Source organism: Carettochelys insculpta, chromosome 1, assembly GCF_033958435.1.
Source record: "Carettochelys insculpta isolate YL-2023 chromosome 1, ASM3395843v1, whole genome shotgun sequence".
Lineage (NCBI taxonomy): Eukaryota > Metazoa > Chordata > Testudines > Carettochelyidae > Carettochelys > Carettochelys insculpta.
The window spans coordinates 190,437,561-190,509,649 of NC_134137.1; the positions used below are offsets into that span (position 1 = coordinate 190,437,561).

Genomic DNA, 72,089 nt, shown 5'->3' on the forward strand with positions numbered 1-72,089 from the left:
CTTAATCTGTCAATTTTATTGACAAACACTGATAAAAAGAGCTTTGTTTGGGACTGATTTTCTGAGGAGATATGGAATTAATATTGGGGACAAAATGCAACCTATAACTGGAAAACACATTCCTATAATTTAGCAGAACTACACGACTATTTTATGTGTGGCAATTGCCGTAGACAATGCAATACTCTCCCTAATGGTGGAAGAGTAATTTCAGCCCAGGTAACAGGCATAAAAATTATAAGACCAAAGAAAATTATTCAGCCACCTGGTAAGACATTGGGAAGCTCACTGATGGTGCACTCTACTGGAATTACAAAAAAAGGAGTGGGTAGCTAATTTATCAAGAACACTTCCAAATCTGAGCCATGACATTAAATTAGGGGACATTTCTGCTTGCACTGGTGAGGAAGGAACAGTAAATAAGATGTGAGACTCCAAGTAATGGCCAATCTATCAAAATGAGCCCATGCATTTCCAATCTTCTTTTTTTCTAAAAAATTTTGTTAAATGCAGAAGCTACTCCTGATTTGGATAAAATCAAGATGCATAGAATACTAGAGACCAGCACATGCTGCAACTCACTACTACTTTACCAATGTGCTTTCTAAGAGGTAGGGTGGCAAGTCAGGAGGTGGTGATGAAGTCTGAGCAAGACAGAAATGCTGTCTGACACTATATCAAAGAGGACCTATTAGACATCTGGTTACATTGGCAACATTCTAAAGTAAACCTGCAAGACACATTGTTTTCTTGCATCAGTGTTTGAGAGGTTGCCAATGATATATATGATAAGGTGGGAGACATTTTAAGATAGAAACTCTTTGAGATATATATTCACCAGGTTCTTACGGACAAGATAGACAGCAAATATAGACCAAGGGGGGCCCAATCTGCACCACCTGTGCTGCTGGAAAGTTAATGAGTCCCTCTGACAGCATGAGCAATGAGGGGTCCTGTGGCACCTCATAGACTAACATAAATGTATGAGCATGAGCTTTCATGGGCGAAGACCGACTTCGTCAGATTCAGGTGACCTGCATCTGGTGAAGTGGGTCTTTGCCCATTAAAGCTTATGCTCATACATTTATGTTAGTCTATAAGGTGCCACAGGACCCCTCGTTGCTTTTGCAGATCCAGACTAACACAGCTACCCCTCTGATATCTGATAGCACGGACTTCATTTTGTCAGATATGACATTTCCTTTTGAAGGGTAGCAGTCCATGTACTGGGATTCCAGTTCATGCAATGACTGTATTCATGAGGATCATGGTGTTTATTTTGTTTAGGTAGATGAAAAGGTGCATCCATCTTTTGTAAAAATGGGGACTAGTCTAACAGTTACTGTACTGGCTGGATTTTGGTGTGGCACATCCACATACAGCCTCTAGATAGTATGGCTCCTTACAGATGGGATGGACCAGTATTTTAAGATGTTGTGTTGAGAAGCAGTTCAGGGTGAAGTGTGTATGTTCCGTGGAAAAGGGAAGTCTATTGAAGTGCAGTGGGGAGAAGAGGGCTATTTCTGTCCCCCTCTTCCAGCACCAAGTACATTATGCATAAAATGGCCAGTTGAGGGCATGGGTGTGGTGGTGGAGGGGGGCTGAAGTTCCAGTCCATCCATCCTGTTCTTTGTAAAAGTCATCCAGGATGTTGAAAGAAGTCATACGGGAAAACTCTGGAGAGCGGGAAGATCCTTGCAGGCCTTCTCTTGGAAAAGGGAGGAAATGGCTGTATGGTCAGACCCTGGGAAATGGCTGAAGGCAGGAGACCAGCAGAAGGTGTTTGTGGGTTGGCATTCCAAAACGGCAGAGCCAGGACTGCAGAGTGCTTAAGGGAGGAAACAAAATGGAGAAACTTAGCTGCTGCTATCTCCAGGCTTGGACAGAAGGACTCAGAGGAATCATGAGAGGGCCAAGGTGAGTGAAGGATAGTCCTGTGGCAAGCATGTGTCTATGGATTCCCTTACACAAAAGAACAAGTGTGCATTCCAATTCGTAGCACTGTGGTCATTATGGTACAATGACTGGAGAAAGTTACAGTTGAGATCTGGCTTTTGGAGAGAAATACCTAGGGTTTATATTTATTATACATATTGTTTTGACTGCACTGGTAGTAAGCTAGACTTTTTGGGGGGATGTTTCTTGTGATTTACATGCATGGGATTCTTGTAATAAATGAACTTACCAAGAGCTAAATGTAGACTTGGGGGCTGGGTCTACACGAGCCCATTCCTTTCGAAAGGGGGATGTTAATGAGTGCGTTCGAAAGATATTAATGAGACACTGCAAAGAATATGCAGCGCCTCATTAGCATAATGGCAGCTGCGGTGACTTGAAAGTGTGGCTTTTCAAATCACACGCTGCCCGTGGAGACAGGACCTTCCGAAAGGACCTCCCTGTTTTTGAAAGCCTTTCTTCCCATCTGCTGTTAGGAAGAAGGGCTTTCAAAAACTGGGGGGGTCCTTTCTGAAGGTTCTGTCTCCACGGGCGGTGAGCAATTCGAAAAGCCGCATTTGCGAATCACCACGGCCACTATTATGCTAATGAGATGCTGCAATGAATATGAATATTCATTGCAGAACCTCATTAGCATCTTTTGAACCCACTCATTAGCATGTCCTTTTCGAAAGGAAGGGGCTCATGTAGACACAGGAGGGATGTGTGTGTGGATCATTGCTGAAGACTCTGGAGGAGGAAAATGGTGATAGATGTACTTATTACATCACACCTACCTAACACCTGGAAAATGTATAGCATATTGCAAATTCTAAAGGAAAAAAATGCATTTTGTATATAGATAAGCAAAGTGTGACAAATGTTTAGGGCTGCTCTGATTTAATAATATTATATGCCACCTCTTTATTGGAAGATTTACTCTGCGGATGTGTTGATTTGGTTTAATAGGGAGATTCTTAAGGGGCAAATCAATTACTTGAGAGCCATAATAGATAAACACTTCATAGCTGTGTCTACACGTGCACGCTACTTTGAAGTAGCGGCACGAACTTCAAAATAGCGCCCGTCGCGGCTACACGCGTCGGGCGCTATTTCAAAGTTAACTTCGACGTTAGGCGGCGAGATGTCAAAGTCGCTAACCTCATGAGGGGATCGGAATAGCGCCCTACTTCGACGTTCAACGTCGAAGTAGGGACCGTGTAGACGATCCGCGTCCCGCAACGTCGAAATTGCCGGGTCTTCCATGGTGGCCATCAGCTGGGGGGTTGAGAGATGCTCTCTCTCCAGCCCCTGCGGGGCTCTATGGTAACCGTGGGCAGCAGCCCTTAGCCCAGGGCTTCTGGCTGCTGCTGCGGCAGCTGGGGATCCATGCTGCAGGCACAGGGTCTGCAACCAGTTGTCAGCTCTGTGTATCTTGTGTTGTTTAGTGCAACTGTGTCTGGGAGGGGCCCTTTAAGGGAGTGGTTTGCTGTTGAGTCCGCCCTGTGACCCTGTCTGCAGCTGTGCTTGGCACCCTTATTTCGATGTGTGCTACTTTGGCGTGTAGACGTTCCCTCGCAGCGCCTATTTCGATGTGGTGCCACGCAACGTCGAAGTTGAACATCGACGTTGCCAGCCCTGGAGGACGTGTAGACGTTATTCATCGAAATAGCCTATTTCGATGTTGTCTTCACGTGTAGACGTAGCCCATGACTGTTAAGAAACAATGACCAACATACTTATTGTGAAGTTTCTGCCTCTGGGTTCCAGCTGAGCTATAAAATTCCTTATTTCTTTCAGGGCCAAGACTGGGAAGCTGAAGATCCAAAGAACCATGGCTGGATAAAAAGTCTGTTCTGGGAGAATTTTTTCAAATTGACAAGAGCACCTGTTGTCTCATGAAGTTAGACCAGCCCAAGCTGTCATCAGTTGATGGCAATCCTAGAGGTAAGAAAGTCATGCACATGAATATTTTAAAAACATTTTCCCTAAATTAGTTGGTCTTACTTTAAGCCTAAACAATATTTTGATTTAATCTAGTTGTCCAGTTATTATATTCACTAATGGTTACAGACTCCCAAAAGGAAGAATTGCAGACACTAAACCCAATCATACCTACTAAGTAAGCACAGTTGACCTACAGGATGGCATCATCTAGTGGTTGAATCACGAGATTCTACCCCAGGAGATGTAAAAGTGCAAGGTTCAACATTTGAGAGGATGTACTTGAGGACAGAGGTGCAGCTCACCTCATTACCGTGACAAAAGTCCACTTTGTCTCTCCAACATCCAAGAAAATAGGATAAGGTATATAGTTGCAGAGAACTCAGGCATACACATAATATGTTCATATCAAACAAGGGAAGAGCTATGTTAAGTCAGCTCTCAGTAGAAAATATACAGCAGGAAACAATGTTGTAATATTTAATCCCATCTGCTTGAAAAAAATGTTCCAAGCAATAAAGCTTTCTTGTCTTCCAAGGGAAGAGCTTTTTCATATTCTAATCTAGTTCACCCAACTTTACCAAGACAGAGACTCTGTTTCTGCATTGACATCTTGAAAGTTAAAATAATAGCATCAGTGAAATACCCTCAACGGAAGCGAGTGGATGTAATAAAATACACTTTTTGAGCCTTCATTTCTGTTTTTGAACAAATTGTCTGTCTCAAACTGTCCTGTTTTCTTTCTATCTGTGTTTTAATATTCTGTTTACTTCTCTGCCACTAAATTCAGTTGCTACATGATTATTAAAATTTTAAGCAAATATTCCTGGAAAACAAGCCTTGACATTTAAAGTAACTAAAATTTATACCAGAATCTTCAGTTTAAGAGATATACTCATCATACACTTTTGGAAGAGAAACATAATGCTTGTCTTCCTGACCAATCAAAACTGCAGGAAATTTGAGTATCAAATACACTAAATGGTCTGTTTATGAACAATCTGCAAGGCAAGAATTATTGTCAGAAATTATTTGGTGAATAAATTTAAATTGCAATCTCTTTGAAGAAAATTGAAACTAAAAAATAAGAAAAAGATTGTCAGAATTACTTGTTATGAGTTATTCACTCTACTGAGTCCTAATGTTGTTTTATGTCTCCATCATGTTGCTTTATGATGCGTCAATGTTTCCTTGATGTTTCCTTCTATTCACTCAAACTCATAAAATAAATACAAATAATAGCACAGTGCTCTGGGTATTTTATAGCACAGATAAGCTATGGCCCATGTCCCCTGTAGCTCGAAATTTAAGGTTCTACTAGTGCAACTCATCACATGCAGTGATGGGGGAAGGAGAATAGGTTTATAATAAGATCAGATGACTCCTTAACAAGGACGTGTGCTTGGTATGGTGAGTCCTTTAGGAATAACAGGCTACGGATTTTAATCATATGTTTTAAAAGTGTGAAAAATGTGCGTACTTCTTTCTTAAGAGCATCATAGTAGAAGTGGACCTACAAGAAGAATTTGGATGAGTTGGGTGGTGGGGAAAAGATAGATTTTTGGATAGGACCTCGAAGAACCATCCACAGGGAACAATGTGATCAAAATTATGGGGACTTTACAGGAAGAATCAGATGTCAAGAATGACAGCCTCCAGGGGAAGTGGAGGGTAAATCTTCACAATTAGAAACACATTTAGCAATACAACTCTCCTGTTTTTGACTCATGGAATATAAAATTCTTTTTTTCCGTACCAAGATGCCTTACGGTTATTAAATATCATAACACCTCTGTGACTACATTGCTCTATCGCTTGGCCTTCCAGTGGGATCACTGAGAGACTGACCAAGAATCACGTGCAGTCTGGCTGTAAGGACACATATTGTCACAAACAATGCCTTTCCTTGACAATTTTTTCACTTCTTAATAATATATCCATACACTACATTCATGAACCAAAATTCCACTATATCCATAGCATTTATGATGATTCTAAAATATTTGTACATATTTCACTGTCGGGTAATACTGCCTACAAGCACATCATCCTTCTGTGTTGCTTGGTCAAGCTGTGAAGAACTTGTTTGATCATTCTTCATAAATAAGTTTTTCCTAAGGACTGCTCTTGCTGAATTTGGAACATCATGTATTTCTGCCACATCCTGGAAGTGATCATACACTACTGTGTGTGTCAACAGGTTCACTTAAGGAAGGACAATCTCCTTTAAGCTTCAAGACACACTGTATCTACAAATACAGACCAAATTCAGATTTTTGCAGCAATATCCTAGGGCTTGTCTATACCAAGCAGAAGATCAACCCCATTAGGGTTGATCTTCCCAAGTTTGATTTTGCGCATCTCGTGAAGATGTGAAAAAATCAATCTCTCTGGGGTCAGCACTTGACCCCTTACACCACACTATCGGGTGGAGAAAGGGAGTTGGAAGCAAGAGTACAGGGGTTAGGTCTTCACTAAAGAAATAAGTAGATTCTGATACATTGACTCAAGCTGTACATATGCCATAGCTAGAACTGCATATCTGAAACTGACTTATTTCCCTATAATAGAATCAGCCCTGTAGTAAATGTCTATCTATATTGATGCCTACTGTCACTCACAGGTCACTTGAGGTATTAATTTTATGCTTTCACTAAAAAAGAAAAAATCTCTGCCACTTCATAAACTAGACAAATCAAACCAAAGAATATCATGGGCTATTTAAATATCTAATTTAGAAACCAGTTTGCTGTTTTGTGAGTGCATTTACAAGTTTAACAAAAAATTAAAACACAAAGCACTCAAAGCCTCATCAGTTCTCTGCAAAATTATCTGTTCACTTGGGCATGCAAATGATCATTCAGTAAGACTCAAATCTTGTTGGCATTTGTAATAAATCCTTCCTTTCTCTTCCTTTGGTGAAAATGTAAGAGGACAAACACATTCATCTTGCACACAAAAATAACATTGTTATTCACTTAGTTTGAGTGACAGTGATTTCTCTTTGAATGTGTCTCTCTCTTTTTTATTTCAGTTGCATTTCAGTAATTTCAATTAGACATTACCTAGGTAGCAATTCTGAGCATTTCTTGGGAGGTGTGGGGAAAGTCTCACACAAGTCTCCAAACCTAATGGGAGCATTTAGGTGATGCCATGAATGGTACCATCCTGCCATTCATTGTTTCCTCAGGTCCCACTGAAGTCAATAAATGTTAAGAGAGCTCACCCTAGCACCCTGCAGAGGAATCTCAGTACTGGTTGGACCCTAAGTGAACCCTGGTGATGGCTTTAAAGAGGGAGGTATAAGAAGTTTTGCCATTTAAATCGAAGGGAGGCGGCTGACAAATTAAAATCTCTCTAATCAGGCCCTTGTTTTTGTAATTTGCTGCCACATGCAGCAGCAGCAGAAAGCAGTTTATGATGACTTGTGATGTGGCAGGAGACCAATGGACCAAAGGATTTCAGTTTTTGGTGATCCAAGACAAGACTTCTATCGTCAGGCACAGCAACCCACTGGTAATTTCAAGCCAGGATGTGGTTGCACAAAAATTCCCAGCTATGCCTCCTTTGAAAGTGTTTAGAGAATTTCTTTAGCCTCTGTCTTGCAAATATACATCAAGGTGATACACAGAGGAGGCAGACTATGCAAACTGATTCTACAATTACCTTCATTACTGCAAAGGGCAGTCACACCTAGTGCAAACCAATAAAGATCCCCTGAAACCAGTCAAATAGTTCCATTGCTATAGCTTACTGGCCTATCTTAGAACACTTTTGATCTTAGAAGACAGAAGGTTTTAGTTACTTTTCTGCAGGGTCTGAGTGTAAGGTCTTGTGGGTGCTTCCTGGTTCTTTGTAGATCTCTAAAAAGGCCAAATTCCAAAGCAAGCATATGCCAAATGAAAGTATCAATTGAAACAGGAAAGGGTAGTGAAAACAATCCTGAAATTCTACTAAGCCTGATGAATAGTGTACTGTGGGTGTTTCTCAAATTTACTAAAACATCTAACACAGAAAAACACTATTTTATTGATCTTCTAAGCAAAAAATGTTATTAAACATGCATTTTTTCTTTAGAAATCCCTTTATAATGAAAGTATTGTGTCCATGACAATTAATTGCACATGACTACATTGTGGGTTTACAGTGCTCTGGAACACATTTATTTTAATATTTATTGTCTTGCAAACTGAATGTATGTTTCTGGGGTAACCTTCAACATCTTCCTTTTCACAAACGTCCCACCCACCCCCTCTCCATTATCCCCAAACATAGTGCGGCAATAAGATTCATTCGCACACATTGAGCTAATTTAATACAGATGAACTCTATATATATATAACTCTGTCAGCATTCAGTCTTTCCCAAATTTAAACAACAGTGCCACCAGGTGGTTCTACCAAAGCAAAAATATTTTTTTTTGCCATAAAAACAATTGAATGGTTAAAAAGCAGTTTGTATTTTGAAGCTGATGTAACAAATCAGTTTGAACTTACTGTATGTGAATAGTTAATTTTAATAGAAATTAATGCAAACCTTTCCATAACAGTATGTTGCCTATCATACAGCTTCATTAATTACTTATTTATGTTGGAGTACAGGTGATCTTGGATTTACAATATATAGCCTCTTCAAAGCTGTAATGCTGTTCAAGGAGAACATCATAAATAATGTTGTATTGTACGATTAATTTTTCTGAAACCTATCATGGAAAATCAGATCTCAGAGCTCATAGAAATTCAGTGAAAGCAATGTTATTCTCATACCTAAAGCTCCAACAATAGTGATTAGTCCAAAAAGAATATTGTTTTAAGTTGCAGAACATGCATTACACTACAGTTACTATGATTTAGGGGTTTTCATAGTGCCCCTTCAAAAATGACTGCAAATACACCTCAATATAATCAAGTGCCCTTAACAACTGAAAATTATTTAAATAGCTGTGAAATAAACGAGAGATGGAACATTCTATTCCTCATGGACAAGATTCCCACGCAGAAGGAATAGAAACGCTGAAGGTACACCCTGCCAAGTGTTTATATCTGACATGCAAGATGATAACCAGAAAATCTGAAAAGACAAATCAGGGGAAGGAAGCAGTGGATTTCCAGGGACTCAACACTTCAAGGTAGCTGGAACAAAGGCCTTTCAATCCTTTAAAGAAAGGAGGAATCTTTACAGCCAACATAAAGCCAGACACAGAAACAAGTCACAGTAGATAATTATATCTCTGTGAGAGCCATTGAGTTTTAGTAAACAAAGCGACTATCTTCCAGATATATAGCACAGTAATTTCTTATAACAGACAGAATCTGTGCAGCTCAGCAATGAATATGTAAGACTTACTGCAGCACAGTAGACCTATTTAAGCAGAAATGGCTTAAAATTTCTAAGTGATCCAGTAATAGCTATCTGCTTCCCCATATGCGTGAGTTGAAATGCTGGTAGTAACAGCATGCCAATTAAAAAGCCATGTGGCATATCAGCATGTGACTAACATAAGTGACTGTGTCACTTTTCAGTGAAAAATGTGATCCAAATGTCCAATCTGGTGTAATTGTTGGAAAAGTTCTGGACCACATGAGGCACACTCTGCTGAAAAAATAGGATATTTACGAAACAAAATTAAAAAAAAATCAGTATTACATGCCTAGATAAAAACAATATTTTTTTTTTGCTGTGAACATCACTGACTTCTCTAAACAGTGGATGTTAATTTTCAGTGATATTATATAAATGAAGTGAATATAGCTTAAGGTGGAAAGGTGGACAGGATTTTTTTTTTTCCCATCCTGTGAAAAATATTGCCATTCCTCCCTGGGACAAACTGAGATTGTGATGGGATGCAGGCACAGAAGAACCCTTGGGATGTTCTCTAGTGTGCTGACCAGGCCACTGCCATCTGTCTTCTTGTTCTCTGGGGAGCCTCAGCACCCTGTACTCTGACCCAGATACCCTGGTCTCCCCCAGCCGAGGCAAAGACTTGGAGTTGCTTCCCTTCTTGCAGAGCAAAGCTGGCACTGAATAACCACAGCTCTTGGATGGTGCAGTTATAGAATCATAGAATCATAGGATGCTAGGACTGGACGGGACCTTGAGGGGTCATTGAGTCCAGCCTCCTGCTCTCATGGCAGGACCAAGTACTGTCTAGACCATCCCTGATAGACATTTATCTAACCTGTTCTTAAATATCTCCAGAGATGGAGATTCCACAATCTCCCTAGGCAATTTATTCCAGTGTTTGACCTCCCTGACAGTTAGGAACTTTTCCCTAGTGTCCAGCCTAAACCTACCTTGCTGCAGTTTAAGCCCATTGCTTCTTGTTCTATCCTCAGAGGCCAAGAAGAACAAGTTTTCTCCCTCCTCCTTATGACACCTTTTTAGATAACTGAAAACTGCTATCATGTCCCCCCTTAACCTTCTTTTTTCCAAACTAAACAAGCCCAGTTATTTCAGCCTTTCTTCACAGATCATGTTCTCTAGACCTTTGATCATCCTTGTTGCTCTTTTCTGGATCTTTTCCAATTTCTCCACACCTTTCTTGAAATACGGCATGCAGAACTGGATACAATACTCCAACTGAGGACTAACCAGTGCAGAGTAGAGCAGAAGAATAGCTTGTCATGTCTTATTCACAACACACTTATTAATACATCCCATTATCATGTTTGCTTTTTTTGCAACAGCATCACACTGTTGAGTCATATTTAACTTGTGGTCCACTATAACCCCTGGATTCCTTTCTGTCATACTCCTTCCTAGACAGTCGCTTCCCATTCTCTATGTGTGAAACTGATTGCTCCTTCCTAAGTTGAGCACTTTGCATTGGTCTTTGTTAAACTTCATCCTGTTTATTTCAGACCATTTTTTCAATTTGTCCAGATCATTTTGAATTTTGACCCCATCCTCCAAAGCAGTTGCAACCCCTCCTAGCTTGGTATCATCTGCAAACTTAATAAGCATACTTTCTATGCCAATATATAAATCATTGATGAAGATATTGAACAGAACCAGTCCCAGTGCAGACCCCTGTGGAACACCACTTGTTATACTTTTCCAGCAGGACTGAGAACCATTAATAACTACTCTCTGAGTATGGTTATCCAGCCAGTTTTGCACCCACCTTATAGTAACCCCATCTAAGTTGTATTTGCCTAGTTTATTGATAAGAATATCATGTGAGACTGTATCAAATGCCTTACTAAAATCTAGATATGCCACATCCACCATTTCTCCCTTATCCACAAGGCTTGCTATCCTATCAAAGAAAGCTTTCAGATTGGTTTGCCATGATTTGTTCTCTGAAAATCCATGCTGGCTCTTCTCTATCAGCTTACCACCTTCCACATGTTTGCAGATGGTTTTCTTAATTACTTGTTCCATATCTTTCCTGGCACAGAAGTTAAACTTACTGGTCTGTAGTTTCCTGCATTGTTCTTATTCACCTTTCTATAGATGGGCACTATATTTGCCTTTTTCCAGTCTTCTGGAATCTCTCCTGTCTCCCATGATTTTCCAAAGATGATAGCTAAAGGCTCAGATACCTCCTCTATCAGCTCCTTGAATATTCTAGGATGCATTTCATCAGGCCCTGGTGACGTGCAGACATTTAACTTTTCCAAGTGATTTTAACTTGTTCTTTTTTTTTTTTATTTTATCTTCTAAACCTACCCCTTTACCACTAGCATTCATTATGTTAGGAATTCCTTCTTCACACTTCTTGGTGAAGACCGAAACAAAGAAGTCTTTAAGCATCTCTGCCATTTTGAAGTTTCCCGTTACTCTTTCTCCCTCCTCACTGAGCAATGGGCCTACCCTATCCTTGAACTTCCTCTTGCTTTTAATGTATTTATAAAAAGTCTTCTTGTTTCCCTTTATGCCCATAGCTAATTTGAGCTTATTTTGTGCCTTTGCCTTTCTAATTTTGCTCCTGCATTCCTGTGTTGTTTGTCTATATTCATCCTTTGTAATTTTTCCTTGTTTCCATTTTTTATACAATTCCTTTTTTATTTTGAGATCATGCAAGATATCCTGGTTAAGCCAAGGCAGTCTTTTTCCGTATTTTCGATCTTTCCTACACAGTGGGATAGCTTGCTTTTGGGCCCTTAATAATGTCCCTTTGAAAAACTGCCAACTCTCCTCAGTTGTTTTTCCCTGCAGTCTTGCTTCCCATGGGACCCTGCCTACTAGCTCTCTGAGTTTACCAAAATTTGCTTTTCTGAAATCCACTGTCTCTATTTTGCTGTTCTCCCTTTCGCTATTGCTTGGAATCATGAGTTTTATGATGCCATGGTCAGTTTCTTCCAAGCTACCTTCTACTTTCAGATTCTCAATCAGTTCCTCCCTATTTGTTAAAATCAAATCTAGGACAGCTTCCCCCTTGGTAGCTTTTTCAACCTTCTGAAATAAAAAGTTGTCTCCAATGCAGTCCAAGAATTTATTGGATAGTCTTTGTGTCACTGTGTTAATTTTGCAACATATATCTGGATAGTTGAAGTCCCCCATCACCACCAAATCCTGGTCCCTGGATGATTTTGTTAGTTCTTTAGAAAAAGCCTCATGCACCTCTTCCATCTGGGTAGGTGGCCTGTAGTAGACTCTTAGCAGGACATCCCCCTTGTTTTTTACCCCTTTTAGCTTAATCCAGAGGCTCTCAACACATCCGTTTTCTATGTCCATCTCCACCTCAGTCCAAGTGTGTACATTTTTAACACAAAAGGCAACACCTCCTACCTTTTTCCCCTGTTTATCCTTCCTGAGCAAGCTGTACCCTTCCATACCAACATTCCAATCATGGTGTCAAGTATCAGAGGGGTAGCCATGTTAGTCTGGATCTGTAACAGCAACGGAGAGTCCTGTGGCACCTGAAAGACTAACAGAAAAGTTTAGAGCATGAGCTTTCATGAGCACAGACTCACTTCTTCAGATGCTGGTCTTGGAAATCTGCAGGGCCAGGAATAAATAAGCCAGAGCATGGGTGGGGATAACAAGGTTTCTGTTAAGGTTTCAAGGGTAGCACTGCTACCTGTATATCAACCACCAAAAGGGATCAAAACCCCAAATAAATCTGCCTCTCTAAGTGCAAAAGGTTTGCACAGGGAGGACTCATTAGGTAAGCCCCCTTCACCAATACAATGGAGATATGCATAGTGGTAACCTTCCCCAGATAAGGCTGCTTACACTAGGCTTGATTATAAACAAAGGAGTTTTCATTACGCAAACAGTACTTTTTAAGTGGTTATAAGAAAGAAGAGGCAGATCAAATTGAGTTAGCAAATTAAAATAAAAGAATATACATAACTAGTTCTTTTCAACTAAGAATCTAGTTACTTGTGAGTTGTTACTCTAAACAGCCATCCTTATATGAAGTGAAAGCTTTAGGTTAGTAATGATCTTCTCCTGACCTGGGTTTCTAGTTTATAGCAAAGATTTTTGTTTTCCCCTCGTAAGGTGTGTTAGGCAATTTCTAAGGCAGACTGAAGACAAAGGAGCTGAAAGATTCCAATTGCTTCAATAGACTTCCCCCTGGTTGGGAACCCTTTGTTTTACCATCCCCCCAACTCCTTCCTCCCCCAGGGAGAAAAAAAAACCTTAATTGCAACATGGAAGCCTGTACCAGGTGGCATGGTCACATGGCATTCTAGAGCCAACACCATCTCTTTGTCTTACACAACTTTTTAAGTACTGGTGGTGTTTCTAAGCTATAGCCCTTTTTAGAATGGTAGGATGATATATTTCCATTTTCGTTCTGTAACATATAGAGAAAGAACACAAATATCTTAACACAGTTAATACTAACATCAAGAAGGGTAAGAAACACAAGCCAGAACAGGGAAAGAAAAAGTTAAAGAGCATTTATATAAGTCAGATGCATTCAAATTGGAATGTCCTGAGAAATTCATCCTATGCTACTTAGGGAAATAGCTGAAGTAGACTTGGAACTGTTAGTAATTAGCTTTGAGAAATCATGGAGGACAAGTGAGGTCCCAGAGGAATGGGAAAGGAAAAACACAGTACATATTACAGAAATGTAAATGAAGAAAATGTGGAGAATTATAGATCAGTAGGCCTAACTTTGACACCTAAGAATACAGTGGAACAAATCAAGCAATCTGTGTGACAGCATAGAGGATAATAGGGAGATAAGTAGTCATTACCATGGATGTATCAAGAACAAGGCATGCCAAGGAAACCTGATTTCTTTCTTTGACAGGGTTACTGGCTTACTAAATGAAGGGGCAGGGGGAGCAGTATACATGCTATCTTGGTTTTATTAAGGGTTTTGACAAAATCCTTTCATGTGGATCACATTTCCATGGTTCACTTTTTCGAAGTTACCTTAAATAGGCAAACAACTTGCTGAAAATCATGGTCAAATAGTATTTATTACTGATTTACTGTTAACTTAGGAGGGCACAGCAGCAATCTGTTCTAAATGCAATACTATCCAATATTTTCAACAACAACTTAGATAGATGGGTGGGGTTGAAAGCACTTTGGAGGGCAGGATAGAACTCAAAATTACATTCATGAAATTGGAGAATTTGTCTGAAATGAACAAGAAAATAAATTAAGAGAAATACAAAGTACTTCACTCAGGAAGCACAAAACAAATTCACCAACAAAGAAATAACTATGAAACTGAAAAACTGAGTAATATATTTCTGGGATATAATAACAGGAGTGTCATTTACTCTCATTTTGTTATTCATGTGGTAAGAGCTTCAAATATTTACCTGACTGACCATAGCCCGTCCTGAGTTCCTGGCCCAAAAGAACCTGCCTAATTTAAATTGCCCATAGCAGGCCGGGAACAAATATTTGTGTGTATTTGAATTCTAGCCAACAGGGTATGCCTTGCAAAACATTAACTTATTGATTTATGATGAAGGTTGATCCACCTGCCAATTATATTATGTTCACATTTGTCCTCTCATAGATTTGAATGCATGAACCAGAAACTAGCTCTAATAATCAGGCCTAGTAGTGGGACTGTAGGCCACAGCTAGGTGTAGGCCTGAGCAAAGGGATGTCCTTCAACTGAGATTGAGGAACTGATCTTGGTGATGACACTCCAGCAGAGTCCAAAATCAAAGCAAGATCAGAACCATAGCCAGAGTCCAGGTAGAAGCCTAAGGACAGAACCAGGTGCCCAGAGTCCAATGACAAGCCAAGTCAGTACCAAAGCCACAGTCCAGATACATATCAGAGATTTAAAAACTGAATAATGAGTCTGAAGGGGTTTTTATTTGTTTGTTTGTTTGTTTATTTGGACTGGGGGTTGGGGTTGGCTGGGAAGGAGGTAGGTAAAGAATCATGAAGCAAGGCAGAAACATTGTTGGCAAGGCAAGAATGAGGGAAGGGTCAGAAGTTGCTGTAGCCTGTCACGTTTGAAGGTAGCAGTAGGGTACCCAGTCAGGTAGCATTATCTGCAATTCTGTCTAAAGTGTGGAAATACGGGAGCCTGGCATCACCTGACCCAGACTCCACTCAGTGATGGTGCCTTAGTGCTACCGCACCACAGGTTCATTTGAATGCTGTCTTACCATACCAAGTGAGTAAAGCAGCCCTGGGTTGGATGTGTATTCACCTCATATTGTAAGCCTTGCCAAACAGACTGCTCCTGGATCCATGTGTCTCCTGAAATCATGGCAGCTCATGTGTTTTGTGACTGTCCCAGAGTACAACCCTTTTGGTTGAGAGTAGGCAGAAAGATAAATACGATATTGGATAGCTCCTTCAAAGTTAGTTCCCGTAGGTATATATTGGGTTATAATCTATTATTCTGGAAATGCCCCAGTTCACAGAGAGCTTGATTCTCTAGCGCAATGCTGGTGTATCCAAATTACTGATGTTACTGGGATGGAGCAGCAGAATTCCTCTATAAAAGCTTGACTCAGCAGTTTTGCTGACCTGGCACCTGAAGATTTGATCTAACTTTTCAGATATCTTTGATTAATTTCTAAGCAATAAAAATGGAGATGTTGCTCTCCTTTCCTGCATCCCCATCCCATTTCTTCTTTTAATTCCCTTCTCTTGTTATTCCCTCTTCTCCATTTGTTCTTTTTTTGTTGTTATTTTTGTTTGTTTGTTTTGTTTTTCCCTAGTCCTCCCCTCGTGTTCAGGGGCTGGTTGATAAAATTAGGAAAAAAAGGTGAACAATGTTGGTCAGAGACCAGACCAAACTCAACAAAATGATAAAAGGTTTAGAAAACATGGCCTGTGAGGAAAGATTAAAAGGAAAAGCACACAAACAAATAAAGAGTGGGGTAGATTTTGTCTTGAGAAAAAAAAACAGATTAAGGGAGACATAAGTATTTCAATATGTTAGAGATCATTAAAAAAGCATGATGATCTCCATCTCCATTCACATGGACAAGTAGGGCAGGTAACAATTGGTGTAAACCTGGTTAAAATAGGTTAAATATTAGGAAAGCTTCTTAACTGTAAGGATAGCTAGGCACTGACCTAGTTTACTGAGGTAGCCTAAATAATCCTTCTCATTGGAGGTTTTTTTAAAAAAAATAATTTAAAGAAACCCAGGCTGCATTAGTTTAGTGTGTTTTTGGTCCTGCTTCAGTGCTGGGGGATGGAGTAAATGACCTCCCAGAGTCCTGCCAGAACCCTGTTTTAATGTTGTATCCATGCAGAGCAATATGGAATCTAGTAGAAGATTTTTATTTTACTGATTAAATATATAAAAATGTGTAACAATCATGGGATGCAAACAATAAAACATCCAGAGTGTTTGTTAATTTTTAAAACCCAAAAGAATATTTTTAAAAAGCAGGATATGATAAAGTACGGTCCTATAAGAAGGAATTTTAAAATAATATTCATGAACCACAAAACATTATTAAGTAATATGCACATACAGTCACATAAATCAAGGTAGGCCTCTCAAGCTGTATGAAGACTGTGTGAAGACCAACATTGCTCATGCTGGATTAAAGCCAAAGCAGCTAAAGCATCATGCAGAAGACCGAACAGGCTGATATGGTCTCATATGACACACATATGACAATTTCAAAGAATAGTGACATATATGCCTGATTGATGCTCGTGAGAGGAGAAAAACAACAGCAAGCAGCCACACCGACAGAACCGGGACAATTCCCTTGCCCCGACCGTGAAAGCACATGACGTTCAAGGCTTGGACTCTTCAGCCACATTCAAGTCCATAACCCATGAACCTGCGCAAGCTGAAGATGTCATCGTCAGACACAACAAACCTCCAAGATATAGTCACGTTACAGAATTGAGCCTTAGCAATGACTCTGTGTTGCAAACACAAATCTATGCCAAATGCAGATGGAGATAAGGAATGGATTTGCCTGCAGATTGTGGGTAAAACCAAACAAAAACAGAAAGCTGAATGTATTTGATTTTAATTTATTTCCATGTTTTAATCTTCAAATAGTGCGATGGCAGAAATTATTACACTGTGCTGTACACAGAGGCAGGGGTAAATCAATTCTCTCGGTGGCATTCAAGTGTCTTTATCATAAAATCATCCCTTCACAACACCCTTTCCAAATCCTGAAACAAATTGGGTCCTATAGTCAACATTTTTTCACTTCCCCATTCGCCATTAATCATAGGCAATCTTCCTCTATTTATACTACATTTCTTAATCTGTTCAATGATTTCCAACCAAAATATCATCCCCGTAAACAAAACAAATATGTTTGAGCTTTCTAGCTCATGAGACCTCATCATCACAAAAGTCAGCTATGGAATAATCAATTGCTTATATGCTAGTTGGTAACTTGGCAGGATACCAATCATCCAGTTTACAAAGCCAGATGGGACAATTATGCAAAAGTACTGGGGAAATGGTGTGATTAAGGGTCAATCTAAGGATAATTAATCAGATGAACCTATGAGGGCTTCTGCTGAAGTTGGCAATAAGAAATCATCATTATAGGAATACACTTAATCAATAAAGGTGACCCAATGTATTAAATAGAGTGAGTTCACTACATAGCTGTGATATGAACCTTAGTTTTTGAAGTTGTTAACCAAGATCAACAGCATTAGAAGACTCATCCAACAGATCAGCTTAACACTCACTAGTGATACATAGCCAGTTTCAGCTACATAAACTAACAAAATGTTCTACTTTAATGAATTTGTAACTTAATCAGTGAAGTCATTCTGCAGTGTATACTGAGAATAATGTACCTGTACAATTGCTGTTCACATTTAATATTGGCAATATGTCATTTAATTAGTCCTATGTGAATAATGATTTTTTTTTAAATTTTATTTTAGTGGCAATTTAAAAATTCAGGACAACTGTTTTGGGTCCAATTGAAACATTTAAATAAATAACTAGGTAAAATAAAAATGAAAAATTCCAGATGAAATGAAACAGATTCTTCCACCCATAAAGAAATATTTCATTTTGATTGTTAATACTCTTTTTAATTTTTCACCAGGAAGTTCAAAACAAAAATAAATGGAAAAGAAATTGAAATGTTTCATTTAAAGAAAATCAAAATGAAATCTTTTTTTAAAACCAAAACAATTTGACTGACACAAATTTCCAAAAGCTTACATTGTTACCAGATCTGTGTTCTGGGGGCTAGGAGGAATGATAAAATAGCCCTGGGAATCAGTGGAAAAATGTAATGTTTTCTGTAACAAAAGTTGATACCATAGCAAAAAAAAGTGATTTCAAACACTGAATACCAAATTTGGCAATATTCAACCTGTTTTCTAAAGTTATTGTTATTTAACAGTATTAGTAATAGTATTTGTATTCATTACCTTTATTTTATTATGCGAATGCAAACAGAGTCCCATTGTACATGGGACCATCCATATTTTTCTGAAAAAGAGAGCCTCTAACTCAGAATCTTAAAGAAATCTGAATTGGTTCTGGAGTCATCTAGAAAGTAAATATACTAGTATTTTCCCTTGAAAAGATTAAAAGCTTGCCATTTTCAAAGGGGCCCAATTCAGTTCAGATGCCGAAATCCTTTTTAAATCAGTTGGCGTTGGGGACCTGAATTCTTCTGGGTCCCCTTAAAATTCCAGGTTTTTGTCTCACTTCACGGAGGCATCCTCATCCATGAAAACATTTAATCATCCATATAACTTTCTCCTCACACTGTTGTTAAAGGTAGACTATACAGATGTCTATTCTGCACGCCTCTGATGTCAGAATGCAGAGTATTTGTAACTACACAAAACAGAGAAGGCGAGTCTGTGACATGCAACAGCCTTACCCTGCTCCTGGAGCCTCTCTCTGTGTCAGGAGAAGGCTTTTGCAGTGGGACCCTACACTGCTAAATAGAACACTGTAGACATGACAGGTGCTGGTTGAGGTACAGAGAGCCTAAGGGTTCAGGACAAGGGCAGGTGGCCTTCCATTTGGGCTATGGCTCAGGCCTTGGAGAGAAGGGGTGGGATGTGGCTTCAGGCAGTGGTGATGGGGGATAGAAAATAGATGGGACAGGAGACCTAGCCTCTGACTTACAGGAAGGCTCCACCACCATTGGTTCATGCACGTATTTACTCACCTAAGCTGTGATTTGTTATCTACACTGCTATTTATATCCATGCTGGCGTGTGGGTGTAGTGTGTAGGGTGAAAATTCCTCAGACAGGACATGGTTTGTACTGAAGACCCCCTAATTGATTCTTAAAGTCTGCAGTAGGCCTATAAAATAGAAACTCAGCTAGCATGAGTGGAAAAATACCTCGCTGGGACCCCTTCTCCCTGATCTCCCTCACAAGACACAGAGAAAGGTGGGAAGGGCCTTGAAGTCTGAAGGGAGGAATAGCTGCCTCAGCAACTATGTTCCAAGGAGAGGCCCTGCATGTGGAAACCAATTGTTAGTGTTGTTAATGATTTGTGCTTTAAATCTTCTAGGTAAACCCCCGGGTGCACCAGCATGGAGGCATCACCACATCCTCTAACCTATCTTGACATGAATCGGTCATTGTGTATCTGCTTTGTTTAACATGTAGAGGAAACTACCTGTCCTATAGATAAGATTCTCTATAAGCTATGGGGGGAGATACTCTGTAACCTTTCTAACCTTTTTAGATTTTTGGTTTATTGTGCTCATTTCGTCTTGCTGCTAGAACCTATCCAGCTGTGGGGGACACCCATGTTGTAGCTTCCTGCCGCCCATCAATAATCTATATAATCAATTGTAATCTATTGTCTGGCAGTGCTTCACTGAGTCCTGATGGGCGAAGTGGCACTCCACCAGCGCTGTGTGTAATAAACCCTCCTGCTTGCTTCATACATGGTGTTTAGACTTTGTTCCAACAAGCGCATGTACTCTATATGCTGCCATAAAGCATCTGCAAAGTAGACGTGCCCTTAAAAGTGTGTGGACATCACAAATGTGTATTTCTGTACTTTTTCATGTTGTTATTATATTTGTATTGTATTATATTTAAGGTTAACCTTAACTCTAAATTTCCTGGCTGTATAATGCTAAGTGTGGGGGTATTAAAATATCTGTATCATGTATTGAATCACAAATTACTGGTATATATGCTCAACCTTAACTTCATCCAAACATAGTTTTTGTCTGGTCTCTAATAAGGATCCAATCTACTTCCCATTAAATTGAACAGAAAGACTTCCATGAGTTCAGTGGCAGCTGGATATGTCAGTAACCATATCAACTCTTGTGTTGTATTTTATCCCTCTGCTAATACAAACCCATGCTTTTGTTTTTCTTACAGCTGTTGTTCACTGAATTTAAAGTTTTAAATATTTTTCCAGCTATCACTACATCTTTTACCCATACAGTACACTGAACAATTTGATTCTTGGTTCTCACACAATTCCACTTGTAGATACTGAGAAGTACATTTGCCATCCTTTGAACCATCCACCAAGCAATCTGAATCCTTTCAGGTGCAGCAACATTGTTCCTCATGACTTGCTCTTCAGTAGAAATTCAGTCGATGACAGATTGTGGGAACACAATGAAGACACAAAAATCAAATAAAGATCAAATTACCAAACTGGGTCACCTGCTTCAGCTGTATAAAATCAGCAGCTAGAGTGAACAGAGTGAGCTGTGAACAGAGTTGCTAAAAGAGGGAATTAGTCTGGGAAGCATCTGAAAGGAATTAATGTGAGCTTGGCATTAAGGAGTCTTGGCTGTGAGCTGGTGGGCTGAGTATCCGTGTACCCATCAGCAACAATTTTGTTGAACTGGTGCTAGCTGTCTATTTGACCCTGTGTTGTCAGATTGAAGACTGTGACTGTTTGAAAAAAGGGTGGATTGGGAGTGCTTTGTTCTAGGTGGACATTGAGCCGTCAATTGGCTTGCAAGAAAGGCTGCAATTGATTGGCTTGCACATGAGGCTCTGAGCTGTGTCACCTGCTTCAGCCTTATAAAACCATCAGCAAGAGCAAACAGAGTGAGCCACAGACAGAGGAGTTAGCCTTGGGGACAGACAGGTTGTGACCCGCCCCCCGCCCCCCCCCACACACACACCATTGTCTGCTTCAGTGCAGAGTAAGTACAACTGAGGAGTCTCTCTGAAGACAGACAGTATGGACAGTATGGATAGTGAGAGAGCAGCTGCTGTGAACTGAACAAGATGTGCTGTGTTTGTTTTCCTCACCGGTGACAGAATCAACCTCATGCACAAAAATCAAAAGCTGGTCTGTATGTTGGAAGGGAAGGTTAGAGAACTAGAGGCCCAAGTATAAACTCTACGTCCCGTCATATAAGATGAACACTTTCTGAATAGAAATCAGGAGGTGATACCTCAGGTACAGCATGTGAAGAGCAAGAGAGGGCACTGTAGAACAAGCAAGAAACTGGAAGCATGTGACCTCCGGAAGAAGAAAGACAACTCAAGTATTGCCAAACCAGACAAATGTTAAGTAATCTTTTTTCAAGCTCTCTCCACACATCCTGTGGAAGAGACCTCTGAGTGAAGGAATCAGCTGGAGCCACCATTGAGCAGCAGGGAGCAGAAGCATTGTCCCAGGGATGGGGGTTCCACGACCACCACTCCCAAAAGGAAGAGACAGGTGGTGGTGGTCTGGAACTCCCTACTAAGAGGGACAGAATCATCCATCTGCTGTCCTGCCCCAGAGACTACAGAAGTATGCTCCTTGCCTGGAGCCAGAATTAATTTTCGGGGTGGTGGTGAGGGGGGAAAGAAGGGTTCTTCTGAAATCAGGGCACCCTTTTGAAGGAACCCTAGGTACATGGCTATTTTTTGTGAGAAATAAACATTTTCGACAGACTGGGAGGCTACCATTATGCAAATGAGGTGCTGAATATTCATATCAGTTCTCTATTTGCATTTTTGAACAGCCATAATCATATGCCCCTTCCAAAAAGGAGGACTAGTGTACCCACAGCCTAGTATGAGTATCGCTACCAGATCTAGAGAAGTGATTATTCCCCTTTATTCAACACTCGTGAAGCCACATCTGGAATATTGTGTCCAATTCTGAGCTCCCCCTTACAAAAAGATGGGTGGCTTGGAGAGGCTCCAGGGGAGAGCAATAAAAATTACTAGGGAGCTGGAGCACGTGACTGATGAGGAGAGAATGAGGGATTTGCACTGACCAAAGATAATGGTTTTTACACTGGCTGTAACAAACTAATTAAAGGGTTAATCACTTGGAAAAAAGAAATTAGGCATTTATATTTAAAGTCGGTAGAGACACACGAGTCACAATCTTAAGTTAAAGGTCATAGCAATGTTTACCTCTAATAAGAAATTTTTTATGTCCTTTAGGGCTAATCCAAGCCAAGTAGCTTGGGGATCTTTTACTTATGATAGGGTATCTTTGCCCCTCAGAGTCAAAAGAGCATGAAGATACCAATTTCTCTTAAACAGGTGTTTTTATTCTTTTCTTTCTAGAGTGCAAGCTGATGACACAAGACTTTCTACACATGCCCCTCTTCAAGAGTGTTCCAAGTGCAATCAACAAAGTCCTTGTTCTTTGGTGAATTATAATAGACTGTCTGCCTTTCCTGATTAGCTAGAGAACTTCTCTCCAGAGGTCAGAATGACTATTTCACGCTCGGTGGTGTATACTTTCTGATTGGCTTACAGTTTCATACAAAACATATTTACAGAACAAACACTTAAGATGGGGTGGGGAACCTCCTTTTTTGGGTCAGGGCCACCTACCCACAGAAAAATGAGATGGGGCCACTTAAAAGTGAGAAGCAGTAATAATGAAAATAACCCACAAAACCCTCCCTGATGTGGCCACTGACTGAGACACCTCATTCACCTCATGTTCCAGCACCAGAAGCAGGAAGATGGAGAGTTGGAGACTGAGATCCTGGCCTTTGCCCAAGCCAGATTAACTCTTCCAGCAATGCAGAGTGGGACCAAAAATTGGGGTTTCATAGTGCAAGAGGGGGCTACTGGGGGCACGTGTGTGGGGCTAGGTGGGAGGCAGGGTACAGGAGTGGGCTGGTAGTGAGGGGTCTGGGCAGGACAGAGGATGCAAGAACAGGCTGAGGCTGGAGGTCTAGGTGGGAGGTCATGCAGGAACAGGGTGTTGGGGGTCTGGGGAGATTAGGAGCAGTCTGCGGGTGTGTGGGGGGCTTATCTTCATGTCCCCATGGCAGCTGGGGAAGCAGCAGAAAAGCCTGTCTAGGGAGCTTTATCTCCCATTTCTGCCAAGCATCACCCCAGCTGCTCTGACTGGCTGAAATTCTAGCCAATCAGGGCAGATGGGAAGCCTCTCAGCAGGCAGTGCCTGTCATTCTCCCAGCTGTGGGGGGTGGGGCGGTGAGGAATGACAGTACATGGAGCCTGGAGCTGCTTCTTGCCTTTCTCCCCACCACACATCCCACCAGAGCCTGTGGGCCTGATCCAGACCTGGTTTGCCTGATCCAGTCTGTGGAGGGGTTACAGATATTATCATTGGGGTTAATGCTTGCAGCAATGTACAAGCATTTCATAAATGCTAAACACTAACCACATCAACTGATTTCCAGCTACGCATTTGATAGTTTTCACTAGGGACCATGACATGAAGCGGTGACTAATGTACCTGAAGTACAACTAGTGCAGAACCCTAAAGAATATTCTAATCAATATCTTTAAAAGTCATTCAATAACTTTAATATGTATCACACTGGGGAAAATAAATGTGATTTGATTCACTTTGCACTTTCTCTAGTGTAAGGCATTCCACTGAATTCAGTGTTTTTTACATTGGGGTAAGCACTGTATAGCCACGTCTACACGAGCCGGCTACTTCGAAGTAGCCGTGCCAACTTCAAAATAGCGCCCGCCACGTCTACACGTGGCGAGCGCTATTTTGAAGATGAAATCGACGTAAGGCGGCGAGATGTCGAAGTCACTATCCCCAACAGGAGATGGGAATAGCGCCCTACTTTGACATTGAATGTCGAAGTAGGGCACATGTAGACGATCTGCATCCCGCAACATCGAAATAGCGGGGTCCACCATGGAGGCCATCAGCTGAGGGGTTGAGAGATGCTCTCTCCAGCCCCTGAGCTCTATGGTGGCCACGTGCAGCAGCCCCTTAAAGCTCCCTGCCCCCTGCGTTCCTGTGCAGGAACCTGAGAGCACATGCAGGCAGCAGCACTGCCACGTGCTCAGCCTGCAGGCCTGCAGGAGCTGCAGCCCAACACCCCACAGCGATGGCAGCCAGCCAGCCCCCCAAGCACCCCCAGGGCACCCCCCAAGAGAAGCCAGGGCTCCCAGGCTGGCAACCAGCCGGGGAAGAGGCAGCTGGGCCCCTCCTGGATGGAGGCCGAGATCCGGGACCTGCTGGGGCTCTGGAGCGAGGAGGAGGTGCTCCAGGTAATGGGGAGCAAGAGGCAGAATGCGGATGCGTTCGCTCAGCTGGCCGAGGGCCTGGCTGCCTGGGGTCACCCTGCCCGCACTCCTGACCATGTCAGGAGTAAGGTTAAGGAGCTGCGGCAGGGTTACGCCCGGGCCCGGGATGCGGCCAGCCGATCTGGGGCCACCCCCGCCACTTGCCCCTTTTACAGGGAGCTCAGGTCTATCCTGGGCCCCCGGCACACCTCCTCCCCCCGGCCACTCTTGACACATCGGCCAATGAACCCTAGCAGGCCCCGGAGACGGAATCCACCCCGGAGGCAAGCCCTGCACCTCAGGGGCCCCCCAGGAGCCCACCCCTGGGATGCTGGAGGAGGAGGAGGTGGATTCTTCCAGCGATGGGGGGCACTGCATTGCCCTCCCGTCCCAGAGCTCCAGCAGGGCATCCGCCCAGAGGGTGTCCCCCGAATGTGGGAGTGGACCATCAGGTATCCCCCCATGCACACCCCCGGGGCTAAAGGGCGGGAACAAGAGACATGACCAGGGCGCTCCACATGCCCAGATGACCATGGCCCCAAGGACAGCAGTGGCATGTCCCTCAGAAGAGTGCATCAGCCCCTGCTGCCCAGCAGGACAGCGCCATGCCCCATCCCTGGGGATGGGGGGAGCGGAACCTAGGGTCCCCTGTGGGGAGGGGGGGACACCCATAATCAGCAGCAGCATCTCCCGGGGACAGGGATGAGGAACCAGCAGCAGAGGGGTGGGGGGGGACAAGGGCCATGGGTCAGGGCCCACACTAACGGCTGTCCCCACTCCTTCCCCCCCCCCCCGTGTTCTGCAGCTGCATCATTGGAGGGCCCAGAAGAGTGCCGGCGTGGTGCCCGTTGTCCCGGAGAGCCCACCGGGGCCATCCCAGCAGGCCAGCCCCTTGGCGGAGCACCGACCAGCCCCAGGATGAGGCCGATGGTGGAGCCACCTGAGGACGGCCACGGACCCCCAGCTGCTCGTGACCCTCCGGCGTCAGCTGGAGGTGTCTGAGCGGCACCTGTGGGTGAAGAAGCGGCAGCTGGAGCTCCAAAAGTGAGCACTGGCCTGGTTCCAGAAGGCTTGGGGGGTCTTCACGTGCACCTTTGAGTGCATAGTGCAACACCTGCCCCCCCCCCCCCTTACTGAGCCGCCCGCTGCTCTGCCTGCCGCGCCACCTGCTGCTCCACCCGCCGCTCTGCCTGCCGTCCCTCCATCATCAGCCACCCTGAGGCCTGCCGCCGAGGTGGACCATGGGCCTGGGGACACCGCCCGGCTGTATTTGCCGGTTCTCCCGGCCCCCACCCAGCCTCACCCAGGGCTCCGGCCGAGGCGAGGGTTGCGCCCTCCAACAGCGGGCGCTGGACATTAGGGTGCGGGGCCGAGGACGTGGTGCCCCCTTCCTTTGTACATATCCCCCATTTGTATATAGTTTTTGTTGGACCCCTGTTTTGCTAGCTGCCCTCCCATGTAAATAGTTCCCCCCTTTTTTTCTATGTTATTAATAAGAGGTTGCACTGTTTGGTTTGAAACAACATTTCCACTTACTTCAAAGAAAAGTGGGGGGGGGGTGCTCTGTGGTGTCGGTGTGGGGGTAGGGAGTGTTGTGGAGGTTGGGGGGGCGCAGTGGGTGGCTCTCCCACAGCTGGCCCTGACAGCGTTCACCCCTCAGCCAGGTCAAAATGGGCCCGCAGGGCCTCCCAGACCTGGATCCCCTCAGGGTTGACCTGGCGACTGGGGGCAGCGGGTGGCTGGACGTCGGCCCTGCCAGCCTCCACAGCTCAGCCCTGGAAGAAGGCCTCTCCCTTGCTCTCCACCAGGTTGTGGAGTACGCTGCACGTGCCCTCAACCTGGGGGATGTTGGTGAGGCCTGCATCCAGGCGGGTGAGGAGACACCTCCAGCGCCCTTTGAGGCGACCAAAAGTGCGCTCGACCACCTGGCGCGCATGGTTCAAGCACGTGTTGAACCACTCCTGGCTGGCTGTGACATGGCCCGTGTAAGGGTGCATGAGCCAGGGCCAGAGGGGGTATGCCGTGTCTGCGATGACGCAGAGGGGCATGGTGGTGTCCACCACAGGGATCTCCCGCTGGGGGATGTAGGTCCCCGCCTGCAGCCGGCGGCACAGGCCCGAATTTCTGAATACCCAGGCATCGTGGGTGCTGCCAGGCCAGCCAACATAAATATCCAGGAAGCAGCCCCGGCTGTCCACCGAGGCCTGAAGGACCACGGAATGGTATCCCTTCCTATTGAGGAAGCATCCTCCACTGTGCTTCGGGGCATGGATGGGGATATGGGTCCCATCCAGAGCCCCAAAGCAATTTGGGAAGCCCAGGCTGGCAAACCCCGCGATGGCAGCATCCGGGTCCCCAAGCCGCACGAGCCTGTGGAGGAGCAAGGCATTGATTGCGCGGACGACCTGCAGAGGAAGGACATGGGAGAGCACCAGTGAGGGGTGTGCAGGGTGTGTCTGGCCCTCCCCACCCAGGGTCCCCCGAGGGCTCCCCCCGCAGGGCTCCCCCCCCCAGGGCTCCCCCCCCCGATCCTCTTACCTCCATGAGGACAGCCCCAATGGTGGCCTTGCCTACGCCGAACTGCTGCCCTATGGATCAGTAGCTGTCTGGAGTGGCCAGCTTCCAGACAGCGATGCTGACCTGTTTCTCGACGGTGAGGGCACATCGCATGGAGGTGTCCTGGTGCTGTAAGGCAGGGGTGAGCCACTGGCAGAGCTCCAGGAATGTCTGCCAGCTCATCTGGAAATTCTGGAGCCAGCAGTTGTTGTCCCACTTGCCAAGCACCAGCCGCTCCCACCAGTTGTTGCTCGTGGGGTAGCCCCACAGCCAGCAGCGTGTGCGGCGTGCGGGGGTGGGGTCGGAGGGCAGCAAGGTCTGGGGCTGCTTCCTCATCCCCTGGGGGCAGCTTCTCTTCCACAAATAAAAGATGATCAGCTGCCTCCTGCATGGCACTAAGCAGGGCAAGCACTGCTCCTGCAGGGGCGGGTGTGTGGACCTCTGGCTGCTGCTGCTGCTGCTGCTGCTGCTGCTGGGGGTCCATGCTGCTTCCACGGGGTGTGTGCTTGTGGCTCTGTAGACCGCGTGCTGTGCAGGCTGAGTGTGTCTGGGAGGGTCCTTGCTGTTGCCCCGGAAGTGCTAGTCCACCCTGTGACCCTGTCTGCAGCTGTTCCTGGCACCCTTATTTCGATGTGGGCCACTTTGGCATGTAGACGCTCCCCTGCAGTGACTACTTTGATGTCGTGCTGCCCAACGTTGACGTTGAACATCGACGGCACCAACCCTGGAGGACGTGTAGACGCTATTCATCGAAGTAGCTTATTTTGATTTCGCTACATCGAAATAAGCTATTTCAATGTATCATACCCGTGTAGATGTAGCTTATAAGTGAGAAGACAAATAGGCAGAAGATGAAAAACAAATGAAAGCATTCTCACTATTCCAAAAGATGGAATCAGCATCTGAGAAGTGCCTACAAAACCCTAAAGTGAAATATGTCTAAAGCTAAACAACAGAAAGCTTCTCCAGAACCAGTTAAGAAGCCTGAGCTGCAACTCTTACTCAAATCAAATAGCATAGATATTGCTACTCAGTGTAATTAAGGTTTGCATAAAGTGGTCCCATACACATCATTTTATTTTCATAATGAAATAATGTCAGAAACATAAAAGCTGTTTATTTTCCATGCTATGCAAATTACTTTGCAACAGGAACAGGAAGAATTTGCTAGAGGCCCTGTTCTCCATACCAGCACTGAAATCCCTGCTCCTACACACCCAGGTACCTGACTTTGAAATACTGCCAGAGCTGCTTATGGTAATACTTTCCCTTACCTACTGCTCTTAGGACATGCTCCTGCCACTTAGAGTAAGGAGGGGATTTCCCACACCATGATGGGGAAGTCAATGCAGAATGAAATTAAATTAACTTTTCTGTGGAATTCTAACTCAGGATGAGGTGGGCTGGAGCTGCAGCCTACTTCCTGTCTCCCCCAGTATTCACAGACTTGTAGAGGGCTCTCTATGGGTTTATAGACAGGGGAATTGTGTTACAATGGCCCTTCTATCAGATGGTGAAAATGTGGGATTTAAACACAGCAAGGGAACAATTTTTCTCATAAAACAAACAAACAAACAAACAAACATAAAAGCAACAGATTGTTGCTGAAAGATTAAGTGAATGAGCTGAGAAAGAAGCACAAGGTGAAGTGCATATGTAACAGTCCACAGGCAGACTCACACTTGGGACACCTGGAGCTTAGCGGGGGGGTCTTTACAGTCTGTGCTAAAAGCTATCTGCCTCTCACCTAAGACTGTCATGGCTCTTGCACTGAGCTCTTAAAATCATAGGTTTGAGTTCCTCTGTGGGTGATGACAAGCAGGAGGGCTCATCTAGGATTTCAGCTGGGTCTCTGGAGCTTGGGTTGCACTTCCTCATCTAAAGGAAGTCTGGAACACGTACACTGAGGAGGGTGGTTCACTCTCCTATGTAGTGACACTTAGACCACTTACCCAGTGAAAGAACCAGTCTCCTCTACAGCCTTAGTTAAACCATCTGGCTTTTAGTTCAAACTGTAGAGGCTTCTTCATTAAGCTCCAGAGGTCACAGGTTTAATTTCACTTGCGGGTGATTACACATCTAAAATAAAATAAAAAAATCACTTCAAATGTATAATATTACTTTTGATGAGAGACTGAAATACAGGATAGGTTGCAGAGTTCTAATAAAGTAAGAAGAAAATGGGAAAGGATTGGAAGGACAAATCAGGAGATCTCTTTTCGAATGACTAAATTGGGGGAAGCAATAAAACATCCAGGAGGCATTAGAGAGGCAACTGGCATGCAAGTCTGAACAGAAGAGGCAGTTCAGGAGTCAAAAGATAGAGACTGTAGCTAAACCATGGGAGAAGATAAGCCTGTATAAAGAAATATATAAGAAAGAAGGAAGGAACCGGTACAAAATACTGAGTGACCTCAACAGGCAGGAAAGGCAAAGCACCATCAGATAAAACATGAAAGGCGCAGTCAGTGAGATGGAATAGCACTGAAGCATGGAAGACATGGAAAGAAAGTGGAAGGGAACAGAGTGACTGTTTGCCCACTGCAGCTGAGAGCAATAACAGCAGAAATTGAGATGTGCCCTTTGGAATATTGGATATTTGAACATGATATTGCCAATATTCCTTCACTGATTACCTGATGAACTAACAGTACTTGTCATCATGAATATTCACATACCACATGGACAGCAGTCTTTAACAGAAACACCTAGTGCAATCAGCATAATGCTAGGAAATCTATTGACTTTCACCAAAGAAATATTTATACCAATTACTTCCTCCCCGATCTTTTTTTCCGCAATACATTGACACAGTGATACATATAAGGCATACCATATTTTTAGACACAACAAGGTTGCTTTAGGATTTTAAGTTCTCTGCACACGCATGCACGCACGCACACACACACACAAAGAACTGAATGGATCTTTTATGAAGACTGGGAGTCTGGGAAAGAACTTTTTTCAGATTCTTCAGTGTACGAAAAATATACTTACTAATGAAAATAAGATGTATTGCTTGATTTTTGCATATTCAAGAAAGCTGACTATGAGGAGACACGTTTACTTCTATATAGGATTCAGCCTCATAAAGAGAGACAGTGGTGTGAACTTTTGAAATTGCCCAAATAACAGAAAGTTATTTGTGTGTGTAAGAAGAGAATAAAATAAGCTTATTAATTAAACGATAATTCTGAGGACAGCAAGGGGAGTATGTCTGTGAAAATTTGCCTTGTGGGAGAATTAAACTTGTTTAGAATGAACAAGGGCATTGTATTTTTGAACATAATCCTTAAGTAGAGCTAATTCAAAGTTTTATGTGTACCTTTGATTTAACGTGTCAAGGTTGAATTTCTGTGATACTACTGTGTTCACCTCAATTTATATTTTATTACCTTTGATCGTATATTGAAAAAGTCATTTTATGTCTTTAGTAGAATATGTACAACCACATTAAAGAATTTAGGCCAGAAATCTGCAGAACTCTTTCCATAAAATAAAAAAGTTTATGGGGTAATTAAAGACATACAAAGTTATGCACTGGTAATTTTAAAGGAAAAAATATAAAACCTGAATGTCATAGATACAAATCTGATAGTAGAATATTAGAGTATCTGCAACTGTCTGTTTAAGAAACAGATACTAGTGTTGCCTCTTAGTAGGGGAGAGGGTGAGGAAATGAAAATATGTGCAGGAAGATGGTTGTCTAGAGCAGTAGTTTGAAGAAAACTGTGGATACCCATGATCTGACTGAGCTGAGAATGAAGGGTTTGAGGCATGGAAGGTGGCTCAGAGCTAAGGCAGAGGGTTAGGGTGTGGAGAGAGAGTGTGAGGTGGGGCTGGGGAAGGGGTGTTCCAGGTATGGGAGGGGGTTCTGAGTTGGGGCAAAGTGTTGGCATGTGAGAGGAGGTCAGGACTTTTGGCTGGGTGTTCAGTTTCTGGGATGGGTCTGGGGAGCAGGGAATGGGTCTGAGGAGGAGCAGGGGGGTTAGGTCTAGGGCTGGGGAGCAGAGTTAGTGTGCTGGTTTACTTCCGATGTCTCCCCATCAGCAGAGCTGACTGTGCTGTACCCCAGAAGTTACCAACAGCAGGCCCAGCTCCAGACAAGCATGCAAGTGGTTCTGCACAGCTCTGATCCTTAGGCACCACCTAACCAATGGAAGTGCAGAGACAGTATTCAGGGCAAGAGTGGTGTGGGGAGGCCTTTGGCCTTCCTGCCTAGGAGCTGGTCCTGCTGGTGGCTGCTTTCATGGTGTAACAACAGGGAGAAAGTTGCTGTGGTTTTCCAAATGTAGTTTGTGACCCAGCTTTAGCTGGCTGTCAGAATGCTTAGATTCTGAGCAAGGTGACCTAGCGCCTTATATTCTATGACCCAAAGTTTGAAAATCACGTATAGACGGTGAGTTCTCACTCTCAGAAGGACTCTGGAAGATACTGAAAAATGTAAATAAAATCACAATCTCAAATTGAATGTTTGAAGTGCCTAAGCTACAAAATTTGGACCTGGATTTTGAAACTCTGCTAATGAAATTAGTAAATTAAAAGGTCAAAGGTCTCTAAATTCAGAATTACAATTTAGCCCCATTGTAAAAATGTGGAGGCTATGAGCAAATGTTGATCTGTAAAGAGTGTGCATTTTGACTCAGCTACCAATCAAATATATCATTGATGTTTCCCTTCAGGGATTTGATTCAAGTGCAACTCTAATTTTAAGTAACAAAAGACCTATTAAATTCAAAGTTGTTCATCTTTGGTGCATGCTGATGGCTCATAAATTACTTAAAATATGCTGCATGTGTTTCTGCTAGATGATCACTTTAGCATGAAGTTCTACTCTACAAAAAGAATATGTAAAAGTGCCTTGTGGGTATGACAGAGTGGTGAAGTCTAATAAGGATCTAAGAGTTTGGAAACCAGGTGAGAAGTGCTGATGAGCATTTCAGTTGTGGGTGAATGAATAAAGCAAATGCTGCTGAAAGTTGCTTTGTCCTGCTGACAGTAGGTTTTCAGGTTTATTTTGTACTGGAGTAAGTGGAAAAGACTTTGAACACATGGAAGGGGAAGATGCATTTTAAGATGGTACCCATTTGGCATAGTCACTTTCTAGTGGAAAATGTGACAAACTACAATTAGGTCCATTTTGTGTAAGTGCACAATCATGCAGAATTGCATGCATTATTACTGTCCTATTTTTGCTACTCATTGGTTTCAATCTATGCAGTAAAAAGCATCACCTAACATACTACAGTTCTAAGTGAATGAACTGTAGAGGCTTAAAAGAAGAGCACTTACAAGAGCACTTACATTCATGCTATTATCTAGGGGCTTGAAACCTCTGAGGCTTCACAATTTCCCTGTGCCTTTGGTGTTCTATGCAGTGAAAACAATGTAGAACTTTTCCAAACACAATATTATAGCTATTTCTCTGCTATCTGCAATAAGTAAAATCAATGTATTAAAGTATGTTTTCTTCAAATATTTCATTTAGCTGTTGAAGGTGTTTAAATGAAGTTGCAGAAGATATGTTATTTGGGTGAACTAGTGAAAAATACCAACATGACACTTTGAATTCAATTATTTTCAGTTCAGTTCTACTGCTTAGAAGTATATATAGTCAATTTATATGGGATAAATGTACTGCAATATGTTAGCTCTTATGACTTAAATAGGCAGCTTCAGGGTCAGCTGCTAAGTCTATTAGTACAAACAGGAAGAATATCAAAATGATTAAAAAAAAAGTTACTCACGCTGCTGTCTATTGCTTTCTCCATTGATATTCCCTCTGGTCTCATTCCTGCAAACACTTAGGATGTGTTTAACTTCATTTTCATAAATACACCTTTTAATTCAATTCAGTGGCCTATTCATACTTATAAAATTATTCATGTGCATCAGGATTGGGCCTAAACTGGTAGTTATTAAAGCTTTGGTTCAGTCAGGGACTTGAACACACTTCTGTATTAAAGTATATTAATAGTCTCTGTGACTAATATTAATACTCACATGCTTAAAAGCTTTGTCTGATTAGGCCCTGATATCTCACTCTCCCTCCCCCATATGAGTCAGTGCTGTGAGCTATTTATGTTTGTATCAGCTTTTCATTAATGACCTCGCTAACAGTGTTTTTTTTTATTTTCAGCAAAATGATACTCACTTTCCAGAACAAACTGCCAACTGTAAATTATTGGTTTTGGCTTTCATTAATGGTTTGGTTTTATAAAAAATGTTCAGCAGCCACACAGAGTGATACTTTTTTCAAATAAAAACGCACGTTGAACCTCTGTTGTCTGGTACCTTTGGGACCTGACTGATGCCAGACGAGAGAATTTGCTGGAGGATGAGAGGTCAATATTTTCTGAATATTACCAATGCTTCTACCGCTTACCGGGCTCATAGAAGACATTTATGAGTAAATTACAGCTAAAAAACAGCACAGACTGACAGCCACAACAGGAAGCTGTAAACAAACTTTATGGAACAACATGAATGTTGGCCACACCCATGATAAGCGATCGTCCAGTTGACTAAAATCATGCTGGATTATGGAGTTTGCTGGTGAGAGGGTTCTGGATTAGAGAGGTTCAACCTATACTGTTGACCTGCTCTTCAGAGGCAGCAGCCAGTGCAGTATAAATGACAAAGACAAAACAGCTGGTGGGGTGAAAAAGGAGAAGATGATAGAAGGATAAGGAAAAATCAGAAGAGAAGGAAAGGTGATCTGGTGGCTAGGGCAAAGAGACCCATCTTCAACTCTTCATTCTACCCACAGAAATCCTGCATGACTGTGAATGGGCAAGGCACTTAGTCTCTTTCTATTTGGACTTGGAATCTGTAAAATGGCTATAATAGCACTTCCCTACCTCAGTAGGGTATTGCGGATAAACACATTGAAGATATGTGGTGGTGGGATACTATAAGAATGGCAAAAAGATAGGTATGTAAGTACTTAAACTAGAAATGGAGCACATTATGTAAATTGGCTAGAATCAGAGATGAAATCAGGCAAACTGGGTAAGAGGTGGAGTGTTTAAAATTTCAATAGTAGCAGCACAAAAAATATCCCAGCCAAAGTGGTGTGAAACATCCCAAAAGAAAGCAGAAACCCAGGTGAAATGCACCTGATCTTGAGTATAAATCCAAATATGAAATTGAGTGAAGTCAGATAACAAGTTTGCTAAGAACTGCTCTGTTAAATGTTTATACTGTGGTGCCACACAGTTCATCAAAATGGATTTTGGGTGTGGGGTTGGCTGAGTCATTTTATTAGTCAACATGTTGTAGTTTTAACCCTGAAGAGAAAAGCCTGTTTCATGAAAATTACAGTCATTCATCTTATATGTGTGTGAACCATTAAATGGATAAAGGACTAAATGGAACTGTATATGGATGATGGGATCTAAAGTCTGTTACCACTTATTTCTTCTTCAAATCTAGGGAAGGAACTAGTAACCAAGATGATCACCCCAAGAAGTATTGTCTTCCACAGGGAATAATGTGGATGTATAGATCTAGTTTCCACTACATTGTTTACCACAAAATAAACCTATGCCGTTGACATCATCCGGCAACTTTTCTGAAGAGTCAACTTAGGGGCAGTCTGAAGGAGCTTCCTGATGCTCCTGATTTGTAAGATAAATACAACATATCAGTCAACCTAGCTGCTAAATTGGACGTCAGTCAACCTAGCTGCTAAATTGGACCTTTTCACTTAAATTACATTTAAGTGCAATCCCCATTTTGGATTTTCTGCTGCTTTTTATTCATCCCCTAGAGAATGATTTAATTAGTATCTGACATGAGGAAGAGCTAGAGGGTAGAAAATGTTATTTAATTTTATGTACTGTTTCTTTGTGTACTTGAAGGGTTTACATAACACTTCCACAGAATATGCCCAGGATCATGTCTTATACTGCTGTTATTGTAATTGAGAGAATTCAAAACTAACTTTGTATGGAACAACACCAGGCACTGCTCTTCAGGGAGAACTTCTTCCATGCCAAATTGCCAGTTTCAGCTCAAAAGACAAAGTCTTAATTGTCTGAAAAAGGCTTTTAGTATTTAAGGTAGTTTTATGACTCCCCATTACCACACTATCTAAATGCCTAACAGATCTTTACTGTATTTACCGTAACAAGCCTCCTGGGAGGTAGGCAACTACTATATAATCTCCATTTCACAGATCGGGAAGGAAGGCAGTGGGAGATTAAATGACTTGTTCAAGGACAGGTCTCTCAAATCCTGGTCTTTTTACCACTGGGTTGTCCCTTTTTTTCTGAGAATATGGGACTGTGACTCATGGAAATGGAACAGTGGCTCATCGTACAGTCTTAACTATAGGAGCTTTGTTTCCATTCTGAGACATGAAGTTCTTTCCTGTTGTACAGTAAAAAATCATGATACACATTTGGAATTTTTACCCTACACTGTCATATTATCCTGAACCTACTTGTCATATAAATCCTTGAAATGCTATAGTTGTAAATATTATTTAAATTTGTGAACTTTAGAAAGTTTAAATGGTGAAATTGTGTAAACAGAATTTAAAGGTGGACCCAGATCCCATCAAAGTTAAAGGTGCTCATTGATTCCAATGAGAGCTGGATCAGGACATGAATAATTTGTCAATGTATTGAATTAAGACTTTTCAGAACCACATATTGACTGATCTATCTCACTTTCTTGTGTCTGTACACGATGTTTACACTTCCTTAGATACATACACATGGTCTCTCCTTCTATTCTTTCTCACATTGACTTTCTTACTCACTGAACATATTTCACTAGCCTTTCATCTACCACCTTAATCTGAACCTAAACAATTCCTACTTTTTCTTTTCTGATCACTTATATCTCCTACGGGATTGCTCTGATCACCTGGACAATGATGTCTTGTAGGTTAATCAAGTCGTTATTTAAGATATCTTTGTGAACAGCAGTGGGCAACTTGAACATGTGTTGTAGAAGAACCGCTAGCCAACACATTGCTTTCCTTATGGCTGTATCCAACAATTTCCCAAGCCGCATAAGTCTTCATGGCCAGACCCAGCTCACACAAGTTTGGTAAATTGGTTTTAATAAACTCTTAGATGAGAGAAATCTTACAATTAAAGGTGGATAATTGTATATTTTTCTTCCTCCTGTGGTAGGAAATGGGGATGAATTAGCATTGCTGGTAGAAGTATAATTTAGTAACCTGGTGATTTAGTTCTAACTTTGCAACCTTAATATTATATTAAAATTGTTGCTTATATTCAACTAGAGCTTGTCTATGCAAAGAAATTGTTTAACCGAACAGGTTAAAACCACCAAAAACTAACAAATAACTAGCTTCTAGTGTATTAGCTCCCTGGCCAAGTGAACAACTGCCTTAAATTCAGTTAAAAGTATTGATGGGGGATATCACTACCTTAACAAAATCAATTTAATTAATGTTTTTTTTAAAAACTGATACAACTTTGTGTATAAACCAAGACTTAGGCCATGTCTACACTTGGGCAAAACTTCAAAATGACCATTTTAATAGCCAAATCAGAAAATACTAATGAGGTGCTGAAGTGAATATTCACTGTCTCATTAGCAAGCCGTCAGCTGTGGCACTTCGAAAGTGACCCATTTTGCTCGCCCGCAGCTCATCTGCAAGGGGGGGTCCTTTTCGAAAGGACCCTGCAAACATCAAAATCCCCTTATTCATGATAAGGATTTTGCTATTTAGAGGAGCTGCACGGGAATGAAACGTACCACTTTCAAAGTGTACTTTCAAGTGTAGACGTAACCTTAGCATTTGTAAGTGCTTTTAGAAGACAAGACCAACTTTCCTAACACCAAATATTACATGCTATATAGCAAATTCATTATTTCAAAAATATTTTTTCCTCATAATAAATAGAAAATGATATGCTTTAAGTCTAATTTAGAAATGTGTGTGGTATCAATAGGTCTGACATAATTTTACTATTTTGTGGTGATCCTGACTGTCATTGCTGAGGGTGGAGAGTTGATGGCTGTATTGAATTTTATGGAATAGGGTCTTAATTAGCACACTGAATCAGCACTTCAAGAGAAATACAAAACGTACTTGAGTACTTGTTTCTCTCAAAAAGATTATACAATCATTCTGGACACAGTCTGTGATCTAAAAGCTGTTGTGTGAATACCAGGTAATGAGGCAGAATGAAAAGTAAAAAATAAACTAAAGAACAAAGAATGACATATCATCATCATGATCATCATCAATAACTGTGGACTCAGCGCCCGTTGGTGTCTGATGCCTCTCTCACTATTTCCTTCCCTCTTTCCCTATCCAGTGCGTAGTGGCTTAGTTTCTGTAGACTAGCTCCACACCAATCTACTATATTGTCTATCCATTCTCTGTGGGGTCTCCCTCTCCTATTCAAGCTGTCCATTATGCCAAATACCAGGCTCTTGATTTTTCATTTGTCACTCATTCTGCAAATATGCCCAAATATTTGTAGCTTCTATTTTATAACCTTCTGCAGCAGGTTTTCTTTCGACTGTATCTTTCTATATAATTCCTCATTGGTGACCTTCTGCATCCATCCTATTCTCAGACTCTCTCTATAACAACTCCTTTTGAATGCCAATATTCTTCTTTTTGAATCTTTCGTTATCACCCATGTCTCACATCCGTACAACATGCTGATGAATACTCATGTTTTCAAGACGCTCACCTTCATTCTTAAGCTAATTGATTTGCTTTCCCGATCTTATTCCTCACCTTCAAACTCGCTCTTGCTTTCGCTATTCTAGTCACTATTTCCTTCTTACAGTCTAGATCATATGTTATGTTGCTCCCCAGATATGTGAACTTCTCTACATTTTCTAGTTCAATACCATCTACACTGATCTTCCTTCCTATTTTCTTATCTCGAAATACCATTGTTTTTATTTCACTGATGTTCATAATCAGTCTGAACTGCTTCCCTTCTTTGTTTAGCACCTGCACCATTCTCACTAGCTTCTTCTCATCTTTCTTAATGATAACTACAGTGATACCCTGAGATACGCCCGTTCAAGTAACAAGAATTCAAGTTTACAAGGAGTTTCATTTAATACCCCTACTTCAGAATATGAGGCATTTCTTCGCATTTATGAAGATCATTTTGGAGGCTGGTGGCTCTGGTAGACAAGCACTGAGGGGATGGACTCGGCTGCGCTGGTCTGGACGAAGATGCCGTGCAGTGGGGCAGTGACACCCTGCGAGAGGGCGGCAGTCTGATGCGGGGAGGTGGACTTGTCCGAATCCTGGCAGTAGATCACGCCATTCTGCGAGACGTGGATGCTGGGTGCGCAGCCCATCCCAGCCCCACTGCTGTCGCTCACCCCCCAGGTGGCTAGGGGGCCGCCACCACCTGCCCTGCACAGCTGTGCCTCTGGCGCTGCTCGCCGTATGTGGCGCTCCCTCCCCTTTAGCTCCTGACTCGCCCACCACTGCCGTCTCAGCTGCTGCCGGCGGGGTCTCTCCGCCATGCAGCCCGTACGAGAGAGGAATCACCCCTCACCAGCCGGGGGCCCCCTGTGCCTGCCTAGCTCCCCATGTGGCCAGGCCCTGGCAGTGCCCCCTCCCGCACTTAACCTAAGCTGCAGTCAGGCCAGGCTGCCTCCTCATGCCCTGGTCTGCCCTGCCTGCCCCCTTGCACCAAATTTAACAGGATTTGGTGTTGTTTTAGCATAAATGGGAGTACATTTTGGGGCTCAGGAATGCATAAAATTTGTTTCCCATTGAAATTAATAGTAATTACATTTTTGACTTACGAAAATTCGCCCTAAGAGGGATTTTTCGGGAACGTATTACCCTCATAAGGTGGGGGAAGACTGTATATCATCTGCGAACCTCAAGTTGTTATTATTTTCCTGTGCACAGATATCCCTTCTACCTCTTCCTTAATCTTGTACATTGCTCTCTCCAGATCATGCGATGAAGATATTTTGCGGTATTGGATCTCCTTGGTCTTACATTCGCCATAATACCTCTCTATATCTTCACATTGCTCCTCTTATCTTGATGTTTGCGATCACTAGACCGTGGTCTGAGTCTATAGCCGCTCCTTGGAATGTTTGGCTCTGCTGTACTGATGTTATCCATGTTCTTCTTATCAAAATCATATATATCATGTTTTTGGACTTCCCGTCATTTGATCTCCAAGTCCAGTTCCTACAGTCCTTTTTTGGAATCTTGTGTTGCAGATCACCATCTCGTGCTCCATAGCAAACTCTAGTAGTTTCTCACCTCATTCGTTTCTTTCTCCGTATCCAAACCTTCCCATGACTCTCTCCCAACCTTCATTATCTGTTCCAATCTTTGCATTCCAATCTCCTCCAATGATCAACACATCTTTCTTTGGTATCTCCTCTATTGTCTTTGTGAAGTCTTTATAGAATAGCCCAATCTCTTCCTCCATACTGCCTGACGTGGGTGCATACACCTGAATCACTGAGATGTTGAATGGTTTTGCTTCGAATTTCACTACCATCATTCTTGCACTCACTAGTTTGTATCCTAAAAATGCTCTTCTAGCTGTTTTGCTAAGAAGGAATCCACCTCCTGCTTCATACTTCATTTCGTTTCCTGACCAAATGACTTTGCAACTGCATATCTCTCCTGATGCTGTCCAGTGCATCTCTGCCACTCCAAGTATATTGCATTGGAATCTCTACATCTCCTTCCGAAGCAGCTCTAGTTTTCTGGTTGCCCAGAGTGTTTGGACGTTCCATCTTCCAATGGATAGCATATGTGTTAGTTGTAATTTTCTTTCAGTAGCTAACTTATAGACCCAACCCCAATCACTCTATTGGTATCATGGACCTTGTTTATCTGGGTGAAGTCCGAGCCAGCATCTTTTATCATTTAGTTGTACTGGCATCAGATTTCATTTGTATTGTAGTTTGACAGTCAGCGCATCGACACTCGTCTGACCACCCTTTCTGCTTTATCCATGCTTGGGACTGGCATGGAGCTCACAGAGGTTTCATGGCAGAGTTGAATGATATATGGTGGTTTTAATTCTTAGCTGGCTAATCAGACTTTATTTTTGTGCTGATGGATTTTGAAGATGACAATAAATATAATTGAATGTGCATAATTGTAGTTTTCGTGATAAAACAGTTTAGGCACAGAAACTGAGAAAAAATTGCACCTACTATATTTTGGGCTACTCAAAACCCTGAATAATTGCTAGGGACTGCTCCAATGTATTTGTTGGGGAGGCACCACTCTGTGGGTCGTTGCTGACACCAAGAATAGCCAAACACACTGTATTCTAGCCACCCTACCTCCATCACCTGAAAAATCTTTTCTTGCACATTACTCTCAAGAGAATTATTCACCCAAATTAAAATTGGCAAATTGAATTTGTCAATAAAGGCTCCAGTATGACTGTGGGATGCACAGGCCATTGGTTGCACAGAGGCAGGAGATCACCCTGAAGCCCAATGACCCTCACACAGGGACTCAGCATTGAGGCTGCATCTGATGCTTACATAAGGGAAGTTCCCCAGAAACACATCCTTGTGCTTTCTTTTTGAACCAGGTGTATCCAAACTGGATGGGAAGCCTAGCAAGATCCTAGAGTGGAGTGGCTTAGTGGCTGTGTCTGGGGGGCGGGGTGAATCCAGGGGTGGGGCAAGTTTTGTGTGGGGGAAATCTGGATGTGGGGAGGTTCATCAGAGAGGGCCAGGTATAGGAGGCAGGGAGGGCTAGGGCTTGCCATGGTGGGGGTTTGATGGGACCACTTAAAGGAGGAACCCCAGCTGCTGCCAAAGGGATGCTACATGCCAGCCTCCTATTTCCTCCTGTTATTCCCCTGTCTCCTTTTATTCATCACCCTACCTTCACTCCCACATTCCTCTCCCCTGCCATTCTTAACCCCGTTCTCCCTTCCTTTCCACCTTTCTTCATTTTCCCCACAGCTGCATCCTCAGCTTCACTATGGGCACTCAGTTCTCCGCAGAGAGCAGCAAGGTTCCCAGTACATAAAAAAGGGAGCTTATTTAGCACCAGGACCCAGGAGGCAACATACAGCTGCAGACTAATCAGTGGAGACCTGAGGCAGCCTTCTTCAGCTGGGCTGGGCTGAGCTTGCAGACATGGGAGAAGAGCAGTGTCAGGAAAGTCAGCATGCGCTCCCCTGGCCTAACCTCTGTTTGGAAGGGGGCAATCCCCCCACTTCCAAAAACATCACCCGTTGTCTGTGACTGGTTTTCTGCAGAGAAGCACAGGAATTCGGGGGCAGGTGTTTTCTGCAGGTATGCAGAGTCTAGCAGAATTGCCCCCAGCATGCCTTACAAAAGAAGTTGTGGACTGGGGGAGATGGCTCAGGGCAGTTACCCATTGCTGCGGGGAAAACCTTGGTACACATTTCTGTTAGGAGAGCTGCCAGCTGTGTGACACTTACTGCAAGGAGACACTAGGATTAAGGGGTTGTTAGGACTGAATTAGAACTCCCAGACAGGGGGTTGTTGTCTTTCTGCTAAATATTAAACTTTGTGCTGTTTCTGTTTTTCACAAAATTCATTGATTCATATACAGTTTCCTCCAGTACAAAAGAACAAAACTCTGATCCACTAGGATTCTTTTTTATTATTATCGTTGCACATGTTTGCAGTTTTGTTTGTTTTGCTGAGTGCTGCCACCTGTCCCCTAGAGGAGAATTAGCTATAACCCCGTAGGATTCAACAAATACATCTTTAATTTAAGATACTCAGATATCAAGCTGACAGGCCCAGAGTACGAATTAGACATAGCTGTTCACTGTTGAATGCTATGTGGCTTCACCTTTTCATCTCCCATTGGAAATGGTTGTGTTCTTTCTGCTGCACTCTGCCTCCTGCTGCTATCACTACTCTGCCATTTTTTTCAAAGTATTATCAAGTGACTGTGTTTGAAAGGATATCTGGTGTCACCTTTTCCAGCCCTCTGCAGTCCACTATACTTTATATCTGGCTTTTTAATCTTGCCTTTAATGCATCTAAAAATTGAGCCATACTACTTCGCAAAGCAAACCAATTTACTCTGATTGTCCTTACTGTCAACAAGTTTTTTGCTATTAACCAAGCTAAATTGATTCCTTTAACTCAACCCACCACTCTTTGTTTTATGACTAATGTCCAGTGTGACTAATTCTTCTTCTCATGTTATTGGCTGTTAAGTTTTTATATAGTTACCATGCTCCTTCTTTAATGTCATTTCTCTAAGCTAAACAAATAGAATCTTTTGATCTTCCTTTTAAGTTGTCTTTTATGTAGAAACAAAACAAGACGAGGTTATCACAGATTTGCTTTTTACAGATGTTAGAAAAGTTAAAATAATTTACAATTCTGGGAAGTTCTGCACTTCACCTAGTAAAAGCATTTTCCAGCATTTGGAGCAGAATGGTAACTGGAGAAAAAGTTGAAAATGGGTTATGTCTCTCTCTTGGCTGCGTCTAAATTAGTGAGGTCTTTTGAAAAAGCTGGTGCTCTTCCGAAAGACACCACGGAGCATCTAAAGCAAATAAAGGCATTTGTTTGAAAGGAAATGGAAAGACTGTGGCTCTTCTTTTGGAAGCGCTCTTCCTCTCCCGGATGAAGAAGAACGCCTCCTTTTGAAAGATTCTTACAAAAAAGGCATGTGTAGACAGATGCTCCTTGGGTCTCTCTTTCAAAAGAATAGTCCTCCATGGTGCCAGCCAGCTGGAGCATGGAGATGTCCCTGCCAGAACCTTTGGGGGTCTACGGTCTCTGCCTCTGGCTGCTCTTAAAGCAGCAGGGACCCAGAAACCCTGTGGCCAGAAGCTGAATGTGTGGAAGCAGTGAGCGCACAGGCTGCTGACATCCACACCCTCGCACCCACCCAATGCAGCTGTATTGAGGAGATGGCTAGCAGCCAGCAACCTTGCAACCCCCATGGGACCTCCACCCTTTGGAGGAGTCCCTGGAGCCCTCCCAGGGCAAGAATGGAGGGTACCTCCTGAACTGAGCCAGAGCTCCACCCCTGAGCCCAGTCTCTGAGGGTACACCTTGCCTGGTAGCACCTTCCCCCCTTCCTGTGATGGGCCAGCAAGCAGTGTGTGTCTTACCTTGAGGGCGATGGCCCTGATGGTGGACTTGCCCACCTCAAACTGCTGCTCAACAGAGTGGTATCTATGTGGGGTGGCGAACTTCTGTACAGAGATGGCTATACACTTCTCCATTGAGAGGGCTGGCTGCATTTGGGGTTCCTGGTGTCAGAGGATGGGGGTGAGCCAGCTGCAGAGATCCATGAAGGCGTGGCTCTTCATTCAGAAGTTCTGCAGCCAGCTTGCATAGTGTCACTTTTTCAGGATCACCTAGTCCCACCAGTCAGAGCTCACGGGGTGGGTCATATTCTCTGGATGGCCCAGTGGCGGGGCGGGGCATGGCTGGGGCCATGGTGGGTTGTGACCCCTGGGCTGAGTCTCTAGCACTGTTGGAGGCTTAGGACAGCAGCCAGCAGGCAAGACAAAACGATCCTGTGGATCTGCAGCTGCTGTAGGTCCATGGCTGTCAGAAGCGAGGGTCAGAACCAGGCACACACTCAGCTTCACTGTAAACAGTTGGGTGGGCCTTAGCAGCATGTGCAGGGAGGGGGTATATGGGAGGGGCCCTTTAAGGGAGCCCATGGCCAGCTCTCCTGGAAGGGCTTTCTGGCCATGCGACCCCATTCTTGGAGTTTTTTGCCCCATTTTTCAAAAGAGCACCTGTGGCTGTCGCTGAGCACCCACGGCTCTTTCAATTCGCTTTTTATGTGTGGACACAATCCTTTGAAAGATGATCTTCTGTCGTGTAGACATGGCCTTTGAGCTGTGTAAGGCTTAGGGGGAAACTCAGGCTGTTGGAAACATGGTCTCTGGCAGTTTTTGTATTATCTCATACATTCAGTTTTTACTAACTTCAGTGTATTTGAAATAATTAGTTGATGATTTTTAGAGGGGTGTTATTAGGTTGAAGAAAAAGAGACAGCCACAGGTCCAAGTTAAGACAACTTCAGTTCTGCCCACAGAAATCTTTTTAGGAAGAAAAGGCCAAAATAAGCCTATTGTACTCACGAGTACAACTGTGCTATTCAGTGATAATCACCTTGTGTCTGTGCCAAGCCAACATCTCTGAAAAGTCTGGTTTCTAGTTTCACCCCTCTTGCATCAGGCAAAGGAATAGAGCAACGGGGTGTCATAGTTCAGGCCAGCTACTCCCACATTCACCCACTTCATGATCCACTAAGGGCCCCCACTTTTAGACTTTTGGTTTCCTGTCTTATCTCTTGAGCTGAAACCCACATTTTACTCCATCTTAACTAGAGGCTTTCAAAGCTGCACGATTCCTGGCCTTACCCTCTGATAACTCCAGCAAGCCAGCACTGCCTAAAGGCCACCCTACACTTTTCTTCCTCTCCAGAGGCATAATTGGAAAGCATAATTGGCACCTGTGACAAGTCACCACACTGCACTTCATTCTTAAGGTGAAATTATTAGAGAGAAATAAGAGGTAAACCTGCATGCACGTGAATAAAGCTCACTGGAGTTTTCCAACTCCACCCTCAGTAGTATGGAACACATAGTGGGATTTTTGGCATGCTTACAGGTTTATAACTGGCTTAGATTCAGACCCAGAACAAGGTGCTCAGTTGAGCCATTTCTATATACAAGACAGGCCTTTGATCTCCTGTCTCTGGGAGCAAGTAATCAGCATACACCCTCTCCTCAGAGTGCACCGTCAAAAGGCAGGGGTTTTGCATAACTGAAGTGGGAAAAGGAAAACTAACCTTAACAACCCAGTAGGTATTGCTAAGAAATCCACTTGGCATTAGTTGTTAAAAAAGGCTGTTCAGGTCTGATACATTTTCATTGTAGTTCTTTAAACACCCAAGCCTCACACCAGATCTCTGTCCTAGAGAGGTTACATGCAATCCTACTCCTTTAAAATATACATTTTTTTCATCTAATATACTGGACACAAAAGATAATGCATCTTAATTTGATGAGGTCCCCCAAAGAGATGCAAGGAATTGCAGTGTCTGTCACAGGGTAAAAGGTAATTAAAGTTAAACCATCTGTGCTTTTTTTCACATTGTGGCACCTGGTATAATTTAGAGCATGTACTCTGTGCTCCCCATAACTCCTTGTAGGAGCATCACAGAATAGTCCAAGTTCTCCTCCAGAACCTCCTCTTGCCAGCTTCTGCTCCCATGCCTATGATACCCTGGGAGCAAGGCCATTACAGAATCTTCATACAAGGTTTCCTTTGGCCAGGGAGGCCCCCTTCACAAAGGCTATATTTAAGAGAGCATTTCTATCCCCAGTGAAACTTATTTATGCTGCTGGAGTGGTGCAATGGTCCTCTGTGCAACACAAAATTGAGGAAAAAGTTGCAAATATCCAAATGAACTTTTTTGGAAGAGAGAGTATCTCTCCTGCTCACTTCCAGACCTTGAAAAACTATTGTGCTCCCTCAAATTTTGAAAATTCAGATGTTATTTCTTGGTTAGGGTAGGATGGATTAGAATAACAAAAGGCACACAACTGTGTTTATTTTAGTGTAATCTCCTGAAAATTGTTATCTTCTGCATGAACTCATTTAAGGTCATCTGATTTTTGTGGCACACAGACAAACATCAATTTGATGCCAAACCTGTCCTCTGATGCAAAAGTTTTAATGGTTTCTTGTAACTGCTAGGGTTGGAATCTTACCAGACACATTTCCCCATGTGTTTAACAATCTGCTCGATTTTAAACTTTAAAATTTGTAAGGGTAGGCATGAAGCTAAAAATATATTTCTTGTCAGTACATTCACTTGGATTATTTTCCTTCAAACACGATAGTAAATGGGAGGATTTTCCGTTGGTTTTGATCCTCTTATTGTTTTAAATCTGCTTTTCATAATCTGCCTTTTGGAACCATTTAAAAAGAATTATTTGGAACTATTTCACATAAAGAGAACAAACCTACTAGATTCCAATTAAATATGACTAGTTTGTATATTTTGTGGGTTTTACCCATTCAAATTAGGAATTTCACTGTTTTGCGTAATTAATTATATAGTTTGAGATTTGACTCTATTCAAAGTCATCTTTGTTAGTAAAATCTGATTTAGACTTTAGGGCTTGATTCTCAGATTGGGTAAATCAGGGCAGCTTATTTAGGCTCAAAGGAGACAGGCCAGTTTTTACTAGCTCAGATTATAGTCAATTTTTCCAGTACCTGCTAAGCCTAAAACGATGTGTACTTTCTTATAGCAAAGCACTCAGAATCTAGGTGCAGTATTTTCTTGCTACAGAATTCTAAAGAAAGGTTAATATATATATATATATATATATATATATATATATGTATATATATATATATATATATATATATCATCTCAAACATTTCAATTCTTGTATTTTAACATTTTCTCTTATGTGTTCCCAGCGGTTCTATCAAAAGAGAAAATATGAAGATTGTGAATGATCGACACGAATAGAAATCTCTTCTGTAAGGGGAATAGTTTTAACCTAAAGCATATTGACTGTCATAACCTTTAGGATATTAATACACACACAGCCAAAAGCACGGCTATTTAAGGAGAGTCACGTTTCCGAAGTCAAGCACTCAAAAGTTAGTACATTGGCAGCCTTAGTATTGCTATGTGTATAATCATTTAATGAAGGCAATATGAGAGTGCAAATATATAAGAGAGTTAACTGGTGTTTCTAAACTTTTCAGTGTATAATGGCTCTTTGTCTTGTTAGGTGTCACTGGAAAAAATCATGATTTGCAGAATAAGATTTTCCTGTAAGTGTGCAGGATTATATTTGTATTTCAAGTTATGAATATTGAATCTGTATCTCTTGTCAAATGTGATTACGTCTTAGTGACACGCACAAAGAAACTTTTTCCAGACTGGACAGCTGGACAGGAAGGGTCTGTTCAGCATAATTGTTCACTCTGGCAACATGTATGCTTGAGAGTTTTGTAGACAAAACTGGGGTTTTGTAGATAAAACTTGTGAAGTGTCGACACAAAAACCACATTTTGTAGACCAAAACTGTCCAGCATCTGAAGAAGTGAGTTAACTCACGAAAGCTCATGCTCTAAACTTTTCTGTTAGTCTATAAGGTGCCATAGGACCCTTTGTTGCTGCTATATTTTTTAGGACATGGTTATCTCCCACTGTGGAGGTTTCCTGAGAGCAGTCCATACATCCTATGAGTAATGGCTGATATGACTCAGCAAGACAAACTAGGGCATTTGACCAGACCACATGACAGTGAAGTCCATTTTGGTTCCTCTATTTTTCCACAGACTGGACTGGGAACTGAATATGGAAAAGCTATATAATGTGGAGAGTAATATCATCCTTGGCTTCACGCTCCAAACAAGAGAAGACCTGGAAATACCTGAGGAACAGAAACTGAACTAGTGGAGATGGGGAGGGGAGTTCTGGTCCCAGGTCAAAGGGATTTCTTTGTGGAAACTTGGTTGACTTTGTCAGTCAGAATAAGGAATTCAGACCCTATACCGGGGGTCTCAAACTCACAACCGATAGGCCATCCCCATCTGGAACAGTTTCACAACCCAGCCCAGGAGTACCAGCGTGCCAGGGAGGAGGCGCTGACCACTTCCATAGCATTTCCATAGCTGTGGCCCTCCTCTTTCCCACCAATACCTTCCTGTCTTGCCTCCCACATGACACCCTGCCCCCTGAGGGAAGTGGCCATAGGGATTACAGGCTGCTGCCTGGTGCGGGGTGGCAGTAGCAGTGCCTGCTACCTTCACTGGCAGGAACTGTGAGGAAGTGAAGCAAAGTGCAGCAAATGTGCTCTGTTTCAGATTGTCCCAACCTCAAACAGCTTTCAGTCTTTTCACTCTGTCTGTGCAGCACCTGGCACAGAGCGCTTCTAGTATAGTGATACACCTGCGTGAAGATCAATCTGATGTGAAGTTGTCACACTGGAAGAAGAGAAAGCAGAATTCATTATGCTCTCATGCTGTCTTTTTTGACCATGGTGCCTAGTAGTGCCTATTATCTCTTATAAATATGTTCTACAGTGGTTCAGCAGGCTAGGCATTCAATAGATGCAAGATACGCACATCCCATAGAGCTGGAAGGGACCTTGGGAGGTTGTGGAGTCCAGTCTCCTGCATTCTTGGTAGAGCCAAGCACCATCCCTGTCATAAATTTCTTAAATCTATTTGTCCTGATCCCTAAATGGCACCTTCGAGGCTTAAACTGACAATCCTGTGTTTAGGAGGCTGGTCAAGCCAGTGAGCTATCTGTCCCCCACTCTATGTGCCTCTGTGAATCCGGACATCCATGGTTACCTTTGCAGCTGACCCTCCATGGATTTTTCTCTAGTAAATGCATCTCCACGTTTTCAAATGTTCAGAGTTTTGTCAACAGAATGCTTTGAAATGGATAAAATTTCAGCCTACTTATTGAAAGAATGGCACAATTCAAGTTAGCTGGTTCCACTGTTTTTTAAATTATACCCAAGCTCAGACTTGTATACAAATATGAGAACCTGCTTTCTCCAATAAGGGAAATATATTTCCCTTCCTGTGTCAGCTCACCTTCTCAAAACTGGATCAATTAACTGCAATTCTGTAGGAGTCTTTTCTAACCCTCACTTACTGGGTGGGGTGCCAGCCAGATGGTGATTCAGTGATGGCTGCTAGCTCCTCTGCCTTCTACCTTTCTTTGCTGTTGTACCGGCTTTCCTCCCTTCATTCCTTTTCTGATTACTGGTAGCTTCCTGGATTGAGGTGCCACAACTCTTTCCCCGAAATGAGCTGTCACAGACATGAGTCTGCTGTTATTTATTCTTCTCCTCACTTTCCTCTAATTGAAAAAATGGCTTCCCGAGCTGAAAGACATGAGTGGCAATGTTTTCTACTGGGGAAGAATCTGCTCCTTTTAGCAGTCTGTCAGGCATAATTTTGGAAGAAGGATATTTTATGTCTTGTATGTAAAGGCTAACATTAGCTTCATGGATACTTCTGAGGCAAAAGACTTCCCTTTTTCACCGTCCTTTTCCCAGAACATAGGTAGGAGGCTCTGAAAGTGGATAGTCCAACAAGCTCAGAGTCATTTAATGTTACATGGCAATGGAGGCAATTTAGGTCTGGATATTAGCCCATAAGCAGGAGAGTGTTCAGCTCTGAAAAATGGTTCTTGTTAACTATCTGCTGCTGCAGGCAGCAGGAGAAGCACAGACACTTTTGTTGAGTGATCGAATGAAAAGGTGATTACCTTCATATTAAGACTCTTTCGCAGTGAATATGGGGGATGCTGTTTCTTTGTTTCAAGAGTCATTTCGAATTTGGATGGTGTCCTCTGCAAGATTATCATGAGTATTGTAATGAAGGTCAAATATGTTGCCTGAGCATTTTGACAATATGCCTTTAAGACAGCAAATGCCTACACTGTCTCTTCTACAGGGAATGGCTAGAAGGCTTTGGAAACCAGTTTATACTTAGAATCAATTAGAAGTTGATCTACTTATATTTCTCAGACAAATTTGCCATAATGTGTATCTTACTCAAAATATTGAACATTAAAAGAAAACAAAAATATCAATTGGTCCATTTTAAAATTCTGTTTGTTTGTTTATTTGTTCTGAGGTTTCAAGTTTCTTCTGATGAGAGATGGATTTTTCCTCCTACTATGCTGTAGAATGTTGGGGGATAGTTCTCCACTACACCCTTTCCAATATCTATTCTACTCCCTCTGTTGCGTATTCTAAATATATTTTTCTAGGACAGTAGTTTCAGATCATCAACTGTCACTCGCCATTTGTCAGTTAAATTAAATAGTGCCTCTCAAACTCATTGTGGCCTGATCTATTGCCCCTTGAATCCAAAGGGAGTCTTTCCAATTACTTTTATCTGGGCTTTTCATTATATCCCATGTTTCTTACTAATATACTTACATCACCTTAGACTGATGCAATGCCATTGAGGTTGGGGTATGTAAAAGAAATTATTTTAATTTTATGTTTTCCCTTAATCTTCTCTTTATTTTACTTTTCCCTTAAAAATATTTGTGGAAAATCTTCTGTTTGTCATTTATGTTTCTTGTTAGCAATCATTCTTGCTATTCTTCTTTAAGTACAGTAGGGTCTCCCCACTTGCGAGTGTTACATTCATGAATTCAATTATTTGCAAGTAGCATTGCTTCCCCAGCGCTCAGGGACTGAGAGCGCCAGCAGCTGCCACAGTTTCTCTGGGACTCCGGATCCAGAGCATCTGCAACCAGCAGTTCTCTGGGGCCTCAGATAGGGAGCTCCAGCAGCTGCCACTTCCTGGGGCTCTGAGTCCGCCCACCCACCAATTCATCAAAATCAACATTTGTGAGGGTTCTGAACCCAGAACCCCTGCAAATGTTGAGCCTACTGTATCTTTAATTTTCTTCTGGCATATAGCTGTATATGATTCATCCTTTCCTAAATAATTCATTCAAGATGTTTTATAGTTCTTTCTAAACCCTATCTTTCATTAGAGTTTATTTCTTTTATCTCCTTATTTACTCAGGTGAGCTAGGTAGCTTCCCTGGCATGAGTTTAACTTGATTGAGAGGAACACCTCTTGAACACTGAGTACTAACTCATTAATCAAAGTTCATTTTCACTTGTCTTCAGAGCCAAGGTCCTAGGCTATGTTGCCTAATTTTGCAGCTTAGAAAGAAAGAAAGAAAGAAAGTGAGGGTACATAAATAACCCATCAAATATGCCACCTTCTGGCAAACAAGATAATGCTGACTGAAAGTTGGAATTTAAGTTCCATGAGAAAAGTTAATGTATTTTCATCACAAATAGTGATGCAGTCAGAATATTGATGTTTTTCTCATGGGAAAGAAAAAGTCCCCAAAAGATTTTATTTGGCCTGGCAGAATTCCACCCCCAAGAAACATGGGCATGGCACTGCTAAGATATACCTGCAACTCAGCCAGAAGTGAAACTATGCTGCATCATAGGAGGTACAGTCTGGTTTCAACTGTGGCTCATATTAGTGAATGATGGCATGAGACTCCCAAACCAAAAACCAGTTTGTCTGTGGCAATGCAATAGCTTGCATGGATTCAGAACATTCCTGATCAGCCCTAATTACAGTGCACTCAATGGCCATATCTACACAGGTGCTTTGTGTCCACAAAACTGGGCTTTTGTCTACAAAACCATGGAGCATCTACATGGTTAAAACTCTCTGTTGAGAGTTTGATGACAAAACTCAACTGTTCAGCTGACAGCATTATACCTCTCTCTGATCAGGTATAGTGCCTCTGTTGACAGAGTGCCTGTGTTCAAAGTTCTGTTGCAAGTGTGGGTCCTCCGTGGCAGTGGCCAGCCGGAGCCAGGAGATTCCCTTTCCACAGCAAGTGGGGCTGTCTGGTCACTGGTTCCTACCATGCTTAAGGGAACAGGGCTCCGAGACACCTTATGCAGGAAGATGGGGGAGTGGCTGCATGTTGGCAGCATGTGCCCAGTCCCACACCCCAGCAGCCACTCCCCAGACGTAACAAAATAGCAGAGGCTGCCTGGGATTGGCCTGGCCCCTTCCAGGACCCAAGTGAGTCATCCTGGCCCGGCCCCTTCGTCTCCAGTCCCAGTGCAAAGTGCCACAATGCTCCTGGCTAAGTCTACATAGCTGGAGCTCTGGCCAGCGGTAGCAGAGGGCCACACTCCATGGTGAGTTGTGTGGGGTGGGACCCATGCATGGCCACCCTGCATGGACGCTCGAACAGGTGCATGATAAAATCAAGGAGCTGTGCCAAGGTTGTATGTGGGCCAGAGATGCCTGGTGCTGCTCGAGAGCAGGGGTGCCCTCATGCTCCCACTTCCCGGCCCTGCACCAAATGCTGGGAGTGCAGATGAGGACCCGGATCAGGAGACCTTCAAAACCAGTGAGTTGATTCCCAACTGAGGCATTCTGCCTGTACCCAGGATCACCAGAAGCCTGCGAGGACCAGCCCTCTGACCCCGATTCCAGCCAGGGCACCTTGGTCATTGCCCTGTCCTCCAGCCCCTCCCTTGCCATGACATTGGCACAGGCATCCCTGGACCTGTTTGTGAGTCCCCTGGGGGCACGTATACCTGGGTCAGAGGGAAGCATGACACGCAACAGGCCCCAAAAGGATGGCACAGCCATGAACCCATGCCCCAGGCAGGACAAGTGTGCCATGTCCTCCCTGAAGCATCCCATCTGGACCTTGTGGGCAGCCCCTAGGCAGGACTGCTGGCCCACATGCAGCCCACAACGAGCCACACAACCCCGATGACCCCCGGGAGGGGGGGCTGCCTGCCCTTCCCATGCCTGGGAGCCTGCCAGCTGCACGAGTGATGGGCCCACCCCACACAACTCACCATTGAGTGTGGCCCTCTGCCACAGGGCATGCCAGCAGGCAACAAGAAATACCCACACCCCTGTACAATGCAATGAGCTGCATACATGCAGAGGGCCTTGGGGAGGCCCAGGCTGCACCCAGCTTGCCTGCCACCAAGGCGTGGACCCCACCATGGTGGCCTCCCGCTCCAGGGCACTAGTCCATGGTGCCAGCCCCATGGGGTCCCATGTTCCAGCTGGTTCCCACAACACCACAGTGTCCGCATGTTGCAGGACCCACTGTTCAGGGAGCATGGGTGCACACATCCATGACAGATATATCCTACGGCCTGGGGTGGGTGTTTGGCTGCAGGGCCTGTGCTGCAGGAAGGACCCACTGTCCCTGGTTCCCACCCCACATCTGCACCATTCAATGGCCAGGCCAGCCCCACCATCCAGCCAGGCAGCCCCAGGGAGAAGCGCGAGCCAGTGGGACTAGAAATGGTGCCACAGGGAGAGAGCACCTCACCACCCTGAGGGGTGCCCGCAGCCCCAGGGTCTATCACCCCCCTAGAGGAGAACAGTCATTGGCCACTGGCAGCCATGATCCAGGAACAGAACAAGATCACCTGAGACCAGCCACAGAAGGAGGCGGAGTGGCACTGGACTGGCTCAGGGTCTCAGAACTGTGGCTGGTCAGGGTCGATTGTGCCCTTGACCCGGTGGAGACCTGGCTGGCCCTGGGTGCCACATGCACACCACTTTCCACCCCTTTCCACCTGCTGCCCCTTCCCTCCACCACTGAGGTCCTCCCTCTACACCTCACTGCCCCTGAGCCCATGCCGCAGGTGCTCCTGCAGGCCCAGTGGTGTGCAGTGGCTATAGCTCACATCCAAGCACCCCAGGTCCCCCCTGCTCCCCCTGCCCTCCTGCTGACCCAAGCCCTGCAGCTGCACCCCCATCTATACCTCCCCATGTTCCCAGTCCTGCCACAGCCCCAAGGGGGACCCTGGACCTAGGGCAGATGGGGTCCCACAGCTGTTATGGCTTGCGGCCGTCCATCCCCTGCCTACAATGATGCCCTCTTCCCTGTTCATGTGCCCCCTTCCCAGTTGAGATGCATCCCTTCCTGTTCACATGTGCCCTGTCCCAACTCCTGCACATAGTTAGACAAGTTGCCCTTTGGCATCCACTTGGCTGCTGGGTGCAGCCCCCAGCTGTTTGTAGGAGTTTCCTGCTCCCACCCCTGGAGAAAGTCCTTCCCTTTGCATTCTGCCAGGTTATGGATGTCACAACAGGAACCCATGACATGGGGCACATTCTGCTTCCCCATGTCCATCCAGCTCAGGAGGCATTAGAACATTCCCTTTAGGTGCCAGAAGGTGAGCTCCATGGGATTCCATGCTCATGCCATCTGGGTCTTGAATTACTCCTGGGTGGGGTCCATATGCCTGTATAGGGTCTCATCAGCGACAGAAGGAGTAGGTAGGCCACATCACTGACAATGTACGGGAGCAAGACCGTGTTCCCAACAGCAAGGTCCTGGCAGGGAATGCAAGTGCCTGCCTCCATCCTCTGGCATAGGCTGGAATTCCAGAAGATCCTTCCATTATGGCTACATCCAGCCACCCGATGTAGATGGCAAGGAATTGTCCTTGTTGGTCCACCAGGGCCTCCTATTTATGTGTCATGCAGTGCTGTGTTCCAGGACTTAGCTGGGAATGTCAGTCGCATTCAGTGCCCCAAAGCAGTTGGGGAAGCTGAGGAGTTTGAAGCCCACCAAGATGGCATCCATGTCGCTGATCAGGATGACCCTCTGCATCAGGATGGCATTGGTGGCCTACACCACCTATAGGGGAAGAAGACTGGACACAGCCATGAGAATCTGGGGAGAGTGTGGCCCAGGGCTCAGGTGAATCCCACATCTATCAGCCCTCTCCTCTCTCCTTCTCTTTCCCTCCCTGCTCCCCCTCTGTTCCCTGTCCCCTCTCCCTCTTCTCCCAACCCTCTTCTCCTCCCCCAGTTCAGGGCCTGCAACCCAAGTGTGCCTCACCTGGATTAGTATGGCCCCAAATGCATGACCCTTCACCTCCTGACAGGGGCCAAGAGCTCAAACCCCCTCAGTCCTGCCTTGTGTCCAGGCCAAAAGTGAGTGATAAGGTGTTTATTGGAGATCTGCACAAACCCAGACTGCTGGATGGGGCCCCACTCTACCATGTTTTAACACCTCAAACTGAAAGAAGTCCAGGCACTGCGACTGTTTCAGGGCCCTCTGGACACGGATCTTCCTTGCATCCTCTCTGGCCCAGCTCCCAGGACCAGTGTTAACCCCTCAGGTCCCCCATACCTAAAGCACACCCTCACCAGAACTCCAACCAAAGGGTGAGGCTTCTGGGTTACCACTAGAAGGGGGCACCCGCACAGAATGCACAGGCACTTCACCCAACAGTCCAACACATGATTGTGCCTTTCTTCTCCCATAGGAAATACACAGAGCGGCACGAAACCCCTGAACCCTGCACGTTTCCCTTCACGTGTCTCCTCATCACATGTGAGCAGTCTTTGGGCTGAGCCAGGATCACCTGGGGCAGTCTAGGTCCTTCTGTTGCTGTTCATGGCTTGGGTCTGAAAACAGAGGGCCTTCTCCTGAAGCTGTCCTTCATCAGCCTCGACTGATCTGTTACCTGTACAGCATTATCTATTACTCACACACAGATTGGGGTATCCACCCTTACCCTGTTCCTGGAGGAACCTTTCCTTCTGCGGGTTTGCCTGGTCAGTGAGGTAAGGCATTGAGGGCTGGCAGCTCTGATCTTGGGGCTGCATCCTGGAGCTGGATCTCAAGAATGTGCTTTGGACCCTAGTTTATATAGTGACACTTGAGTACTGCTTAGCTGTACCTTAACCAACGATTGTACAAAACTATATTTTAATAAGTCCTAATATATTGTAAAACAGACTCTGCTGCAGAGTGGGGCTGGGGCCAGAGCCCTGCTGGAGTCAGCACTTTTGTGTAATTGTGGGGAAAAAAATGATTTCAGAGACCTGCAAGAAATGGTTCTTCTTGTGCTGGGGTCCCAAGAAGGCTACTCTCTCAGTTGTACGTAGCACTGTAAGTGGCTTTAAAAATATCACCAGCACTCAGATCGTACATAGAGATCAAAACATCAAATTTCAGCACTCCACCTTCAGGGTTGCTGACCCCTGCTTTAGATGTTCCCAGTCCCAATTGTCCACTGAGTGCTATTTAGGAAGTACATTATTGGAACTCTGAGGCAAAAAGCAACAAAGACAAAATACATCAGACCTTTGAGTTACATGAGGGTTGCACTCCTGCGCACCCTGGTGTAACTCACATTTCTTGCAAATCAGGTGGCAGCTTGGCTCCCAGCTCCCCTGTGCTTGTGCACTTTGGGAGCCAGGCACGTGGGAAGTTGGAGAGAAGCTGTGCCATTGTGGCTGTCTGTCCCCCAGCTCCCACAACTGGGGGAAGCCAGGGAGAATCTGGGGCAGCGCGGCCGTCTGTCCACCCAGCTTTCCCCAGCTGGAGGAGCTGGGCGGGCAGACATCTGGGGCAGCACAGCTTCTCCCAGCTGGGGGATGCTGGTGAGAAGCCACACCACTGCCGCTGTCTGTCCTGCATCTCCCCAGCTTGGGGGGAGCTGGGGAGAAGCCTGGGCAGCATGGCTGTCTGTCGGCCCAGCTTCCCCCTGCTGTGGGAGCCGGGTGGGCAGGCAGCCGCAGCAGAGCAGCTTCCCACAGCTAGGGGAGCCAGGAGCCGGATCAGTGTGCTAGTGGAGGTGCTGCACTCCTGCCAGCCTCCAGCCCTGGGAACCCCAGGATTTCGAGTTGCACTTAGCTCACATTAACACAAGTTAAGCGCAAGTCAATATCACACATATCGGGGTTTACTGTAGTCTTAGCTAAATGTAGTCTGAAACTGTAGAGTACAATGTGCTTGATGTTCAGTTATTAGTGTTATGGATGGGTACAGATTGTGCGTTTGTTGTGAATGTCTTAAACTTGCTAACACATTTTTTTAGCTTTCTCCTGGGGTTACAAACATGTAAGTTCTGTTGCCTTTTTATTTCACTACTGATCAGCTTAACTATGCCAAATTAATCTTGCACCTCACAACATTGAGCAACCTTCCAGCTTTGTTTAAGGCAAATGTTAAATATAATTTGAAGGTTAGTAGAAGTGATACGCTCTTTGCTGGGAAGCACTTACTATCCCATTACCCTTCAACATTCTTATCTCTAAGTGAAGCAAAGAGATGTAAGAAAGTGATTGTAGAGATAAAGGAAATCAGAAAGCATAAAATTAGCCACTATGTTTTCAGCCTTGAGCGTTCCAAATTTTGAGTTGTAGCTCTGCTTCTAGAAATCCCAAATAATTAGATTTAAATATGATAGTAAGTCGCAAGGCTCTTTGGTCTGATTACTTATGTTAAATCCTGTAAGTGAAGCTGCCCACCCCCCGAATTGATGTGTGATAAATTTAGGTTCAGAATTCAAGCCTGCCCATTGTCTGTGTCGTGGGGAATTTCACAGATCCTCTTGTAGCCCCTGGAGTCACTCTTCTTCTCCTCAATGTCTTCAGCTTCTCTGTCCTTCTACCCAAGTGCATTCTTCCTTTCACGTATGTTTACGCTACAGTTAAAAAATCCATGTTGTTCCAGGCTTGCTGACCTGGAATATGGGGCTGTTTAGTCGAATTAAAGATGTTCCTCATAGGGTACCAGAGCCTGGCTTTATGACTGTGTGGTGACAGGGCCTGGGCCCCAGTGCGTGATCTTCAGCCTGAGCCCAAATGTCTACACTGAACCTAAAGAGCTCTTGAGCCTGAGCCCAAGTCAGCTGGGATGGACCAGCTACGGGTTTCTATTGGCAGTGTAAACATATCCTCAGTTTCCTATCCACTTCTGTTCTACCAGCCAATCCCAATCTCTTGAGCTCCCCCAGTCCTTCACATTCTGCTTTACTATACACTTCACATTACCATAATCTCATAAAGGGTGGTTCTCAGACAGGGGAATGCATATTCATTGGAATCTGCAGTGGTTTGCTGCGGCTACACCAACACAAATAGATATTTGCTTAGTTTAACAGCAGGCTACACCAAAAGCACTCACGAAGTCAATATAAATTATAATTTCATACAAACAGTGACTTATTTACAGCTCTGTATATTATCCACTGTAATTAAGTGGAATAATTATATTCTACTTGATGTGTCTCATGGCTATATAATAACAATGAAAAAGTAAGAAATTTTTCAGTAATAGTGTGCATGTCACTTTTGTATTTTTAATCTTGATTTTTGAAAAGAGATACATTTAAAGTGAGGTGAAATTGGGGGTATGCAAAACAGGGGTACAGTTGTCTAGGAAGGTAGAAAAATCCCTACTTTGCAATAGCTCACCCTGCCACTCACACATGTTACCTGCATCCTTTTGGGTTTTTTGCCCTCAGCTTCCTTTCCTGGTCCTGCATCAATCTCTTACCTCCAGTATTCTCCAAATGCAATGATTTAATGCTACTTACAACCCTTCGGTATGTAGAAAACTAAAATAGAGAATCCTCCATTTCCCCAAATTGCGAGACACGTAAAGCACACTGAAAGATTTGCAGCTTTAAGTATTTCAGCCTGAAACATCATTTTATGTTATGAATTACGTGACTTATTAGTAATGACATTTGACAATGAACAAAAGTGATTTGGTTTGGAGTTATTACAAACTTCAAGTTTTAGACCTTGTTTCTCACAGTAATCTCTCTGGCAAGCAGATCTCTTAGAAAAAATGAGGCATAGTGTCTAATATTCCTAGCGTGTTTGGTTTTTTTGTGAAATTTAAGTATTTTGGATATGTTTCGTACTTGAGACAAGGAGAAACTAAACAAGTTCAACTGAGTTTTATATGCATAGTTAGGCTCTAATAAAACCTGAAGCTCAAAAAAAAGACTCATGAAGAGTGAAACCCATTAGTTGGAGACCAAATAATGCTTTCATAAGATTCCCTGAAGAAAAATGATCAGACTTAGTAAATATCCAAAATCGAGCCACTGAGGCTTATAGCCAATATTACGAAAGACATGCCATTCTGCACATTTTTGAAAGCTGTAACAATAAAAATTAATGGCTCTAGACACCAGTCTAGCTAGAGTATCTCTAACACTTCATCTGTGTTTACATCTGGCTTCATGGCTTCTTAAAGTTGCAAAGGTAATCATTTTAAGTCCTTTCTCCATTGTTTATGTTAAGCTTTGCTGTCAGATTGTGCTCGGATAAGTGTACAGAACAGATGCTTTTAAAAATGCCAATGCAGTATTTGGCTTCAATCACTGAGTAAGTATTTAAATACAACAGCTGGCGCTGTATGTCAGCACCTGAAGTCAATAACACTCTTAGTGATGTACTTGTCTGTCCCAATAAAAGTGTTCATTTGAAACTGTCATTGGCAGATGCCATGATTTATTACAGCTTGTGCTTTCTCAAAATAGCATACCCACAATTGCTCAATAGAACATTTAAGCAAAATCTATGGCTTCTTTCTGCAGCATAAGATTTTTTATTCCTCAGAGGCTTTTAATAATACACCAGAGCATGACATAGATTAGTAATATTGTGGAGTTGTTATCAATTCTGTATTGAATTTTTAATCACTTCTGACTTTTGATTGGCTGGTAACCAAACTATTGGCAAATTGAGATGCTTAAAAATAGGATAGATTTTTTGAAGGGGAGAGAGAGCATGTAAAATATACCAGATTCAAAATATTGGTGCTACTTCAAAATTGCAATTATGTGATCTCCTCTCCAAACCTCAGGGTATCATGATTTGTCAGCCTACGTGTCCTCAGCAGTGGCAGGTTCTCAGAAATCCCAGTGTTACAATCATCAGCTGGTGGGTTTTTTTCTTTCATACTAAGGTTGGTTTACAGAAGTAAATTAGTGTGAAGTCTTCATCTTTAGAGACTGGAACCACAAACAGTGGGAAAGGATCAGGCTAAATAAACCAGTTTTATTATTCTTGGGAACTGTCTGAACTCTCTGCTATTCTTCATTGTGATTCTGGTCTGGAGGACTTTATAGCTGTCCTCCAGGGTACGAGAATGAGAGGAGAATCTAGGATCAAAATGAGGGAGAAAATGAGACACCAAAAGGATATCTCAGGAATATGGGAAATATTGGGAGGGCAAAAGGGAACTGGTGAGAGAGATGGGAGCTAAAGAGGGAGGAACCTGTAAGAGACTAGACAGATCCTGAACAGCTGAGCAGAGTTTTTAGGATCAGTGACTACAACAGAATGATTATAAAGTGTAACAGGGATGATAGAATGGCAAATACATGACCAAGGTGAGTGGCACAAGAAGAAATGAAAATAGAATCAAATGAAAATAACAAAACTAAAGCAAAAAATAACAATAAAGGAAAGATCTTCACCTGGTGTTATTACGGATTTAGACCACCTAGAGATCTAGCCCCAAAAGTGACAAAATAGTGGGTAAGAAGTAGAGAGAAATGAATGAAAAGAATAAGAAAAGAAGAGTGAGAATTAGGTAATAGAACATCTTATTTTTCCCCTCTCACCTTCTCTCAGCTGTTCTCTTCAACTCTTAAGTTTTCCTCATCACCGCAGTATCTGTAATGGTTTAGCAACAAACAATATCATCTGTGATGTGCTTTGAAAGTTGTGAAAATATTCCTTGAAAAATATTGAGTAAATATATGGAGAAGAAAGTAAGAAAAAAATGTCAATGGGATTTGGAAATATTGTTGAAAGTGATAACTTAATTCATTAGTGAACATGCTCTGAGTGTTTTCCTGCTTTGGTGTTTGTCATGCTTCACTACCTCTCTCCGGTGAATTAACCCTTCGGTCTGCTCTTGGGAAGGGGACCTAAAGCGGTGCAAGTGGATATAATGGCACAACATTTGGGGAGGAACTGTTTTTATCCTCCCACTGAAAACTATGGGAGCCTGAAGGCATATAGTGAAAGTTGGATCTTTGTTAGAAGAGGAATAAATATAGTATGAACCTGTGATACCAAACCATTTTCTTCAACAAGCTCTTGCAATCTAAAGCAGAAATATGCATGGGACTTAATGTGTCTCATGCATTTCTAATGACCTATTTTATCGCTCTTTAAAAAAAATTGAAGCCTTCCCACTAAAGTATTGTGGAAGATTGATTTTTTTTCCTTCAAAATGGTTTTGTATTTTGATGAAACAGGTAGTTTCACTGATAATACTTGAGGCCTCATACATACAATTTTCTGTTTTACAATTTTCTTTCCTTTTTACAACATTGCTTAGTGCAGGTGAGACTATGAAGTATTGCATCCATATAGTGCTCTGCTTACAAAACTAGGACAAGGGAAAAGAATCTGGAAATGTTTTTCTATTTCTAAACATGTGGGGCCAGATTCCAATTACTTCATTCCATCTGATTAGCACTTTTTGAGAGTGGTATTGCTAATGGTATAACCTAAGTACACTCATCCCTCGTTATATGAGTACTTTACTTATGAGTACTATCTAAAACAAGGGACACAGATACATACCTATGTTCAGTACAGGAGTGAAGTTTCCCTCTGATATGAGCCTTAAACCCCCTCACATAACTTGCCACCACATATTAAATGCTCCAGGGACCCAACCTGCTGTCAGGTACAGTAATCCTCCCCCTGCACCCGGGACACTCGCATTCAACATGCTCATATCTTGAGTTTAGGTGAGAGGAGTGTGGGGGGATTACCACATGGGGGCGGGGAGACTTGCAGCCTGGTGGCTGGCCCTGCACCAGCCATGGAGTCCTGGCCAAGGGGTGGGGAGGTCTGCAGCCCCATGACTGGAAGCTGGCTGGGCAGCCACAGGGTCCCTGGTCAGAGTGTGGGGAGACCTGCAGCCCTGAGACTGGAGCTTTCTCTCTCCTTTCCCTCAGATATGCATCTGTCTGACAGCTCTGTGACTGGGGGAAGGAAGAGAGAAGGCTCTTAGCCTGATTCCCAGCTCCCCTGCACTGGTGGGAATGTGAAACTGACCAGCCATGGGCTGATCAGTTTCCCCGCCCCACAAGCCATGGGGAGACTGGAAGCAGCCTGCCCCTGGTTCCCAGCTCCTGCCACTCTGGGAGAAAGAGAAACTGACTGGCACTGGTGGTTCCTGACTCCCCTTCCCTTGCAGGAAAATTCAAGTTATTCAGGGGTTGCAGAAACAGCCCCTGTGTAACTCAAGGGTTTACTGTATTAGTCCTCCCCCACTTGCCCCATGGACCTCACCCCAGCCAGGTTTTAACCCCCCGCCCCCCCATGGTCCCAAACTGCCCCCAGCTTTTAACGTTCCCCAACTGCCCCCACCCCAAGCCCAAGGTTCACTTACCTTTCAAAAGAAGTGCCACATGCTGCTGCTCCTTCCTAGCCTGCAAAGTTCCCTCCCTTGCAACTGCATGTCTGTCCCTAGCTCTCCAGCTCCGGCAACTTATAGTACAGCAGGGGCAGCTCCTCTGAAAGTGGGGTTCAGTTTAAGGGGTTTAAGGACCTGCACCTTGAGTTCTGCTGTTTCATCACCAGGCAGGGAGCCAGAGGCAGGGCTGTGGGAGCTGCTAATGGCTGCTCAGAGACACATGCTGGCCAGATGCATTTTAAAAATGGCTGCCCTGTGAAAAGTGGTGGCTGGGAAAAAAGCCCTGTGTGAGTATCTTGTGATGTCAGGCTGTCCCATGATTCTCTTTGGTGCTTCAGCATGGGTCTTTTGTTCGTGATCTTTGTGCATCTCTTAAGTGCTCTTACAGTGATACGTTTTACCTTGAATCACCTTCTTTATTTTCTGAAACATGGGTCCAAAATGAATTGCAAGTGATTCCTATAGTGGTACACCAGAGAAGGCAAGAAGACCATTAAGTGTAGCTCAGAAACTTGAAATTATAGAGTGTATTGAAAAAGATGAACATAACAGGGATATCTGTGCAGCCATGAATCTATCTGCTTTGACTGTGAGTACAATTCTTTCTCAAAGAAACAAGCTGAAAGAAATTGCTCAAAGCTCTGTTGGTGGTATGAAATTGAAGCATATAACATGAAAAAGGTGGCATTATGAAAAAACTAGAAAGTCTTTTGACCCATTGAATTAATAGCCACAACCAATGTAACATGACTTTGAGCTTTCTTATCTTCCAAGAGAAAGCTATGTCGTTGTTTGAAGATTTAAAGCTGAAGGTACAAGAAGAAGGAGTAGCCGATGTGGAGGATCTTAAATTTAAGACAAGCCATGGTTGGTTTGAGAAATTCAAGAATCATGCTAATTTGCATAGTATTTGTACATCAGGTGAAAATGCAAGTGCTGATGTCTCAGATGCAACAAAGTTTCCTCAAGAGCTCATAAAGGTCTTCAGAGAAGGAGGCTATTTACCTAAGCAGATTTTCAATGTTGATGAGATGGGGCTTTTTTGGAAGAGAATGCCATCTCAAACATTTATTTCTAGAGAAGAAAAAAAAAGCACCAGCCTTTAAAGTATCTGAAGACCATTTCACACTATTCCTTCATGGTAATCTTGAAGGTGACGCCAAGCTGAAGCCCCTACTCGTGTATCTCTCACAAAACCCGTGAGCACTGAAAGGGTGGAATAAAGCATCATTACCAGCGATATGACCATCCAACAAGAAGGCATGGGTGACAATACAGGTATTCACACACTGCATAACCAGCTATCTCTCTCCCTTTATTGCATCTCATAATGCCAAAAACAACTTTGACAGTAAATATAAAAATAATATAATGGTAGTCCATCGATCCAATAATGACAAATCTGTGCAGATCATGTGTTATTGGTCTTATGGTGTGCCCTCTGGTGACTGTATAAGCCAATTCTAGAGGTGCACATATTGCTGTAGATGGTGCGTGGGAAGTTTGCAATCTGTGGGCTGTGCATTGCTGATGTTCTGTGACGTCGTTCGCGTGCCTCTTGTAGGTGCCGGCAGTGGTCTTCCTCAAAGGCAATGCAGGTATTTCTGACTGTTGCACGCCACGGTGTTCTGTCAGTGGCAGCGTCCTCAAGGTTCCTAGGTTTGATACTGCTGTACTGCAGATTGGCTTTGATGGTATCCTTGTAGCGTTTCCATGGACGACCTATACGCCAGATGCCCTGGGAGAGTTCACCATTCAGAAGCTGGCAAGGGATTCTGTTGACATCCATGAGGCTGACATGACCGGTCCAACGTAGTTATGACTTCATAATCATCATTTCGATGCTTGTCATCTAGGCTTTCTCGAGGACCTCAAGATTGGGCACTTTGTCTTACCAGTGGATCTTCATGATGTTACGGAGGCAGCACATGTGGAATGCTTCAAGCTGCTTGATGTGATGCCTATATATTGTCCATGTTTCTCACCTGTACAAAAGAGATGAGAGAACAACAGCTCTGTACACAAGCAGTTTTGTTGACATCCGGATGTTATGGTGGTTTAGAACTTTGACACGCAAGATAGCCAAGTGCCTGGCTCGCTTTGGATATTTGCGCGTTGATCTCACTATCCAGTGATCCATCACTGCATATGACCCTACCCAGGTATTTAAAGTTCTCCACTACTTTAAACTGAGTGCCATCAATGGAGATACCCGGGACAGGAGCATTTGATCCAGGTGCAGGTTGATGGAGAACTTTCCGAGGCTGATAGTTCATCCAAAAAGTTGTGAGGCCTCAGCAAACTTGTTGACAATGTGCTGAAGATTGTTTTCAGCGTGGGCCATAAGGGCACAGTCATCGGCAAAGAGTGCCTCAGAAAGGAGCTTCTGCACTGTCTTAGTCTTTGCATTCAGGCGACAGAGGTCAAAAAATGAACCATCATGCCAGTATTTCAAGTATATACCTTGGTTCAGATCTTTCATTGCATGGTTAAGGATGCCTGAAAAGAACAGGTTAAATAAGACAGGAGCAAGAACACATTTCACGCAGTTGGTGATGTTGAAGGGGGCTTATGTGGCTCCCTCAGACAGTACTTTGCCTGTCATGTCATCATGGAAAAGGCGTATAATCTGGACAAATCTGACAGTAAAACAAACCAACAGTATGAGAGTTGTGGAAGAAATACAACATAAAAATGGCAATAGACAATATTGCTTTAGCCTACTACAAAGTCACTCAAAATTATGAATGGTTTGTGGAAAGCCTTGCTGACGAAATCTGTGCATGACTTCATTGCTTTTGACAAGGTCATGGAAGGCATTCAAGAAAAAATTGTGAAGCTGGCGCTTGAAGCTGGATTCAAAGAAGTTGACGTTCAAGAGTTCTAAACTCTCAGAAGGATAAATTGTCTAATGAAGAACTCACTCAACTTGACAAAGACAGAAAAAAAAAGTAAAGAGGATGAAGATGCTGAATCTGATGATGAAGACACTGAAGTAGTGAGAATATCAGACACACACAAAAAAAGGCACCTCTCTAAAATGTTTGAATATTGTGAAGCAGCAATGGCAATATTGGATGAAAATGGTCCAAATTTGGAAAGAAGTTTTGCTTTTAAGCATGAACTAAATGCTTCCTTAGCCTGTTATCATGAACTTTACAAAATGAAAAAACAGGCTGCCAAACAAACCACACTTAAACATTTTTTTTTGTTCAAAAACAGTTGATCCTCAACCTTCTGCATCAGAAAGTTCTACTACACTTACTAAAGATATGGATGTTGATGTACCCTTGGAAGAAGATGCTGACAACCCCTTGCAAACTACCAACTGACAGCTGCCACCAAAACCACCAACCAATCAATGCTCACTTATTTTAGTGACTGTTAAATTTCTTTTTTTTTCACTTTTAATAAGTAAAATAAAAAGTATAATTTAAGGTTTTAGTATGGAATCTGGTTACTCTACATACAGACACTACATCCTATTTCTGGTGCCAAACTATTCAAATACATCAGAAAAGTACCTAGACTCAACTGGCTTATGTCAAGCTATGAGCACTTGGAATGAATCAGAGATGTTTACATGCATTATAATGGGAATTTAGTATTGCTCTTAGAAGTTTTCACACTCTAGAAGATATTGTGCTCATATAGCAAGGGATGAGTGTAAGTGTTCCAGAATCTGCACTTTAATGCTTTTATAGAACTGAAAACTGTCCAGTAAAAACTTAGCATAACAGAGAGAAGGTTGCCTCACAAAACAAAATAACCAAATGAAATCAAATTCCCAGACCTTATAATCATTTTTGTATCTTGTACGTTGGGGCAGGGTAGAGGGGTATGAAATCCCATATATTTATTATTATCGTGCAGTCTGGAAGTGTACAGATTTTTAGCTGCAGCATTGTGGGGTTTGGTTGGGGTTTTTTGATTGTTTGTTTTTGGGTTTTTTTAACAAATTTTATACCATTTGGTAGTTGCAAGAAGAAACGAAGACAGGTGCAGTTTCGAGATAGCAGCTTAGCCACACCATTAGGATGGATAAGAATACAAGCTCAGCCTTAATTGTCTTAAAGGACAGTTTATATTAAATATCCCTTACAATTTTAAATTCTTTTTAAAAAATAGCACCATAGTAAATCTCTTGTCTAATCCCCTCACTGTTTTGGGAATTATTTGAGCTGTACTGCCTCTTTCATCAAGTTATATTTTTCCTTATCTTTTGTTAGGTGCCCAGAGGCTCCTTGGCATGGCACCTTGTTTAAAAAGAAAGGCGGGGAGGGGAGCATCTTATTTCTGTGTGATTGCTACACTGCTTGCCAAAGACAGTCATAATAACGCAATAATGTGATTTGTTGGACACTGTGATCACGATTATCTGTGCAGCAGGACGATATGTGAGAATTAGTCAAGCACAAAAAGTGTTACGGGGGAAGAAGGAAGAAACGAGGACAGAAAGAGATCAGGAAAGAGACTTATTTTTTAGGCTGTGTTCAACAATAGCATTTAAGTTAGAGCAGGGATGCTGGAACAATTTGTACAGTGCAGGTGCTGAGAGCCACAGAAGCAAACTGTAAACCCTCTGTATAAAGGAAACCACTTCAGGTTAGGGAACACTGCAGCACCCCCAGCCTCCCAGCTCCTGCACCTAGGACAAAAAGGAAGATGTGTTGTGTTGTGTGTTTGCATTATACCTCAGGGAGTGAAAAATTGAAATAAAGATTAGTGAGGATGGAAAGGAACCATTAGCAGCTTAAGGGCATTACAGGGAATGGGGTAGAGAAGGGGAAGGAGAGAAGTGTATTTCACATTAAACACACCATGCAGTGGCACAGGTAACATGGGGACAGAGGCATCACCAAAAGTTGGTAGCACAGAAGGGCTGGTGGGTTGGTGGAAATGGTGGGGTGGTGCTGTTCACACTGCCTGTACCCCAGGCAGTGCATGCAGACCTGCTGCCCCTTCTCCCAAAGTGTGCACAGCAATGGTTCCCTGACTGCTCTGCCTTCCTCCCTCTGTACCACTCCTGGAAGGAGCTGGCAGGTCCCTGCAGTGCCTGGAGGGGTGTATATGAACATTGCCATCACCCTGAGCACCAACTCCCCAGCTCCCGTTGGCTGCTGTTTCCAACCAATGTGAGCTATGGGGCGGTGCCAGTAGGGTACTAGCAGTGCAGAGATCCTTTGCTCCCTCCCCTACCTAGCAGCTGGTACCAGAGGGCTGTGCCAGTCTATTTGGGACCCAGGCTGCCCAGGGTAAGCACCCCTCCCCCAGCACCTTCCACCACACTAACCACCTGACTCAGCCCAGAGCCCATACACCCAGCACCCAAATTCCTTGCCAGAGCCTGACCATGCATTCACAGCTAAACCTCAGCCCCATGCCCAAATCAAGGTACCTTACTTTATTTTCATTTAATTTCTATTACTTTTAAAATGAGGGTTAGAAAATAGAATGAAAAAGTCGGGAACAGGGGACATAAGAGAAAATGTTCTTTTTCCTGGCTGATTCCACAGGTGGCAGGCAGGGGGTCAAAAATAAAGCTGAAAACAGGGCCCTATGAACTCTCAATCCTCCACTGGGAGTGCTGGTATCCAAATAAGGGAGAAAGATCCAGAATGTTAGTGAAGTTCAGAGAGACCTATTTACAGATTTCAGATGAGATGAAAATAAACAGTTCTCTTTACAGAGTAATCTAGCAACTTTCATGGAAAAGGTCATTTTACTAAGTTTGTACACATAGGACAAAAAAAACTGAAAAGACTGTAAAATTTCAAGTTTTCTAAACATAGGAAATGCCATAATTAAGGTTGCTTGTGCAAACTTAATTTGCACCCCTGGCAAATATGCAATATTATATAGTCCTAAATCAAGTGGTCATATTTAATTTTAAGTAGGGCCAAGAATAGGTAGCCATATCAGGTAAGTTAGCTTACAAAATGAGTGAGATAGGGGCTACGTCTACGCTAGCCCAAATCTTCAAAATGGCCATGCAAATACCTCTCACCAGCTAGGCCAAAACAGAGCAGCTGTGAGACTAAATTTCAGGATGAAACCCAAGAATTCTCTTCACAGATGTAATCTTAGCCGACAATGTTATATATATAATGGGCCAAATCATCCTACTAAAACATTATTCCATGAAATTGTAATGAATTTGAAAAAATACATATTTTTTTAAACCTAGGGTGACAGGTGTCTGTATTTTGTGTTGCAAAACTTAAGACAGCTTGAAGGAGCTTGATTTCCTTAGGAAGCTGAGGACCCAGCTTCTGAAAAAAATCAGTTCCCTTCAAAGGATCTCAAATTAGCATTGTCCAGAACTATGGGTGGGAAGTGCTGCAGAACCCTCTGCCTTGAAGTTGTTTTCACTGCATACAGGATTTACAGTTTGGTTCAATGACTCACAGCACCTCAACTACATAATTGTTCCAGCATGCCTGAGGTTTGGTTCCTAAAATCACTTGTGATTTCTGAAAATCTTGGTCTAACTAGGTTTTCAATGCAAACAAAAAAGTAGTCAAGTAGCACTTTAAAGACTAACAAAATAATGTATTAGGTGATGAGCTTTCATGGGACAGACCCACTTCTTCATCTTAGAGAGCATGTTGTATAGATTCTTGCTGTAGTCAGTGTAGTATGCTGATCATAATGGGTTTCTCACTGCCCTAGAGTACAATGTCCATTTTCTTGCATTCAGAGAGAAAGATAATGTCTGTCTGGATCTGGGTGAGTTTTTTCATGTAGCTGATGGATCTCCATTCCAAGTGGGTTGAATGTAGTTCCTTTCATGTTGAATAGTGACAGAGAGATAGCCGTATTAGTCTGTATTCTATCAAAATAAAAAAGTAGTTAAGTAGCACTTTAAAGATTAAGAAAATAATTTATTAGGCAATGAGTTTTTGTGGGATCTTAGAAAGCATGTGTTATAGATTCTCACTGTAGTCAGTGTAGTATGTTGATTGTAATGGGTTTTTCACTGTCAGTCCCTTGGGTGCAATATCCATTTTCTTGCATTTGGAGAGAAAGGTAAGGTTTTCAGTGGCCATACTGTTTATGATATCATAATTTGCTTTAATTATGCCTATTGACTACTTATTATCTTTATTTCAAATGAGCAAAAAAGTAATATTTTAAAAAGTGGGTTTTTTTACTCAAAAATATGCAAAGGAAATCATAGGGAAAAATAAGTCAATTAGTGACTAATTTGGGGAGGAAGAATATAGAAGGAAGAACTACAGAAAGAAAATATATCCTGATGAAACCAAAGAAAAATTGTCAGGAGTACGAGGATTGTCAGGAATATAAAGTTTTCATCTTTTTTGGTTTTTTTAGATGTCCATGGAACAGTTGTTGGAATCTAGTGTTTAAGTCTTTTTTGATACTGTGTTTCATTTTGCATCAAATAGTTAGTCTCTGAAAACCTTTGTACATGAGCTGAAAGAAATTTTCTCACCAAATGGCAGGCATTCTGTTATATTTTTGTTGTGTCTGCAGTCTCTGCTTGGATGTGTTATAGCACCATGGGCTGATGGAACAAAATATGTGTGCAATACTAAATTTCAGGGTCAAGCAATATCATACAAATATAATGCAATTCCTACTGTGGTCTTACAGGCTCTAAGTCAGACTGCTTTTCTGCTACAGGAATTCTGCCAGCAGCATGAACTTTCCCATTGTTTTGAAACTAATTGCACGCAGACACGCTCCAAGGCTACATACACCACTAAACTCCCCACACTCATGGGCTATGTCTACACTAACACACTACATCAAAGTAGCGACGGGAAACGTCGAAAGGAGCCGCCCCAGAAGGAAATACAGAGCGTCCACGCACACAAGCATCCTCTTTCAAAATAAGGGGCCAGGAAAACCCGTGGACTGGGTCACAGGCTGGACTAGCCCTTCCAGGGCAACAGCAAGCCGCTCCTTTAAAGGGCCCCACCCAGATACACCCGGCCTGCACAGCATGAGGTCTGCAGAGCAGTAGCCATTCTCTCGAAGACCAAGTCACAGCAGATATGGACACCCAGCAGCAGCAGCAGCAGGAAGAGGAGGCCCTCCAGGTAGTCTTTCAGGGGGCAAGTACCCTGCTAGGTGCTGCCTGGGAGGACGCCCAGTGGTTCCTGACAGAGGAGCTCTCCGCGGAGGCAGACAGGGACACCCCTGACCACCAGGCTCCCCTCTTCCTCCCTCACCAGCAGCTCCCCTGCCTCTGGAGCTACTCCACCAGCTCCGAGTGGTGGGAGCAGCTCATCATGAGGGAGTGGGATGATGATATGTGGCTCCAGAACTTTCGCATGTGCCGGCAGACCTTTCTCGAGCTCTGCCAGTGGCTCACCCCAGCACTGAGGCACCACGACACCTGGATGCGGTGCGCCCTCCCTGTCGAGAGGAGGGTCGCAATAGCCGTCTGGAAGCTGATCACTCTAGACAGCTATTGCTCCATGGGACACCAGTTTGGAGTGGGAAAGGCCACAGTCAGGGCCATCATCATGGAGGTAAGGAGGCCCAGGCACGCACCCACTGTGGGCTGGAGGAGGCCGGGTGTGGGGTTAGGGGGGAGGGAGGGAGGGGCCGGGTATGGGCTGGGGAAGGAGGGAGGGGCCAGGTGTGGGGCTGGGGACAGAGAAGCACTGGGGAGGGAGGGGCTGGGCAGGTGGGGTACCCGGGGAGGTGCCTGGGAGGGGGGCCTGGGGGAAGGGCCCTGGGGCACCCTGCACAGCCTCATGGGAGCCTGTGTTCCCTCCCCACAGGAGGTCCATGTGCTTAACGCCTAGTTGCTCCAGAAGGTTGTCCGACTCAGGGACCTGGAAGCAGCCGTTTGCCAGATTCGCCGCCATGGGGTTCCCGAACTGCTTCAGGGCCCTGGATGGGAACCACATCCCCATCTGCGCCCCGGACCACAGTGGAGGAAGATACATAAACCTCAGGGGCTACCACTCCGTGGTCCTGCAGGCCATGGTGGACAGTTGGGGCTGCTTCCAGGATGTGTACGTGGGCTGGCCCGGCTGCACACACGATGCCCATGTTTTTAGGAACTCGGGCCTGTGCCACCGGCTGGAGGTGGGGACCTACATCTCCCAGAGGGGGACCCCCCTCTGGGGGACACCACCGTGCCCCTCTGCCTCATGGCGGACGCAGCCTACCCCCTCCAGCCCTCGCTCATGCAACTGTACACCGGCCACCTCAACGCCAGCCAGGAGCAGTTCAACACCGGCCTGAACCACACCCGCCAGGTGGTGGAGAGGACATTCAGTTGTCTGAAGAGCCGCTGGCGGTGCCTCCTTGCCCGACTGGACGTCAGCCTCCAAAACATCCCCCAGGTTGTGGGCACGTGCTGCACGCTCCACAAAATCTTCGAGAGCAAGGGGGAGGCTTTCGTCCAGGGGTGGGTAGTCGATGCCGGCACAGGCTTCCCCCAGCCGGCTGCCGAACCCAGCCGCCAGGCCCACCATGAGGGGGTACGGGTCTGCAAGGCCCTGCGGGCCCACTTCAATCAGGAACACCCCTGAGCTCCTCCCTGGCCTTCACCAGAAGACCTCCCTGACACTCAGCCCGCACTGCCCGCACACCACCCCCAACACACACACGCCACCCCCCCAACAAGCACACAACTCCAGCTTTTTGGAAAATAAAACCTTTTTTTTTCTGAAACCTCAAAACTTGTTTTGTTCAAAACAGAAACTGAAAAGAATATGCAAAAAGGAAGACAACTATATGCACGGGGGACAACTATATACATGGGGGCCTGGCAGACAGCTCGGCCCTTGGCCCATCAGTCCGGGGTGGGGGTAGAGGGGCGCGACCCCTGCTGGGTACATCTTGCAACCCCTCCCCCCGTCCACGGTCCCCAGCGTGGCTGGCTGAGGGCTGGGAGGACTGGTAAGTATGGCTGGGATGCCTCCACTGGCCAGTCTTCATCCCCAGTGGGCTCTGTGGAGCTTGCAGGTGGTGAGGCAGGTGGGGCGGCAGGCAGGGCAGCAGACGGCGAGGCGGGTGGGGCGGCAGGTGATGTGGCGGGGGGGCCTTGAGTGGAGCAGCAGGGAGGGTGGCCTGGGGGGCAGTGGGGGGCGGGAGCTGGGCGACGGCCTCCCGGATTGACCTGGCTATGTCCCGAAAGACCCCCATAA

The 72,089-nt window shown here is 43.8% G+C and overlaps 1 long non-coding RNA gene across 1 annotated transcript; it reads right to left on the bottom strand.

Moving 5' to 3' along the window:
* Positions 1 to 12,623: 12,623 nt before the first annotated feature.
* LOC142006955 (uncharacterized) lies at positions 12,624 to 33,160 on the bottom strand. The gene is made up of 3 exons (XR_012643864.1): positions 32,990 to 33,160; positions 29,195 to 29,321; positions 12,624 to 12,751 (listed from the first exon to the last, which is right to left on the bottom strand). It is a non-coding gene; the product is annotated as an uncharacterized LOC142006955 (long non-coding RNA).
* Between the last annotated feature and the right edge of the window lie 38,929 nt (positions 33,161 to 72,089).